At 42.7% G+C, this 72,089-nt stretch overlaps 1 protein-coding gene across 1 annotated transcript; it reads left to right on the top strand.

The window, feature by feature from the left end:
• Positions 1 to 35,403: 35,403 nt before the first annotated feature.
• LOC144888911 (NEDD8-activating enzyme E1 catalytic subunit-like) lies at positions 35,404 to 54,596 on the top strand. Its single transcript, XM_078768616.1, has 13 exons — positions 35,404 to 36,076; positions 36,346 to 36,389; positions 38,667 to 38,731; positions 42,690 to 42,845; positions 43,226 to 43,328; positions 48,954 to 49,067; positions 49,811 to 49,864; positions 52,975 to 53,011; positions 53,191 to 53,272; positions 53,504 to 53,604; positions 53,726 to 53,789; positions 54,035 to 54,089; positions 54,261 to 54,596. The coding sequence occupies exons 1-13, from the start codon at positions 35,982 to 35,984 to the stop codon at positions 54,353 to 54,355; spliced, it is 1,065 nt and encodes a 354-aa protein (XP_078624742.1). The 5' UTR covers positions 35,404 to 35,981; the 3' UTR covers positions 54,356 to 54,596.
• The last annotated feature ends 17,493 nt before the right edge of the window (positions 54,597 to 72,089 follow it).

Genomic DNA, 72,089 nt, shown 5'->3' with positions numbered 1-72,089 from the left:
CTCATGAACCATTCATGTACACTCTGTGGTGACAAAAGTCATGTCATGATCAGAATAGTACGTATCATGTACGTCCATGTGAACTTGTTCCGGTTCATTTTTATTGAAATATATGTGATCTATCATTGTACCTCTATCTGTTGTTGCCTGGTTAATACATTGTTTGAATCCATAGCATTGCATGAGCTTTGTCAACTCTGTTTGTCTTTGGTTTGTCAAATCATCATTGAAGTCACCAAGTATGATTGTTGGCACATGTAATGGCATCAAATCAAGAAGACTACTTAGTTGTAGCAAGAAGGTTTTCATTGGGAATGATGGTTTCCTATAAACTACAGTAACAACAAAACGTGATTTCTGCGTTTCTAAAACTATCGCTTTTGACTCCAAGCCTTTCACAGATATCAGTTCTAGTTCTTTAGGTTGCAGATCAGTCAGAGCACATATCATCACTCCGTGTAAATTACCATGATCATGCATGCTTGGAATATTTTGTCTGAAAACTGTATATCCATATTTCTCAGCAAATTCATCAACATTATGATCATCTGTCAGATAGGTTTCAGTGAAACACATAACATCTGTTTCAGCTAAAATTTGATTTTCTCTATGACTCATCAGGTCTGCTAATTTCTCCAGGAAATAATGGATATTTAAGTGACCCACTGTTATCCAGTCAGGTTTGTGCAAGGTCAAAAGATTTAACTCTTCCATTGATAATGTATTAACACGCATTTCATTAATTTCATGTTCCAATTTATCATTAGCTTTTATTCCAGCTGAATCAAAGTCAAGTATATGCAAACCAAGCAGAGTCTTCACTCGACTGAATGCCACATATGCTTGTCCTTTTCCAAATCGTTTTGCACCCTTCATGCTGACAACAATTTCATCCACTGTGAGACCCTGACACTTATGAATTGTTACTGCCCAAGCCAGTGTAAGCGGGAATTGTCTTCTGGAGATTTGCGCTGCCTTCCTGTTTCCTTTTTCAAATTTCCCTTCGTGTCTTTTGATTGGAACTGCATTGGGATATCGGTCTTTCCACTGACTTCCAGAAATAGCACTTGTACCTACATTTTCGTTGTCAAATTTCACCAGAACTATAGCAACTCCTTTGTTTGTATTTTCTATGATACTTTCAACAGTTCCAATTACACCATTAACAAGTCCATCTCCAGTATCCACATTATATGTGAGCATCACTCGTGCACCAATTGCCAAAATGAGAGTCGTATGAAGACCAGCAGTTTCAGAACGTTTATGTGAAGTTGGTATTCTTTCCAAATTTAGTTGTCCTGTGCTGTCCGTTTTGTCATCTGATGCATGAATGTAAATACGCTGTTTAGGACTTGGTGCAAGTTTCTCCAATTTTGCCATATTCCTGTCATCAACATCACAGTTGAATGCAAATACGTGGAGTACATCGTGTGGGTAATTTGGATCATCTAAACTGATTTCTCTAGATTTCAATACATCCAGATCTCTATTTGTACATTTCCCAACTCTAACACGGCAAAGCAATTCTGCAAATGCACAGTCATCTTTCTGACGCATAACTTCATCCAACTCATGTATTTTGAACTCTTCTTTCCAGAGACAACCATTCAACCTTTCGACTGGATCACGTACAGGTTGATATATTTGTGACTGTCTCACTGGAGGAAGTTGATACAAATCTCCAACTGCAAGAATACACACATTACCAAAATATATTGAATCTCCAGTAACTCCTTTAATTTCCTCTAGACGCTTGTGGATGTTCAACAACATATCTGATCCAACCATGGAAATTTCATCAATGATAACCAAGTGCAGATGTTCCAGCTTGGATCGTAGAGAATTCAGTTTCTCAAATGACAGATGGTCACCTTCTTTCCCATACTTAGTTGTTCGGAGAAGCAGCGCTGAGTGAATGGTCATTCCTCCAATATTAAATGCAGCAACTCCTGTAGGAGCAGTCAACAACACCGTGACATCTGTTGGTTTTATCCCACCTGACAGTGCTAACAACTTTCTAGTGTCTGAATGTATCAGTTTTATCACATGACTTTTTCCAACACCACCAGGACCACTCAAGAAAAGTCTGTATGGTTTTACAGTTTTACCCTGTTTCATTGCTATTACGGCAGCTTTGCACCACTGTCTGTGATAAAAAACGATCTCTGCCTGTTTCACATTGAGTCTACGAATCATTTTTCGATATTCTGAGGGTGACATAAGCTCTCGGTCAGCTTCAGCTTGATAACGTGCTACAAGTTCTGATGTCTGGATACATTTTGGCCATTCAATCATGTTGGCATTTGCATCAAGATCTTCCTGGTCAATATCCCTCTCCACATCAATGTCTTCATTTATATCTTGCAAATTGTTATGCTCAGCACCGGGTGCAATGTTTGCCCATGCGTGTTCCGGTGGTCCATATTCTGCATGATCATGCATAGCTTGATCGATTAGTTCCAAATTTTGTGTGAATTTTGCCTCATTTTCACATATGGCATCAGCAACGGCAAAATAATGAGAAGCATAATCAGGAAAGCCTGCAGTCAGATCAAGATCCTCATTTCTCCATGGTAAATATAGCATCAGTTTTGCTCGATAGAAGTTACTGGAGTCTTTTTCAAAACTAAACTTTCTAAATCGAATTACTGCTTCACATCGACGTTTATGCATTGTTCCTTTGCCATCTTTCAACTTGATGTACTTCGGGAGTCTATCTCTGTCAGCTAATCCTGCCTGTTCTTGATCCATTTCTAATACCACAGGAACACTGTCATCTATCTCTTCACCTCTGTCACAATGACTAACCGTATAATTGGCAGCAAAATCAGCAAGGCACAGGTTTTCCAATATGTTAGGCCTTGAAGCATATCTTATGATGATGTTACTTTGGAATATATCCTCATCTCCATCATCCAGATCATCAAGCTCTTTTTGTGGTTTCAGCACAGCTGATCGTTCTGTTTTTGCATCAGTATTGACAAACAACACCTGTCTACTGAATTTCTTCATTGGCATTGACAAAATTCGATACACAGCTTCTTGTGCACTTACTTCACGATGGTTCAAGAATACTGATCCCACACGTCTCAACATTGTTTTGATGTCCTGATCTTTGTATTCTTTGCACACTTGTTTCAATAGCTCTCCTACACCTTTTTCATTCTTGGTCATGTAAGCAGCTACATACATAACACATGCATATGCATCAACAATGAACTGGATATCAATGTTTGCTTGCCATGCTTTCAATACAGTAGGATTGTATGGATTAACATTAACTTCAGAAGGGTTTCTCCTCAGCAGTATATGTTTGCCTTTCTCAGAAACTGGCAACGCATTTGCATAAAGTTCTTCTGGTACATTCGCCATATCCAACAGTTTTGTCATACTAACATTCTTTGGGGTACTTTCATCGGACAATACCTCTTTCACTTTGCTGAGAATACACTTGGCACTTTCCTTGACCAGTTTTGAATTATGTTCATCTGGTTCTCTGGCAATGATAGTTCTTGAACTCGGTGGTTTTGGGTATTTGAATCGACAACAACCCTTTTTTCTACAGTAAGACGAGTGACTATGGACTTGCAACCTTTCAACTAATGTGTGTAGCACAGGATCATCATCTGGCAGAGCACAAGATACATGTTTGTCCATGAAAGATGCAACAGCTTCATCAGATGCAACATCTAATTTTGGTGCATTTTTTACCCAAAGTAATGTGTGAGCATGAGGAGATCCACGAGCTTGAAATTCTATACGGATCACATAGTCAACAATCTCACCTAGCGGATGAGCATTCGATTTCAGTACATCTCTGAACAAAAGCTCTAATCTGTATTGAAACTGGCGTGCAGCAGTGACAGGGTTTGATCTCAACCACATTGATCTATCTGCAAATGACATAATTTTCACATCATCGTCACTCAGTATTGTACCATACTGTCGAGCTATTGTTTGAATTACATCAGGCCATTGCATGTCGGCAGCAGATACTGTGAAAAACCATGTAGGATTACCTACTTGTCGAACCATGGCGAGTACATCATAAAATACAGTTTGAAAGTAGGCCTGTGTCCCTCTAACATTCTTCAGGATTCTATATGCATGGTCAGATTGTATAAGTCTACTCATGTGTTCAACACTTTTCACCATACCAGCTGTGAGTCTTTTGCCACGAAAGTGTTTGCCACTAGCTCTACGAAACATGAAGTGATTGATATCACTCTGAACTTGTTTGCTTTCAGTAGCATATTGTGCACTAAGGAGATATTCAATTGATTTCGCAAATCGTCCATCTACATCAAGTAGTCTTTGGTTGAAGTATTTTCGTGGAGTTAAATGAATTGGTCGATCAGTTGTCAGTGCATTTGATCCATCTGGATATTTATCTGGATGTGACAATTCCTCAAAATTAGGATCACTCAGAAGTGGCATTGGCTTCTCGTTATCTCCTGGTGCAACACTTATCAATTTGTTTACTAATTCTGGATTTTCATTCATCATGCTGGTTTCATATGGCAAGCCGCAAACTTTAGAAGCTTCTTCAAAAGCATGCTCATCTTCAGCAACTAGTTCCTCATCAGAGTCATCACTTTCTGTGTTTTCCTTAGTCACAGTTGTCTTTCCATCACACGTTTCAGTCTCCAAAGATGATGCCACTCTACTCGTGTCAGACATATTAACATGTTTTTCAAGCACTTCGTCATTTGACAAGGATACACTTGTACCATCGCATACAGAGTATGGCTCAAACACAACATAGTGAGATTGACCAATCAATCCAAGATGAAATTCCTTATCACTGTGATATCTGGAACATACAGTGTGCATGGTAGAGCTTGACGTTGCATGAACATAAACAGTGAATGAAAACATATCTGCCAGTGCCTGTAGTGTTACGTGGTCTCCCCATTGATTTCCATATTGAACTTCATCAATGTACCTTATCCATTGCAACTCTCTTTGTGTTTCGATATCCTGTATTTCCCTAATAGCTCTATCATGTTCCGTTGGTTGCTCAGTATCAGCATTAGACAAATTTTCTGTTGCTATCCTGGCTGATATAAAGTCACGATAATTCTCAGCATTTGTGGTCATGAAATCAGCAACTTGTTCACGCAACAAAACTGGGTTACATGTAGTCACTCCTAGCCTGTCAAGGTGGTAACAAACAGAATAGAACATACAATTGCCATCACGTGGAACGTCAACAATATTCATCCTGTTTTTCCTAGCTAAGACATTCAACTTTGCATAGTCTGTCTGACAATGTTGTGGCAGATCTGACATTGATACATCAATCACAAATGTTGGTTGTTTTTCTTCTGAACAGCCCTGTGCTACACTTTCTGAACTATGGTCAGTAGAGCCAGGTGTTGATTGTGTTTCACACGAACTTTGTTTTCGTTTCTTCAAGCTAGGATCATCACAGCTAATTGCTTGCCAAAGCTCAACGTCATCATGTGCAGCATCACAGGCCCAGTTTTCATTGATTTCAATATTTGTGTAATGAGGGTTGTCTAACTTTAACCTGCGCAAAGCATTCAAAACTCTATCAGCATGTACATAATCATACATATAATGAGAGGAATGTTTCAGACTCCGTTTCAACTTCATGGGCACTATCTGTGATTCAGATGGCAATCGTGGGAACAGTTTACAAACAGCATCTAATTTTGATGGCACGTTAACTGCAGGACCATGTATACCATGTTGTTTTCCTCTTGGTAAACCAACCATTTTCATGAATGGGATTCTTTGCGATATCAATCTTAGTTCCAGCGCATTTAGGTCTTTCAGTTCACGTGGCTGTTGTTGTAGCGACAAGTTATTAGCCTTTGATTGTGCAGGCATTTTTCCTGTCTTCAGAGTCAAATCACATGTTCTACATATCCACTCTTGGCCATCATGCGACTTTAATCTATATGAAAGTACATCATTGAACAAACTGCTGGAACACTTCTTGTATCTATCTTCATTCAAGTGTATAACTGTCATTCTGTACATTAAACGGTGACATGAACAACATATATAATTTGCAGAATCCTTAACATTTTTCAAAAACTCTGAAATCACTGTTTCATTTTCTGGGATTATGTTAAACTTCACTTCTCTAATGATTCTCATTGATTTTTTCACATTTTCCTGTCTCAGTTTTCTCTTCTCTGGTGTTTCATTCTCACGAATGTGTTGCATTGAACTTTTCACTGTTCTCTGTCTTTTAACTCTCTTCTCTGTTGTTTCGTTTTCCCTTGATTCTGTATGTTTCTCTTGATCTGTGTTCTGCCTCAGTTTTCTCGTCTCTGGTGTTTCATTCTCACGAATGTGTTGCATTGAACTTTTCACTGTTCTCTGTCTTTTAACTCTCTTCTCTGTTGTTTCGTTTTCCCTTGATTCTGTATGTTTCTCTTGATCTGTGTTCTGCCTCAGTTTTGTCTTCTCCGGTGTTTCATTCTCACGAATGTGTTGCATTGAACTTTTCACTGTTCTCTGTCTTTTAACTCTCTTCTCTGTTGTTTCGTTTTCCCTTGATTCTGTATGTTTCTCTTGATCTGTGTTCTGCCTCAGTTTTGTCTTCTCCGGTGTTTCATTCTCACGAATGTGTTGCATTGAACTTTTCACTGTTCTCTGTCTTTTAACTCTCTTCTCTGTTGTTTCGTTTTCCCTTGATTCTGTATGTTTCTCTTGATCTGTGTTCTGCCTCAGTTTTGTCTTCTCCGGTGTTTCATTCTCACGAATGTGTTGCATTGAACTTTTCACTGTTCTCTGTCTTTTAACTCTCTTCTCTGTTGTTTCGTTTTCCCTTGATTCTGTATGTTTCTCTTGATCTGTGTTCTGCCTCAGTTTTCTCTTCTCTGGTGTTTCATTCTCACGTGATTTTCTCATTCTTAACTTAGACTCTGCTCTTCTTTGAGCAGTGCTTTTGCCTTTTGGTTTACCCATGATAAACTTCCGAATTTACAAAAAAATTGGAAGATATTTATATCGATGTGTGCTTAAAATGTAATTTGTGCAGTAAATCAACAAAATCAGACTTTATTTAAAGTCGGTTTTTTTCGTAACTTTTCGTTTTTCTTTAAACCTTTTGTTTAGGACAAAGATGATGTGAAATATGCTATGGATTTTGGTGACTTTTCTCTTTTTGATGAGGTGCGATGGAGTTTGATAATGGCAGGACCACACGTGATAACGATATGAAGAATGATACCAGGAACAGCACCTGAAAAGAGAAAAAAAACACAAATAAGAATATTTGTAAGTTTATATTAATTTCTGAATTGGTATTTATTTTACGACGTTTGGACGAAGGCAATTTTACCCGTCATCTAACGCCCTTGCATCGGGTGACACAATTGTGAATTCAGAATTCAGTAAACATGGTTCAGTAGGGAAAACCTCAATTTTTCAACCAGGATGAAAAACAAAACTTGCTTCATGCCGGGCCTGGGTTTGAACACACGGCCCTCCAGTTAGTCTGCTGTATCCGGTTTATAGGAAAATCAGATATGATTTCTTTCATTGCCCTATACCACAAACATGTTATACCTAATAATGAAGCCTGCAGAAGTAATGGTAACTTCGCCCCCAAAACTGTCATTTTAGATCATATAAACCACCCTAAAATTGGCCCTTTGGATCTGTACGAATGTGTAGCATTCGTACCATGTTCTGTCCCTTTGGATGATTCAACAGCACCCATACTGCTTGGGTACCTAGTAAGGTCCTAAACCTGCTACATGCATGATTAGAAAAGATGATCTTCGAGAAATGATAGAGTTTGAAATTCCAATGATAAAGTCCAATTTGAAGTTTCAGAAAATTCAAAAACAGACAAATTCCAAAAATTATCTACTACTTTGAGGGGAGGAGCCCATACAATCAGTGTAACAAGTATTGAAAGAATCCACAATGAGCTCTTTGAGAAGATACACTTTGAAAAAAGTTGATAAGACACCGGCAGACAGATGACAGACGATGCCGGACGAATGAGTATCGGAAAAGCTCTGCTGACTATCACCACAGCAGATCTAAAAACTCTCACCAAAGTCAGCAGGTGATGTCAAGCGTTCGGCAAACAACTGTTCGGCAAACAAGTACAAAACTGCATCTGCAAAGAAAAAGTGAATATTCTCATCACCAAAAAACAATATTTTCCATTAAGATCAACATTGAAACAATTGAACTAATCATTCAAGCAGTTCCAACCGCTTGAATATTATTTACACAACTGTATTTATTTGCAAATCGCAGATGTAACTTTTGAGATATCAATTAGCTATTTCATAGGTATATTTATACGACAGGGGAACTAAAAATATAACATACAAGCATAGACACATTCAAAGTACATCGCCCCCACTTCAAATAAATAAATATCCTCCAGCGCGGCATTGCCGGGGCACCTTCGGCCTTCGGCGCCCGACAATACCGCTGTGCAGCTCATAGACACTGTGTTGGGAGGGGGCGATGGACAACATATCCTTTGGCGTCCGCTGATGCTGCACCGCGTGCATTGTGTACAAATGCACTTCTGAGGTAAATGTGCACAAATAATACTTCGGAGAGTGACATCGGCGGGCAATGAGATATCGTGTTATATATCGATTTTAGCCCGACAACTCAATGGTGAAAAATCACTTTAAAATTATCTGATCCGGATCCGGATTCGAAACGTCATCAAAATTGAATCACTTCTTTCTTGTCAGACACCCAACCAGTCCACCAAGTTTCGTCCAAATCTGTCCACAACATTTTGAGATATCCCGCTATGTATCGTTTTTGGCCCTATCTCCCAATAGTGAAGAATCACTTAAAAAATGATAGCAGCCGGATCCGGATCTTCACCAAAATCGAATCATTTCGTCCTTGTCATATATGACATATGCTACCTCTCCGACAGATTCCGTCCAAATCCGCCCACAACTTTTTGAGATATCTTGTTCACAGACAAACAGACAAACAGACATGGGTAACACAGACACAGATACATAACACATCCTTCACCCACCTTCGATAGCAGGGGTAAATATGATTTATGGGTGAATATAATTTATGGGTAAATATGAATTATGAGTGAATGTTATGCCAGTAAATATGGGTAAATATGGCTAAATATCATGCAAGTGACCAAGCGGCGTGTGGGGGAGGGGGGGGGGAGAGGGTGGAGGGGTTGTGGGGAGGGTGAGGGAAGATTTGTAATCGCATCTTTTTGAACTTCTGAATGAAGTGAATGTGTATAAAAAAAGCTTTTCTAAGGTGAATGTGTATTTAAAAAAAGCTTTTCTAAGGTGAATGTGTATAAAAAAAGCTTTTCTAAGGTGAATGTGTATTAAAAAAAGCTTTTCTAAGGTGAATGTGTATTAAAAAAAAGCTTTTCTAAGGTGAATGTGTATTAAAAAAAGCTTTTCTAAGGTGAATGTGTATTTAAAAAAAGCTTTTCTAAGGTGAATGTGTATATAAAATCTCAGTCTCACAATTTCCTCGCGTGCTTTAGTAACGAGCTCCACCAGGGTTAAGACCGAGTGTCTCAGTAACGTCCTTTCCGGCGTCACCATAGCTACGACTGGGTGGTGTCAGCAACGTCATTTCCGGCGTCACGGTCACGTGCACCAGCGTTTTGCCTCGTCCGGGGCGGGGTGTAATCGATTTGCGTTTCCATGTATAATGCCAGAGCCCGAGGCTGCGTTATCCAAAATATGATGAACGAGAACGGCACTTGGAACAACGCCCCCGCCAGGCTAAGCAGTTTATGTTTGTATGCACTGATAGACCAGATCTGGATTCGGACCTGAACCAAAATCGAATCGGCTTGTTCCTGTTGAGAAAAAATTGAGACATGGCTCATTGTAAAGAACTCTCCATGGGGAATAAAATATGTTAATGATGACGTCATCAGTCACGTGGTCGGCCGCCATCTTGGAAAAACGGCAAAACTTTGCACCTCCATATCTCTGAAAGTACTGAATAGAAAAAATTGAGACATGGCTCATTGTAAAGAACTCTCCATGGGGAATAAAATATGTGAATGCTGACGTCATCAGTCACGTGGTCGGCCGCCATCTTGGAAAAACCGAAAAACGTAGCACCTCCATATCTCTGAAAGTACTGAATAGAAAAAATTGAGGTATGGCTCATTGTAAAGAACTCTCCATGGGGAATAAAATATGTTAATGATGACGTCATCGGCCATGTGGTTCGGCCGCCATATTTGTCCTAAATGGCTGATAAAAAAGTACATTCCGGCAAGTCCTCGGTCTCTGACCGATTTTTCATTACTTGCTGGAAAAAATTTTCCGGCAAGTATGTTGATCTGTTCGTTTGTCTGTTTGTCTGTCTGTCTGTCTGTCTGTTTGCAGCACTGTGTCTACACCGTTGCACGGAGAATCGCCAAACTTTGCACACATATTGGTCTTGCCCTGGAATAGACTGTGCCCAATTGATGACGTCATCGGTGACGTGGTTCGGCCGCCATCTTGGAAAAACCGAAAAAATTGGCACCTCTATATCTCCGAAAGTACTGTACAGAAAAAATTGAGACATGGCTCATTGTAAAGAACTCTCCATGGGGAATAAAATATGTTACTGATGACGTCATATGTCACGTGGTCGGCCGCCATCTTGGAAAAACGGCAAAATTTGCACCACTATAGCTCCAAAAGTGGTGAACAGAAAAAAGTGAGACATGGCTCATTGGAAAGAACTCTCCAGGGGGAATAAAATATGTTAATGATGACGTCATCATTCACGTGGTTCTGCCGCCATCTTGGAAAATCCGAAAAACTTTGCACCTCCATATCTCCGAAGGTGCTGAATAGAAAAAATTGAGACATGGCTCATTGGAAAGAACTCTCCATGGGGAATAAAATATGTTAATGATGACGTCATCGGTCACGTGGTTCGGCCGCCATCTTGGAAAATCCGAAAAACGTTGCACCTCTATCTCCAAAAGTGCTGAACAGAAAAAATTGAGACATGGCTCATTGTAAAGAACTCTCCGTGGGGAATAAAATATGTTGATGATGTCATCGGTCAGGTGGTTCAGCCGCCATATTTGTCCTAAATGGCCGATAAAAAAGTAAATTCCGGCAAGTCCTCGGTCTCTGACCGATTTTTCATTTGTCTGTCTGTTTGTCTGTTTGTCTGTTTGCAGCACTACGTCTACACCGTTGCACGTAGAATCGCCAAACTTTGCACACGTATTTGTCTTGCCCTCTAATATATTGTGCCCAAACGATGACGTCATCGGTCACGTGGTTCGGCCGCCATCTTGGAAAAACCGAAAAACGTTGCACCTCTATATCTCCAAAAGTAATTAACAGACAAAATCGAGACATGGCTCATTGTAAATAATTCTCCATGGGGAATAAAATATGTTAATGATGACGTCATCGGTCACGTGGTTCGACCGCCATCTTGGAAAAACGGCAAAACTTTGCACCACTATATCTCCAAAAGTGCTGAACAGAAAAAATTGAGACATGGCTCATTGTAAAGAACTCTCCATGGGGAATAAAATATGTAAATGATGACGTCATCAGTCACGTGGTTCGGGCGCCATCTTGGAAAAACGGCAAAACGTTGCGCCACTATATCTCCAAAAGTGCTGAACAGAAAAAATTGAGACATGGCTCATTGTAAAGAACTCTCCATGGGGAATAAAATATGTTAATGATGACGTCATATGTCACGTGGTCGGCCGCCATCTTGGAAAAACGGCAAAAATTTGCACCACTATATCTCCAAAAGTGCTGAACAGAAAAAATTGAGACATGGCTCATTGTAAAGAACTCTCCATGGGGAATAAAATATGTTAATGATGACGTCATCAGTCACGTGGTCGGCCGCCATCTCGGAAAAACCGAAAAACTTAGCACCTCCATATCTCCGAAAGTGCTGAATAGAAAAAATTGAGACATGGCTCATTGTAAAGAACTCTCCATGGGGAACAAAATATGTTAATGATGATGTCATCGGTCACGTGGTTCGGCCGCCATCTTGGAAAAACCGAAAAACTCTGCACCTCCACATCTCCAAAAGTCCTGAATAGAAAAAATTGAGGTATGGCTCATTGTAAAGAACTCTCCATGGGGAATAAAATATGTTAATGATGACGTCATCGGTCACGTGGTTCGGCCGCCATATTTGTCCTAAATGGCCGATAAAAAAGTACATTCCGGCAAGTCCTCGGTGTCTGACCGATTTTTCATTACTTGCCGGAAAAATTTTCTGGCAAGTATGTTGATCTGTTCGTTACTTGCCGGAAAAATTTTTCCGGCAAGTATGTTGATCTGTTCGTTTGTTACTTGCCGGAACAATTTCCGGCAAGTATGTTGATCTGTTCGTTTGTTTGTCTGGCTGTTTGTCTGTCTGTTTGCAGCACTGCGTCTACACCGTTGCACGTAGAATCGCCAAACTTTGCACACATATTGGTCTTGCCCTGGAATAGACTGTGCCCAATTGATGACGTCATTGGTCACGTGGTTCGGCCGCCATCTTGGAAAAATTTTGCACCTCTATATCTGTCAAAGTGCTGAACAGAAAAAATTGAGACATGGCTCATTGTAAAGAACTCTCCATGGAGAATAAAATATGTTAATGATGACGTCATCAGTCCCGTGGTTCGGCCGCCATCTTGGAAAAACCGAAATTTTTTGCACCTCCATATCTCCAAAAGCACTGAATGGAAAAAATTGAGACATGGCTCATTGTAAAGAACTCTCCATGGGGAATAAAATATGTTAATGATGACGTCATATGTCACGTGGTCGGCTGCCATCTTGGAAAAACGGCAAAACTTTGCACCACTATATCTCCAAAAGTGCTGAACAGAGAAAATTGAGACATGGCTCATTGTAAAGAACTCTCCATGGGGAATAAAATATGTTAATGATGACGTCATCAGTCACGTGGTTCGGCCGCCATCTAGGAAAAACCGAAAAATTTTGCACCTCCATATGTTCGGAAGTGCTGAATAGAAAACATTGAGACATGGCTCATTGTAAAGAACTCTCCACGGGGAATAAAATATGTTAATGATGACATCATCGGTCACGTGGTTCGGCCGCCATATTTGTCCTAAATGGCCGATAATAAAGTAAATTCCGGCAAGTCCTCGGTCTCTGACCGATTTTTCATTACTTGCCGGAACAATTTCCGGCAAGTATGTTGATCTGTTCGTTTGTTTGTCTGTCTGTTTGTCTGTCTGTTTACAGCACTGCGTCTACACCGTTGCACGTAGAATCGCCAAACTTTGCACACATATTGGTCTTGCCCTGGAATAGACTGTGCCCAATTGATGACGTCATTGGTCACGTGGTTCGGCCGCCATCTTGGAAAAATTTTGCACCTCTATATCTCCGAAAGTGCTGAACAGAAAAAATTGAGACATGGCTCATTGTAAAGAACTCTCCATGGAGAATAAAATATGTTAATGATGACGTCATCAGTCCCGTGGTTCGGCCGCCATCTTGGAAAAACCGAAAATTTTTGCACCTCCATATCTCCAAAAGCACTGAATGGAAAAGATTGAGACATGGCTCATTGTAAAGAACTCTCCATGGGGAATAAAATATGTTAATGATGACGTCATATGTCACGTGGTCGGCTGCCATCTTGGAAAAACGGCAAAACTTTGCACCACTATATCTCCAAAAGTGCTGAACAGAGAAAATTGAGACATGGCTCATTGTAAAGAACTCTCCATGGGGAATAAAATATGTTAATGATGACGTCATCAGTCACGTGGTTCGGCCGCCATCTTGGAAAAACCGAAAAATTTTGCACCTCCATATGTTCGGAAGTGCTGAATAGAAAACATTGAGACATGGCTCATTGTAAAGAACTCTCCACGGGGAATAAAATATGTTAATGATGACATCATCGGTCACGTGGTTCGGCCGCCATATTTGTCCTAAATGGCCGATAATAAAGTAAATTCCGGCAAGTCCTCGGTCTCTGACCGATTTTTCATCTGTCTGTCTGTCTGTCTGTCTGTCTGTCTGTCTGTTTGTCTGTTTGTCTGTTTGCAGCACTGCGTCTACACCGTTGCACGTAGAATCGCCAAACTTTGCACACATATGGGTCTTGCCCTGGAATAGACTGTGCCCAATTGATGACGTCATCGGTGACGTGGTTCGGCCGCCATCTTGGAAAAACCGAAAAACTTTGCACCTCTATATCTCCGAAAGTACTGAACAGAAAAAATTGAGACATGGCTCATTGTAAAGAACTCTCCATGGGGAATAAAATATGTAAATGATGATGTCATCAGTCACGTGGTTCGGTCGCCATCTTGGAAAAACGGCAAAACGTTGCGCCACTATATCTCCAAAAGTGCTGAACAGAAAAAATTGAGACATGGCTCATTGTAAAGAACTCTCCATGGGGAATAAAATATGTTAATGATGACGTCATATGTCACGTGGTCGGCCGCCATCTTGGAAAAACCGAAAAATTTAGCACCTCCATATCTCCGAAAGTGCTGAATAGAAAAAATTGAGACATGGCTCATTGTAAAGAACTCTCCATGGGGAATAAAATATGTTAATGATGATGTCATTGGTCACGTGGATCGGCCGCCATCTTGGAAAAACCGAAAACCTCTGCACCTCCACATCTCCAAAAGTGCTGAATAGAAAAAATTGAGACATGGCTCATTGTAAAGAACTCTCCATGGGGAATAAAATATGTTAATGATGACGTCATCGGTCACGTGGTTCGGCCGCCATATTTGTCCTAAATGGCCGATAAAAAAGTACATTCCGGCAAGTCCTCGGTCTCTGACCGATTTTTCATTACTTGCCGGAAAAATTTTCCGGCAAGTATGTTGATCTGTTCGTTTGTTTGTCTGTCTGTCTGTTTGTCTGTCTGTTTGTCTGTCTGTTTGTCTGTTTGCAGCACTGCGTCTACACCGTTGCACGGAGAATCGCCAAACTTTGCACACATAATGGTCTTGCCCTCTAATATACTGTGCCTCAATGATGACGTCATCAGTGACGTGGTTCGGCCGCCATCTTGGATAAACCGAATAAATTTGCACCTCTATATCTCCGAAAGTACTGAACAGAAAAAATTGAGACATGGCTCATTGTAAAGAACTCTCCATGGGGAATAAAATATGTTAATGATGACGTCATATGTCACGTGGTCGGCCGCCATCTTGGAAAAACGGCAAAAATTTGCACCACTATATCTCCAAAAGTGCTGAACAGAAAAAATTGAGACATGGCTCATTGTAAAGAACTCTCCATGGGGAATAAAATATGTAAATGATGACGTCATCAGTCACGTGGTTCGGTCGCCATCTTGGAAAAACGGCAAATCGTTGCGCCACTATATCTCCAAAAGTGCTGAACAGAAAAAATTGAGACATGGCTCATTGGAAAGAACTCTCCATGGGGAATAAAATATGTTAATGATGACGTCATATGTCACGTGGTCGGCCGCCATCTTGGAAAAACGGCAAAACTTTGCACCACTATATCTCCAAAAGTGCTGAACAGAATAATTGAGACATGGCTCATTGTAAAGAACTCTCCATGGGGAATAAAATATGTTAATGATGACGTCATCAGTCACGTGGTCGGCCGCCATCTTGGAAAAACGGCAAAACTTTGCACCACAAAATCTCCAAAAGTGCTGAACAGAAAAAATTGAGACATGGCTCATTGTAAAGAACTCTCCATGGGGAATAAAATATGTTAATGATGACGCCATCGGTCACGTGGTTCGGCCGCCATCTTGGAAAAATGGGAAAACTTTGCACCTCAACATCTCCGAAAGTGCTGAAATGAAAAAATTGAGACATGGCTCATTGTAAAGAACTCTCCATGGGGAATAAAATATGTTAATGATGACGTCATATGTCACGTGGTCGGCCGCCATCTTGGAAAAACGGCAAAACTTTGTTCCACTGTATCTCCAAAAGTGCTGAACAGATAAAATTGAGACATGGCTCATTGTAAAGAACTCTCCATGGGGAATAAAACATGTTAATGATGACGTCATCGGTCAAGTGCTTCTGCCGCCAGCTTGGAAAATCCGAAAAACTTTGCACCTCCATATCTCCAAAAGTGCTGAATAGAAAAAATTGAGACATGGCTCCTTGTAAAGAACTCTCCATGGGGAATAAAATATGTTCATGATGACGTCATCGGTCACGTGGTTCAGCCGCCATCTTTGAAAAACCAAAAAACCTTGCACCTCGATATCTCCAAAAGTGCTGAATAGAAAAAATTGAGACATGGCTCATTGTAAAGAACTCTCCATGGGGAATAAAATATGTTAATGATGACGTCATAGGTGCCTCCCTTATGACGTCATAATTGCATTTAACTCTGTCTGCAATATAACAGATGTTCTCAGCTTCATCAGTCGTAATTTCTTTGTAATCGTTGATCCAAACACCACTCATTTTGGTATTTAACTAAAAACAAGTCACATCCAGGAATCAAGATCGACCTGACAAAGAACAATACTAGAGATACTTTCTGACCAGTTTCAGCCATTCTAGAATGTCATTGAACTTTCAACTGAGTCGATTGAATGTTATGAAGGCTGTGTCCACTAGCACTGAGGAGAAAATCAAAGGTTGTGAAGAGTAAGATCACACAAGTGCATTATATGCAAGATGAGATACTATCTTTAATACAGATGCTCAGAACACATGTGCACAACATACTACTCTGTACCAGAAATGTGAACCAAGATATTGAGTGTATGTCAAAACCATATTCTGATTCCCACCGAACTAAAATCACCATGCTGGACGTGTAAAATGTAAATCACATGATATAAAATCACAAATGATGTAAAATCACAAACTCATTTTCAGGTATTTTAACAAAGGGTAGTCAACATTGTACAACACTAATCAAGTCACATACAGTATAGTATCACACCAGAGGTCATTGGTGTTACAAGATTCAGATGACGAGATCATTCACTGGTCATGATTGACACCATTGGGTTTAGCAGTTCTAGAGAATTTGATATAGCTTCTGATGAAGAAGTGTATCCAATTTGAAGTGTTGCTGTTCATGTATTTTGAACTCATCTTTCCAGAGACAACCATTCAACCTTTATTGGTTCACATACAGGTTGATAGACTTGTGACTGTCTCACTGGAGGAAGTTCACATGTATCAATATTTAATTACTGATGTTAATTACAATCAGGTAAATATTTGATAATGTAGCTCTGTCTGGGCTAAGATATGTAATGTACTATTTGAAATCATAGTATGCTGTCATATATGTCATGCTTGCGGAGAATATCTGCTATAACAACTTACAACGACATCAATTATGTCTCATGAACCATTCATGTACACTCTGTGGTGACAAAAGTCATGTCATGATCAGAATAGTACGTATCATGCACGTCCATGTGAACTTGTTCCGGTTCATTTTTATTGAAATATATGTGATCTATCATTGTACCTCTATCTGTTGTTGCCTGGTTAATACATTGTTTGAATCCATAGCATTGCATGAGCTTTGTCAACTCTGTTTGTCTTTGGTTTGTCAAATCATCATTGAAGTCACCAAGTATGATTGTTGGCACATGTAATGGCATCAAATCAAGAAGACTACTTAGTTGTAGCAAGAAGGTTTTCATTGGGAATGATGGTTTCCTATAAACTACAGTAACAACAAAACGTGATTTCTGCGTTTCTAAAACTATCGCTTTTGACTCCAATCCTTTCACAGATATCAGTTCTAGTTCTTTAGGTTGCAGATCAGTCAGAGCACATATCATCACTCCGTGCAAATTACCATGATCATGCATGCTTGGAATATTTTGTCTGAAAACTGTATATCCATATTTCTCAGCAAATTCATCAACATTATGATCATCTGTCAGATAGGTTTCAGTGAAACACATAACATCTGTTTCAGCTAAAATTTGATTTTCTCTATGACTCATCAGGTCTGCTAATTTCTCCAGGAAATAATGGATATTTAAGTGACCCACTGTTATCCAGTCAGGTTTGTGCAAGGTCAAAAGATTTAACTCTTCCATTGATAATGTATTAACACACATTTCATTAATTTCATGTTCCAATTTATCATTAGCTTTTATTCCAGCTGAATCGAAGTCAAGTATATGCAAACCAAGCAGAGTCTTCACTCGACTGAATGCCACATATGCTTGTCCTTTTCCAAATCGTTTTGCACCCTTCATGCTGACAACAATTTCATCCACTGTGAGACCCTGACACTTATGAATTGTTACTGCCCAAGCCAGTGTAAGCGGGAATTGTCTTCTGGAGATTTGCGCTGCCTTCCTGTTTCCTTTTTCAAATTTCCCTTCGTGTCTTTTGATTGGAACTGCATTGGGATATCGGTCTTTCCACTGACTTCCAGAAATAGCACTTGTACCTACATTTTCGTTGTCAAATTTCACCAGAACTATAGCAACTCCTTTGTTTGTATTTTCTATGATACTTTCAACAGTTCCAATTACACCATTAACAAGTCCATCTCCAGTATCCACATTATATGTGAGCATCACTCGTGCACCAATTGCCAAAATGAGAGTCGTATGAAGACCAGCAGTTTCAGAACGTTTCTGTGAAGTTGGTATTCTTTCCAAATTTAGTTGTCCTGTGCTGTCCGTTTTGTCATCTGATGCATGAATGTAAATACGCTGTTTAGGACTTGGTGCAAGTTTCTCCAATTTTGCCATATTCCTGTCATCAACATCACAGTTGAATGCAAATACGTGGAGTACATCGTGTGGGTAATTTGGATCATCTAAACTGATTTCTCTAGATTTCAATACATCCAGATCTCTATTTGTACATTTCCCAACTCTAACACGGCAAAGCAATTCTGCAAATGCACAGTCATCTTTCTGACGCATAACTTCATCCAACTCATGTATTTTGAACTCTTCTTTCCAGAGACAACCATTCAACCTTTCGACTGGATCACGTACAGGTTGATATATTTGTGACTGTCTCACTGGAGGAAGTTGATACAAATCTCCAACTGCAAGAATACACACATTACCAAAATATATTGAATCTCCAGTAACTCCTTTAATTTCCTCTAGACGCTTGTGGATGTTCAACAACATATCTGATCCAACCATGGAAATTTCATCAATGATAACCAAGTGCAGATGTTCCAGCTTGGATCGTAGAGAATTCAGTTTCTCAAATGACAGATGGTCACCTTCTTTCCCATACTTAGTTGTTCGGAGAAGCAGCGCTGAGTGAATGGTCATTCCTCCAATATTAAATGCAGCAACTCCTGTAGGAGCAGTCAACAACACCGTGACATCTGTTGGTTTTATCCCACCTGACAGTGCTAACAACTTTCTAGTGTCTGAATGTATCAGTTTTATCACATGACTTTTTCCAACACCACCAGGACCACTCAAGAAAAGTCTGTATGGTTTTACAGCTTTACCCTGTTTCATTGCTATTATGGCAGCTTTGCACCACTGTCTGTGATAAAAAACGATCTCTGCCTGTTTCACATTGAGTCTACGAATCATTTTTCGATATTCTGAGGGTGACATAAGCTCTCGGTCAGCTTCAGCTTGATAACGTGCTACAAGTTCTGATGTCTGGATACATTTTGGCCATTCAATCATGTTGGCATTTGCATCAAGATCTTCCTGGTCAATATCCCTCTCCACATCAATGTCTTCATTTATATCTTGCAAATTGTTATGCTCAGCACCGGGTGCAATGTTTGCCCATGCATGTTCCGGTGGTCCATATTCTGCATGATCATGCATAGCTTGATCGATTAGTTCCAAATTTTGTGTGAATTTTGCCTCATTTTCACATATGGCATCGGCAACGGCAAAATAATGAGAAGCATAATCAGGAAAGCCTGCAGTCAGATCAACATCCTCATTTCTCCATGGTAAATATAGCATCAGTTTTGCTCGATAGAAGTTACTGGAGTCTTTTTCAAAACTAAACTTTCTAAATCGAATTACTGCTTCACATCGACGTTTATGCATTGTTCCTTTGCCATCTTTCAACTTGATGTACTTCGGGAGTCTATCTCTGTCAGCTAATCCTGCCTGTTCTTGATCCATTTCTAATACTACAGGAACACTGTCATCTATCTCTTCACCTCTGTCACAATGACTAACCGTATAATTGGCAGCAAAATCAGCAAGGCACAGGTTTTCCAATATGTTAGGCCTTGAAGCATATCTTATGATGATGTTACTTTGGAATATATCCTCATCTCCATCATCCAGATCATCAAGCTCTTTTTGTGGTTTCAGCACAGCTGATCGTTCTGTTTTTGCATCAGTATTGACAAACAACACCTGTCTACTGAATTTCTTCATTGGCATTGACAAAATTCGATACACAGCTTCTTGTGCACTTACTTCACGATGGTTCAAGAATACTGATCCCACACGTCTCAACATTGTTTTGATGTCCTGATCTTTGTATTCTTTGCACACTTGTTTCAATAGCTCTCCTACACCTTTTTCATTCTTGGTCATGTAAGCAGCTACATACATAACACATGCATATGCATCAACAATGAACTGGATATCAATGTTTGCTTGCCATGCTTTCAATACAGTAGGATTGTATGGATTAACATTAACTTCAGAAGGGTTTCTCCTCAGCAGTATATGTTTGCCTTTCTCAGAAACTGGCAACGCATTTGCATAAAGTTCTTCTGGTACATTCGCCATATCCAACAGTTTTTTCATACTAACATTCTTTGGGGTACTTTCATCGGACAATACCTCTTTCACTTTGCTGAGAACACACTTGGCACTTTCCTTGACCAGTTTTGAATTTTGTTCATCTGGTTCTCTGGCAATGATAGTTCTTGAACTCGGTGGTTTTGGGTATTTGAATCGACAACAACCCTTTTTTCTACAGTAAGACGAGTGACTATGGACTTGCAACCTTTCAACTAATGTGTGTAGCACAGGATCATCATCTGGCAGAGCACAAGATACATGTTTGTCCATGAAAGATGCAACAGCTTCATCAGATGCAACATCTAATTTTGGTGCATTTTTTACCCAAAGTAATGTGTGAGCATGAGGAGATCCACGAGCTTGAAATTCTATACGGATCACATAGTCAACAATCTCACCTAGCGGATGAGCATTCGATTTCAGTACATCTCTGAACAAAAGCTCTAATCTGTATTGAAACTGGCGTGCAGCAGTGACAGGGTTTGATCTCAACCACATTGATCTATCTGCAAATGACATAATTTTCACATCATCGTCACTCAGTATTGTACCATACTGTCGAGCTATTGGTTGAATTACATCAGGCCATTGCATGTCGGCAGCAGATACTGTGAAAAACCATGTAGGATTACCTACTTGTCGAACCATGGCGAGTACATCATAAAATACAGTTTGAAAGTAGGCCTGTGTCCCTCTAACATTCTTCAGGATTCTATATGCATGGTCAGATTGTATAAGTCTACTCATGTGTTCAACACTTTTCACCATACCAGCTGTGAGTCTTTTGCCACGAAAGTGTTTGCCACTAGCTCTACGAAACATGAAGTGATTGATATCACTCTGAACTTGTTTGCTTTCAGTAGCATATTGTGCACTAAGGAGATATTCAATTGATTTCGCAAATCGTCCATCTACATCAAGTAGTCTTTGGTTGAAGTATTTTCGTGGAGTTAAATGAATTGGTCGATCAGTTGTCAGTGCATTTGATCCATCTGGATATTTATCTGGATGTGACAATTCCTCAAAATTAGGATCACTCAGAAGTGGCATTGGCTTCTCGTTATCTCCTGGTGCAACACTTATCAATTTGTTTACTAATTCTGGATTTTCATTCATCATGCTGGTTTCATATGGCAAGCCGCAAACTTTAGAAGCTTCTTCAAAAGCATGCTCATCTTCAGCAACTAGTTCCTCATCAGAGTCATCACTTAATGTGTTTTCCTTAGTCACAGTTGTCTTTCCATCACACGTTTCAGTCTCCAAAGATGATGCCACTCTACTCGTGTCAGACATATTAACATGTTTTTCAAGCACTTCGTCATTTGACAAGGATACACTTGTACCATCGCATACAGAGTATGGCTCAAACACAACATAGTGAGATTGACCAATCAATCCAAGATGAAATTCCTTATCACTGTGATATCTGGAACATACAGTGTGCATGGTAGAGCTTGACGTTGCATGAACATAAACAGTGAATGAAAACATATCTGCCAGTGCCTGTAGTGTTACGTGGTCTCCCCATTGATTTCCATATTGAACTTCATCAATGTACCTTATCCATTGCAACTCTCTTTGTGTTTCGATATCCTGTATTTCCCTGATAGCTCTATCATGTTCCGTTGGTTGCTCAGTATCAGCATTAGACAAATTTTCTGTTGCTATCCTGGCTGATATAAAGTCACGATAATTCTCAGCATTTGTGGTCATGAAATCAGCAACTTGTTCACGCAACAAAACTGGGTTACATGTAGTCACTCCTAGCCTGTCAAGGTGGTAACAAACAGAATAGAACATACAATTGCCATCACGTGGAACGTCAACAATATTCATCCTGTTTTTCCTAGCTAAGACATTCAACTTTGCATAGTCTGTCTGACAATGTTGTGGCAGATCTGACATTGATACATCAATCACAAATGTTGGTTGTTTTTCTTCTGAACAGCCCTGTGCTACACTTTCTGAACTATGGTCAGTAGAGCCAGGTGTTGATTGTGTTTCACACGAACTTTGTTTTCGTTTCTTCAAGCTAGGATCATCACAGCTAATTGCTTGCCAAAGCTCAATGTCATCATGTGCAGCATCACAGGCCCAGTTTTCATTGATTTCAATATTTGTGTAATGAGGGTTGTCTAACTTTAACCTGCGCAAAGCATTCAAAACTCTATCAGCATGTACATAATCATACATATAATGAGAGGAATGTTTCAGACTCCGTTTCAACTTCATGGGCACTATCTGTGATTCAGATGGCAATCGTGGGAACAGTTTACAAACAGCATCTAATTTTGATGGCACGTTAACTGCAGGACCATGTATACCATGTTGTTTTCCTCTTGGTAAACCAACCATTTTCATGAATGGGATTCTTTGCGATATCAATCTTAGTTCCAGCGCATTTAGGTCTTTCAGTTCACGTGGCTGTTGTTGTAGCGACAAGTTATTAGCCTTTGATTGTGCAGGCATTTTTCCTGTCTTCAGAGTCAAATCACATGTTCTACATATCCACTCTTGGCCATCATGCGACTTTAATCTATATGAAAGTACATCATTGAACAAACTGCTGGAACACTTCTTGTATCTATCTTCATTCAAGTGTATAACTGTCATTCTGTACATTAAACGGTGACATGAACAACATATATAATTTGCAGAATCCTTAACATTTTTCAAAAACTCTGAAATCACTGTTTCATTTTCTGGGATTATGTTAATCTTCACTTCTCTAATGATTCTCATTGATTTTTTCACATTTTCCTGTCTCAGTTTTCTCTTCTCTGGTGTTTCATTCTCACGAATGTGTTGCATTGAACTTTTCACTGTTCTCTGTCTTTTAACTCTCTTCTCTGTTGTTTCATTTTCCCTTGATTCTGTATGTTTCTCTTGATCTGTGTTCTGCCTCAGTTTTCTCTTCTCTGTTGTTTCGTTTTCCCTTGATTCTGTGTGTTTCTCTTGATCTGTGTTCTGCCTCAGTTTTCTCTTCTCTGTTGTTTCGTTTTCCCTTGATTCTGTGTGTTTCTCTTGATCTGTGTTCTGCCTCAGTTTTCTCTTCTCTGGTGTTTCAACCTCACGAATGTGTTGCATTGAACTTTTCACTGTTCTCTGTCTTTTAACTCTCTTCTCTGTTGTTTCATTTTCCCTTGATTCTGTGTGTTTCTCTTGATCTGTGTTCTGCCTCAGTTTTCTCTTCTCTGTTGTTTCGTTTTCCCTTGATTCTGTGTGTTTCTCTTGATCTGTGTTCTGCCTCAGTTTTCTCTTCTCTGGTGTTTCAACCTCACGAATGTGTTGCATTGAACTTTTCACTGTTCTCTGTCTTTTAACTCTCTTCTCTGTTGTTTCATTTTCCCTTGATTCTGTGTGTTTCTCTTGATCTGTGTTCTGCCTCAGTTTTCTCTTCTCTGTTGTTTCGTTTTCCCTTGATTCTGTGTGTTTCTCTTGATCTGTGTTCTGCCTCAGTTTTCTCTTCTCTGGTGTTTCAACCTCACGAATGTGTTGCATTGAACTTTTCACTGTTCTCTGTCTTTTAACTCTCTTCTCTGTTGTTTCATTTTCCCTTGATTCTGTGTGTTTCTCTTGATCTGTGTTCTGCCTCAGTTTTCTCTTCTCTGGTGTTTCATTCTCACGCGATTTTCTCATTCTTAACTTAGACTCTTCTCTTCTTTGAGCAGTGCTTTTGCCTTTTGGTTTACCCATGATAAACTTCCGAATTTACAAAAAAATTGGAAGATATTTATATCGATGTGTGCTTAAAATGTAATTTGTGCAGTAAATCAACAAAATCAGACTTTATTTAAAGTCGGTTTTTTTCGTAACTTTTCGTTTTTCTTTAAACCTTTTGTTTAGGACAAAGATGATGTGAAATTTGCTATGGATTTTGGTGACTTTTCTCTTTTTGATGAGGTGCGATGGAGTTTGATAATGGCAGGACCACGCGTGATAACGATATGAAGAATGATACCAGGAACAGCACCTGAAAAGAGAAAAAAAACACAAATAAGAATATTTGTAAGTTTATATTAATTTCTGAATTGGTATTTATTTTACGACGTTTGGACGAAGGCAATTCTACCCGTCATCTAACGCCCTTGCATCGGGTGACACAATTGTGAATTCAGAATTCAGTAAACATGGTTCAGTAGGGAAAACCTCAATTTTTCAACCAGGATGAAAAACAAAACTTGCTTCATGCCGGGCCTGAGTTTGAACACACGGCCCTGCAGTTAGTCTGCTGTATCCGGTTTATAGGAAAATCAGATATGATTTCTTTCATTGCCCTATACCACAAACATGTTATACCTAATAATTAAGCCTGCAGAAGTAATGGTAACTTCGCCCCCAAAACTGTCATTTTAGATCATATAAACCGCCCTAAAATTGGCCCTTTGGATCTGTACGAATGTGTAGCATTCGTACCATGTTCTGTCCCTTTGGATGATTCAACAGCACCCATACTGCTTGGGTACCTAGTAAGGTCCTAAACCTGCTACATGCATGATTAGAAAAGATGATCTTCGAGAAATGATAGAGTTTGAAATTCCAATGATAAAGTCCAATTTGAAGTTTCAGAAAATTCAAAAACATACAAATTCCAAAAATTATCTACTACTTTGAGGGGAGGAGCCCATACAATCAGTGTAACAAGTATTGAAAGAATCCACAATGAGCTCTTTGAGAAGATACACTTTGAAAAAAGTTGATAAGACACCGGCAGACAGATGACAGACGATGCCGGACGAATGAGTATCGGAAAAGCTCTGCTGACTATCACCACAGCAGATCTAAAAACTCTCACCAAAGTCAGCAGGTGATGTCAAGCGTTCGGCAAACAACTGTTCGGCAAACAAGTACAAAACTGCACCTGCAAAGAAAAAGTGAATATTCTCATCACCAAAAAACAATATTTTCCATTAAGATCAACATTGAAACAATTGAACTAATCATTCGAGCAGTTCCAACCGCTTGAATATTATTTACACAACTGTATTTATTTGCAAATCGCAGATGTAACTTTTGAGATATTAATTAGCTATTTCATAGGTATATTTATACCACAGGGGAACTAAAAATATAACATACAAGCATAGACACATTCAAAGTACATCGCCCCCACTTCAAATAAATAAATATCCTCCAGCGCGGCATTGCCGGGGCACCTTCGGCCTTCGACGCCCGGCAATACCGCCGTGCAGCTCATAGACACTGTATTGGGAGGGGGCGATGGACAACATATCCTTTGGCGTCCGCTGATGCTGCACCGCGTGCATTGTGTACAAATGCACTTCTGAGGTAAATGTGCACAAATAATACTTCGGATCGAGTGACATCGGCGGGCAATGAGATATCGTGTTATATATCGATTTTAGCCCGACAACTCAATGGTGAAAAATCACTTTAAAATTATCTGATCCGGATCCGGATTCGAAACGTCATCAAAATTGAATCACTTCTTTCTTGTCAGACACCCAACCAGTCCACCAAGTTTCGTCCAAATCTGTCCACAACATTTTGAGATATCCCGCTATGTATCGTTTTTGGCCCTATCTCCCAATGGTGAAGAATCACTTAAAAAATGATAGCAGCCGGGTCCGGATCTTCACCAAAATCGAATCATTTCGTCCTTGTCATATATGACATATGCTACCTCTCCGACAGATTCCGTCCAAATCCGCCCACAACTTTTTGAGATATCTTGTTCACAGACAAACAGACAAACAGACATGGGTAACACAGACACAGACACATAACACATCCTTCACCCACCTTCGATAGCAGGGGTAAATATGATTTATGGGTGAATATAATTTATGGGTAAATATGAATTATGAGTGAATGTTATGCCAGTAAATATGGGTAAATATGGCTAAATATCATGCAAGTGACCAAGCGGCGTGTGGGGGAGGGGGGGGGGGAGAGGGTGGAGGGGTTGTGGGGAGGGTGAGGGAAGATTTGTAATCGCATCTTTTTGAACTTCTGAATGAAGTGAATGTGTATAAAAAAAGCTTTTCTAAGGTGAATGTGTATATAAAATCTCAGTCTCACAATTTCCTCGCGTGCTTTAGTACGGAGCTCCACCAGGGTTAAGACCGAGTGTCTCAGTAACGTCCTTTCCGGCGTCACCATAGCTACGACTGGATGGTGTCAGCAACGTCATTTCCGGCGTCACCATAGCTACGACTGGATGGTGTCAGCAACGTCATTTCCGGCGTCACGGTCACGTGCACCAGCGTTTTGCCTCGTCCGGGGCGGGGTGTAATCGATTTGCGTTTCCATGTATAATGCCAGAGCCCGAGGCTGCGTTATCCAAAATATGATGAACGAGAACGGCACTTGGAACAACGCCCCCGCCAGGCTAAGCAGTTTATGTTTGTATGCACCGATAGACCAGATCTGGATTCGGACCTGAACCAAAATCGAATCGGCTTGTTCCTGTCACCGAACCGACTCATCCACCTAGTTTAGTCATAACTCATCCATAATTTTTTTAATATCATGTTATATATCGCTTTTGGTTTGATCTCTCAATGGTGAAGAATCACTGAGGAAATTAAATAATTCTTGTAGCCGAATCCATGTCCACATCTTCACCAAAATCACATCGATTCTGCCTTGTCACACCCAACCTGTCCACCAAGTTTCGTCCGAATCTGTCCACAACTTTATGAGATATCCTGCTGTGCATCGTTTTTGGCCCCATCTCCCAATGGTGCAGAATATTTTTTTTGCACCTCCATATCTCCGAAAGTGCTGAATAGAAAAAATTGAGACATGGCTCATTGTAAAGAACTCTCCATGTGGAATAAAATATGTTAATGATGACGTCATACGTTACGTGGTTCGGCCGCCATCTTGGAAAAACCGAAAAACTTTGCATCATCTATCTCCAAAAGTGCTGAACAGAAAAAAATTGCGACATGGCTCAATGTAAAGAACTCTCCATGTGGAATGAAATATGTTAATGATGACGTCATCAGTCACGTGGATCGGCCGCCATCTTGGAAAAACCGAAAAAATTTGCATCTCCAAAAGTGCTGAATAGAAAGAATTGCGACATGGCTCATTGGAAAGAACTCTCCATGGGGAATAAAATATGTTAATGATGACGTCATCAGTCACGTGGTTCAGCCGCCATCTTGGAAAATGGCAAAACTAGCACCTCCATACCTCCGAAAGTGCTGAATAGAAAAAATTGAGACATGGCTCATTCTAAAGAACTCTCCATGGGGAATGAAATATGTTAATGATGACGTCATCGGTCACGTGGTTCGGCCGCCATCTTGGAAAAACCGAAAAACTTTGCACCTCCACATCTCCAAACGTCCTGAATAGAAAAAATTGAGACATGGCTCATTGTAAAGAACTCTCCATGGGGAATAAAATATGTTAATGATGATGTCATAGGTTCCTCCATTATGACGTCATAATTCGCCAAGTACAAAACTTCATCCGATCAAGATGAAATTTCTTGAGCATCATCAAGGAATAAATTAGTTTAGAAAACAAGTAATGATGACTTCATCGGTCACGTGGTTTGGCCGCCATATTTGTCCTAAATGGCCGATAAAAAAGTACATTCCGGCAAGTCCTCGGTCTCTGACCGATTTTTCATTTGTCTGTTTGTTACTTGCCGGAAAAATTTTCCGGCAAGTATGTTGATCTGTTCGTTTGTTTGTCTGTCTGTCTGTTTGTCTGTCTGTTTGTCTGTCTGTTTGTCTGTTTGCAGCACTGCGTCTACACCGTTGCACGGAGAATCGCCAAACTTTGCACACATAATGGTCTTGCCCTCTAATATACTGTGCCTCAATGATGACGTCATCGGTGACGTGGTTCGGCCGCCATCTTGGAAAAACCGAATAAATTTGCACCTCTATATCTCCGAAAGTACTGAACAGATAAAATTGAGACATGGCTCATTGGAAAGAACTCTCCATGCGGAATAAAATATGTAAATGATGACGTCATCAGTCACGTGGTTCGGTCGCCATCTTGGAAAAACGGCAAAAAGGTTGCGCCACTATATCTCCAAAAGTGCTGAACAGAAAAAATTGAGACATGGCTCATTGGAAAGAACTCTCCATGGGGAATAAAATATGTAAATGATGACGTCATCAGTCACGTGGTTCGGTCGCCATCTTGGAAAAACGGCAAAACGTTGCGCCACTATATCTCCAAAAGTGCTGAACAGAAAAAATTGAGACATGGCTCATTGGAAAGAACTCTCCATGGGGAATAAAATATGTTAATGATGCCATCATATGTCACGTGGTCGGCCGCCATCTTGGAAAAACGGCAAAACTTTGCACCACTATATCTCCAAAAGTGCTGAACAGAAATAATTGAGACATGGCTCATTGTAAAGAACTCTCCATGGGGAATAAAATATGTTAATGATGACGTCATCAGTCACGTGGTCGGCCGCCATCTTGGAAAAACGGCAAAACTTTGCACCACAAAATCTCCAAAAGTGCTGAACAGAAAAAATTGAGACATGGCTCATTGTAAAGAACTCTCCATGGGGAATAAAATATGTTAATGATGATGTCATCAGTCACGTGGTTCGGCCGCCATCTTGGAAAAACGGCAAAACTTTGCACCACTATATCTCCAAAAGTGCTGAACAGAAAAAATTGAGACATGGCTCATTGTAAACAACTCTCCATGGGGAATAAAATGTTAATGATGACGTCATCGGTCACGTGGTTCGGTCGCCATCTTGGAAAAACGGCAAAACGTTGCGCCACTATATCTCCAAAAGTGCTGAACAGAAAAAATTGAGACATGGCTCATTGTAAAGAACTCTCAATGGGGAATAAAATATGTTAATGATGACGTCATATGTCACGTGGTCGGCCGCCATTTTTGAAAAAACGGCAAAACTTTGCACCACTATATCTCCAAAAGTGCTGAACAGAAAAAATTGAGACATGGCTCATTGTAAAGAACTCTCCATGGGGAATAAAATATGTTAATGATGACGTCGTCAGTCACGTGGTCGGCCGCCATCTTGGAAAAACGGCAAAACTTTGCACCACGAAATCTCCAAAAGTGCTGAACAGAAAAAATTGAGACATGGCTCATTGTAAAGAACGCTCCATGGGGAATAAAATATGTTAATGATGATGTCATATGTCACGTGGTCGGCCGCCATCTTGGAAAAAACGGCAAAACTTTGCACCACTATATCTCCAAAAGTGCTGAACAGAAAAAATTGAGACATGGCTCATTGTAAAGAACTCTCCATGGGGAATAAAATATGTAAATGATGACGCCATCGGTCACGTGGTTCGGCCGCCATCTTGGAAAAACCGAAGAAAATTTGCACCTCCATATCTCCGAAAGTACTGAATAGAAAAAATTGAGACATGGCTCATTGTAAAGAACTCTCCATTGGGAATAAAACATGTTAATGATGATGTCATAGGTCACGTGGTTCGGCCGCCATCTTGGAAAAACCGAAAAATGTTGCGCCACTATATCTCCAAAAGTGCTGAACAGAAAAAATTGAGACATGGCTCATTGTAAAGAACTCTCCATGTGGAATAAAATATGTTAATGATGACGTCATAGGTCACGTGGTTCGGCCGCCATCTTGGAAAAACCGAAAAACTTAGCACCTCCATATCTCCAAAAGTGCTGAATAGAAAAAATTGAGACATGGCTCATTGCAAAGAAATCTCCATGGGGAATAAAATATGTTAATGATGATACCATCGGTCACGTGGTTCGGCCGCCATCTTGGAAAAACGGCAAAACGTTGCGCCACTATATCTCCAAAAGTGCTGAACAGAAAAAATTGAGACATGGCTCATTGGAAAGAACTCTCCATGGGGAATAAAATATGTTAATGATGCCATCATATGTCACGTGGTCGGCCGCCATCTTGGAAAAACGGCAAAACTTTGCACCACTATATCTCCAAAAGTGCTGAACAGAAATAATTGAGACATGGCTCATTGTAAAGAACTCTCCATGGGGAATAAAATATGTTAATGATGACGTCATCAGTCACGTGGTCGGCCGCCATCTTGGAAAAACGGCAAAACTTTGCACCACAAAATCTCCAAAAGTGCTGAACAGAAAAAATTGAGACATGGCTCATTGTAAAGAACTCTCCATGGGGAATAAAATATGTTAATGATGATGTCATCAGTCACGTGGTTCGGCCGCCATCTTGGAAAAACGGCAAAACTTTGCACCACTATATCTCCAAAAGTGCTGAACAGAAAAAATTGAGACATGGCTCATTGTAAACAACTCTCCATGGGGAATAAAATGTTAATGATGACGTCATCGGTCACGTGGTTCGGTCGCCATCTTGGAAAAACGGCAAAACGTTGCGCCACTATATCTCCAAAAGTGCTGAACAGAAAAAATGGAGACATGGCTCATTGTAAAGAACTCTCAATGGGGAATAAAATATGTTAATGATGACGTCATATGTCACGTGGTCGGCCGCCATTTTTGAAAAAACGGCAAAACTTTGCACCACTATATCTCCAAAAGTGCTGAACAGAAAAAATTGAGACATGGCTCATTGTAAAGAACTCTCCATGGGGAATAAAATATGTTAATGATGACGTCATCAGTCACGTGGTCGGCCGCCATCTTGGAAAAACGGCAAAACTTTGCACCACGAAATCTCCAAAAGTGCTGAACAGAAAAAATTGAGACATGGCTCATTGTAAAGAACGCTCCATGGGGAATAAAATATGTTAATGATGATGTCATATGTCACGTGGTCGGCCGCCATCTTGGGAAAAACGGCAAAACTTTGCACCACTATATCTCCAAAAGTGCTGAACAGAAAAAAATTGAGACATGGCTCATTGTAAAGAACTCTCCATGGGGAATAAAATATGTAAATGATGACGCCATCGGTCACGTGGTTCGGCCGCCATCTTGGAAAAACCGAAGAAAATTTGCACCTCCATATCTCCGAAAGTACTGAATAGAAAAAATTGAGACATGGCTCATTGTAAAGAACTCTCCATTGGGAATAAAACATGTTAATGATGATGTCATAGGTCACGTGGTTCGGCCGCCATCTTGGAAAAACCGAAAAATGTTGCGCCACTATATCTCCAAAAGTGCTGAACAGAAAAAATTGAGACATGGCTCATTGTAAAGAACTCTCCATGTGGAATAAAATATGTTAATGATGACGTCATAGGTCACGTGGTTCGGCCGCCATCTTGGAAAAACCGAAAAACTTAGCACCTCCATATCTCCAAAAGTGCTGAATAGAAAAAATTGAGACATGGCTCATTGCAAAGAAATCTCCATGGGGAATAAAATATGTTAATGATGATACCATCGGTCACGTGGTTCGGCCGCCATCTTGGAAAAACGGGAAAACTTTGCACCACTATATCTCCAAAAGTGCTGAATAGAAAAAATTGAGACATGGCTCATTGCAAAGAAATCTCCATGGGGAATAAAATATGTTAATGATGACCTCATCGGTCACGTGGTTCGGCCGCCATATTTGTCCTAAATGGCCGATTAAAAAAGGACATTCCGGCAAGTCCTCGGTCTCTGACCGATTTTTCGTCTGTCTGTCTGTTTGTCTGTTTGTCTGTTTGCAGCACTGCGTCTCCACCGTTGCACGTAGAATCGCCAAACTTTGCACACATATTGGTCTTGCCCTGGAATAGACTGTGCCCAATTGATGACGTCATCGGTCACGTGGTTCGGCCGCCATCTTGGAAAAACCGAAAAAATTTGCACCGCTATATCTCCGAAAGTACTGAACAGAAAAAATTGAGACATGGCTCATTGTAAAGAACTCTCCATGGGGAATAAAATGTGTTAATGATGACGTCATCAGTCACGTGGTCGGCCGCCATCTTGGAAAAACGGCAAAACTTTGCACCACTATATCTCCAAAAGTGCTGAACAGAAAATATTGAGACATGGCTCATTGTAAAGAACTCCATGGGGAATAAAATATGTTAATGATGATGTCGTATGTCACGTGGTCGGCCGCCATCTTGGAAAAACGGCAAAACTTTGCACCACTATATCTCCAAAAGTGCTGAACAGAAAAAATTGAGACATGGCTCATTGTAAAGAACTCTCCATGGGGAATAAAATATGTTAATGATGACGTCATCTATCACGCGGTTCAGCCGCCATATTTGTTCTAAATGGCCGATAAAAAAGTACATTCCGGCAAGTCCTCGGTCTCTGACCGATTTTTCATCTGTTTGTCTGTCTGTTTGCAGCACTGCGTCTACACCGTTGCACGGAGAATCGCCAAACTTTGCACACATATTCGTCTTGCCCTGGAATAGACTGTGCCCAATTTATGACGTCATCGGTCACGTGGTTCGGCCGCCATCTTGGAAAAACCGAAAATCTTTGCACCTCCATATCTCCGAAAGTGCTGAATAGAAAAAATTGAGACATGGCTCATTGTAAAGAACTCTCCATGGGGAATAAAATATGTTAATGATGACGTCATCTATCACGCGGTTCAGCCGCCATATTTGTCCTAAATGGTCGATAAAAACGTAAAGTCCGGCAAGTCCTCGGTCTCTGACCGATTTTTCATGTCTGTTTGTTTGTCTGTTTGTTTGTCCGCACAGAATAAATATGATTTTCTCTGCAACCGTTGGTCCGATTGACAGGGAATTTTCACCATAGGTGCAACTCCACCTGTATAAATTTTTAATGATAATTATGATGTCATAGGTGACGCGGTTCGGCCGCCATCTTGGAAACATCCAAATATTTTGCACCTCTATATCTCAGAAAGCGCTGAATATAAAAAATTGAGACAGGGCTCATTGGAAAGAACTCTCCATGGGGAATAAAATATGTTAATGATGATGTCATCGGTCCTTCCATTATGACGTCATAATTCGACGAAGTACAAAACTTCATCTGATCAAGATGAAATTTATTGAACGTCATGTAGGCATAAATTGGTGGAGAAAAAAAGTAATAATGATTACGTCATTGGTCACGTGGTTCGGCCGCCATATTTGTTTTAACACAAAGGCTTTAAAACCACTGAAAATACATCCTGGCGAGGGTTTGCAATCTCTGATTGCTCTTTTTCTTGTTGTAGTTGTTTTGTCAAACGTTAATGTCTTGCATCCACAAGCTGGTCACATTCAGGTTTGTGCCAGCTTCGGACAAGAGGCTGAATGATTGAAACTCTTTGTATCAATCAGTATTACAGCCCCAGGCTATTCAATTTTTTTGTGTCAGAGATGTAGAAATCAAGATTTTCGCTACAGTCCAAACACATATAGTACATCCTAGTATTTACTCCAATATTTACAAAAAATATGATAAAATTTGGAGCAAAAAAATTAATACTTCAGCATTTGTTGATCGGATTATTCCATATCCCTTATGTATATATCCCGCTGGATGGTTGGTTCAAACATTGTGACATGTAGGGTAATTCTACTTTGTGAAGGCTCGCCAAAACACATGGGTAACGTTTCGGTTGTCGTGCACGTCGTTGTAAAAACCAGAGTTACAACATTGGCTCAGTTCGTGAATTTAATCGAAATAGATCCCTAGCAATAAAATATAAAAAACCAGCGAACATCATATCAATATTCAGCATTCATCTGGATCAGTAATGGGTGTACAATCGAACACAAGCAAGCCTTGAACAAAGTGGTTATACGTACCATCTAATTATGCACCTACGTAACATACAATAAATGTCACAGGTATGATCGCTGCGCCGGATGTCTGAGATCTTTATAACTGCCGCGCAGTGGACAGAAGTCGCATGACACCTGGGTTCAGACTTAGACACAATTTCACGACACACGTTAACATTTTGAACACAAACCTAGTCTCTACGCTGAATGGTTATGGAGATATACAGTTGGAGATTGATATGAGAATAAAGAATATTCACTGCTCCTGCTTTTGCAAACATCATCATCGCTTCTCAGTTAATATTGAACAAATAAAAATACACTCCCAGGGACCTGGAGGAGTAAACACGATATTGTGTAGTAAGCTATTTTGCACTAATATTGTTTTCATATCCTCTTTGGTTACAAAGTTATATTCCCCCCCCCCCCCCCCCCTTTTTATTACTTGCAAAATCGAAGATTTTTCAAATATATCGGTCGGTTCCATTTGTGGTTCTGTCTGTCTGTCTGTTTGTCACTGGCCTACAGGTCACAATTCTAAACCGATCGTCACGAAACTTCACCACGTTGTACAAGTCATCCCAATTGTTGATTTTGAGGTCAAAGGTCAAAGGTCATCTGGAGGTCAAATTTCTAAAATCACCATTTTAAATCCGATTGACTTGAAAATTGAATAGCATTTGTATATCAAGTCACTAAATTGGGAAACATACTATTTTTGAGGGGAAAAGGTCAAAGGTCAACTCAAGGTCAAACCTCCAAAATCATCACTTTTTATCTGAAAAACCATCAATTTTCATCCGATTGACTTGAAAATTGAACAGTATTTGCACATTGAGTCACTAAATGGGGAAGCCAACTATTTTTGAGGTCAAAAGGTCAAAGGTCAACCTTCCAAAATCATCATTTTTCATCTGAAAAATCGTCACTTTTCTTCCTATTGACCCGAGCTTTGATCAAGATTGTCAATTTTAATCTTGATGAAATGGACAATTTGCTGTATCAATGGAATTTTTTTTCTTGGGGAGGGGGTGCGTATTTTGCAAGTATCGTGCTCCGCATGACGTCGTCTTGTTTATTTATTTTTGAGAGTGGGGATAGCTTTGTTTTGCCAGCAGGTATGCACATGCAGGTGTGATGGGATATTTTGTGGCTTAGTGCAGTAAGTGGTCTATAAAAGAAGAGTTGGAGTGGGTGATTACAGACAAGTCCATGTTGAGGAAGGGAGGAAGTGAGGAGTAATGTTCTCCTAAAAATTGTACACAAACACTTAAGGATGGTAATTTCATGTTTAGATGGAACATACATGTTTTGCTGAACATTTATTTCTTTTTCATTTTTCACATTAGAATAGAGGATTTCTTTACATATTTAATTCTAATAGTTTGTGATTTGCATTCAGTTTGAATGAAAATTTGTTAATTTTAACCCAGACTGAGGATTCAATGCTATTGTTGTTCCATTTGGAATTGGTCTCGATTATAAGGGGAAACATCAGTTCATGTGCAGCAGAGGTGGGAATCTTGATAAAGCATAATTACATGGGTTTTGACATTTGATGGCGTAGAGTCCAGTGTGTATACTTTTATTTGAAACCTATTCGCTTTTAGTGTTGTACTGCGGATGTATTATATCATGATGTTTTTCTAATCCTGTACGATGCTTCGTCTCAGCCCCAGGGATGTTGGACGTCCAAAAGCCAACGTGGCGGCAGAGTTTATTAACAACCGCGTTCCTGGTTGCAATGTGGTACCGTATCCTTTGACCGATGCAGCAAGGCCAAAAACAATCTTATTTGTGCACGGAGAAGGGGCAAGATGTCGTGCAACACGTTCGCTGCCTCTTGTAGTTTCTTTGCCTCTGCCTGCCGGGGTGAAAGATTATAACGATGCAATGTAACGTTTCCTCTCTCGACAATGCTTTGCATGTCATTATACAGCGGCATTATTTAACATGCTGTGTGTCAAAAGAAGACCCTATTAGTATCTATTTCCATAGATTTATCCTTGATTTTTTCTCTCAGTCACTTTAAGAAGATCCAAGATTATGATGAAAGTTTTTACAGACGTAAGTACATGCAAATATGTTGATTAATCTTAATTTTATTCGAGTTGCATTCTTTCATCTGAAATGCTGTCGAGAATGTTTAGGTGAACTTTCCCACATTTTGTTTGCTTCAATTGTCCAAACATTTTTTTGGCCTTTTTTGCTTGTCCATCAAAAGTAATCCTGAGTCTAACCAGGTGCATTTTAAGTCGGTTTATAACATTGAGGCTTATTGTCATCAGGTTTCCCATGGCCTGCCTGAGCTAAAGCCGAAATATGACGCTGAATTGTTTTGTGTGATGCAGGAAAGGCTTGGGAGAAATTCGAAAATCAGTTTTCTGTAGACTCAGGTTCGAGAAGAGCATTGATTCAATGGATGTGAGTTAAGTATTGAATAAATAGCCCCATGTGGGCTTAAGGTTATCTCTTGAAGTTGTAGTTCAGACCTTTGCTGATTTGGGGGGAACCCATGGGAGCCCCCTGATCCCCTGGAAGGCCCTTTGATCCGAAATAAAAAGACAGCGATCCAGCGGACCATCAAGTAGAAGGGCTGTATCGGGTTTCAGAGCAATCGGTTGGTAAATAAGGGACAAGTAGGAATCCGAAGTTTCATGGGGTAACCACCATGAAACCCCAGTAGCCCCTATGATCCGAAACCGAAGCCTGATCGATTGTGGGGACCATTGAGAAGGGCTGCATCGCGTTTCATAGCAACTGATTGGTAATCAACTGGTGAAAATACAGAGAAAGTACTATCAATTCCTGACGTTCGACTGAAGATGGCACAGGAATGTGGAATTTATCGGTTCATCATTTGAAGTTGACAGTGCACTAGCCTCTCCTGGTAACGGTCCACTTCTCTGTCCTCCAAGCCTTTCCACTTTGGCAAGGCTGCACATTCCCATTCGTAGACCCAAGCGGGGACATCGGTGAGTGACACGGCACAGTGATAAAAGTGTGTGTGTGTGTGTTGGTGTGTGTGTGTTGGTGTTGTCGAGGGTTCCTGGCTAATAATGGGGCAGCTTGTTTCACAGGCCTTGCTCATGTATATTATTTTGTAACGCAATACTTTCCAGAAAATGAATAACAATATGGTAGAAATCAACAATCAAAATTGACCTATTGCATACATTAACGGTAGAGCTCATACCTCCGCCTGGCTGAACAATTTATGTTTTGTATACCACTGTTAGGCTGGATCTGGATTCGTACCTGAACCAAAATCGAATCAGCTTCTTCTTGTCACCTAACCAACACAACTTTTTGAAATATCATTCCACATATCGTTTTTGGCAATATCACTCAATGGTGAAGAGTCACAATCGCATCTGATCCGGATTTGAATCTTCACCAAAATCTAATCCTTTTGCCCTTGTCACGCACTAACCTCTCCACCAAATTTTGCCTGAATCCATCCAACTTTTTAACAGACACAACACAACACAACACAACAAACAAAAGTAACAAAACATAAAGGGGTGAAAACAACCTCCACACATCTACAGTGGTGAAAGTAACTAGAGACTCCATTGAACACGTTACGCCGTGCAGTCTTGACAAAAAAGTACATGGGCAGGGTCTGTGAGCAGCAAATCTGATTGGTTGAGATGATTTAAAATGCCGTACTCTTTTGTCCTAGTATTGCTAAAGGAAAGGTTTCTGAAAATGCCAAAAAGGCGATTTGTGTTCTCCAGTATTCAAGTATACAATTCAATGGAAATAAAATAAAGATTTTAAAGGTGATATAAATTCTTTTTGGAAGTTTGCCACAGTTGATGCAGCAACTTATACACCACCTTATTTAAAACGTTACATTCGTTTTTTGTGCCTGCTGTTTGTGTCCTTTACGACGTCCTTAGAAACAGCAAGTTTCCTAAATCGGTGCAGGTTACGATTCATCCAGTAGATTTAAATCAGTTATAGTTTATAATTTAAAAAAAGCTCAACTTACAAGCAGGTAGAGCCGGCGTTTGAGATGAGAATCCACTCGCCTTGGTCACGAAGATGTTGAAGTGAATTCTCGACATCTTCCACTTCAACATCAGTTTTTCAGAGTTATCAGAGCTAACACGTTGAGCCACGTTTTGGCTAGGTTCGGACTACTCATAGACCAGCCATGAGGAGCATTGTGATGATGAGCTTCCATGTGACCAATCTCCTCCCACGTCCTGGGAAAATTTCATCTGTGATTATTCCTTCTTTTTGTTCTTTCATTTCTCATTCTGCCTCTATCAACCCCTACCCCTCCCTTTTTCCTCCCTCACCTTCCTCTACCCACTGCCCTTTTTTACACTGCAGAGTTTCATGTTGTTGTATGCGGCTTGGATTCCATCCTTGCGAGGCGGTGGATTAATGGCATGCTGGTGAGTTTGATTCCCCCACGGTGACATTGCAGTCTGCTAAACAGTGGTTGTATGTTCTCGTTTCGTGATAAATTACCGCAAATTAACAAACGTGTGGACCATAACAAAGATCACGGGTGTTATGATACATTTGTTTCCGTTTTTTTTTCTTTCTTGCTCAACAAATGAGGGTCCACGACATTGCCTTGTTTGTGCAATCCTGATGACATGAATTCTTCTAGACTGGGTGTTTTTATTTTTAATTAGTGGAATTTTAATTTGTGTTTAAACTTTTAAAATCCTTCAAATTGATGACTGCTTACCAATTTGTAAGGTGAAGGGGTTTCCACAACACTATCTCGGTAACATTTTTATGCCTCTGCCGACGCAGTCACCTGAGGCATTATGTTTATGGGTTGTCCGTCTATGCACCCATACGCCCGGCCGTCGGTCCGTTCCATCAAGGTTACAGACGGGTTGGCTCTGCCAGGGTTACGGAAGGGTTGGCTCCGCCAGGGCTACGGATGGGTTGGTTCCGCCAGGGTTACGGACGGGTTGGTTCCGCCAGGGTTACGGACGGGTTGGTTCCGCCAGGGTTACGGACGGGTTGGTTCCGCCAGGGTTACGGACGGGTTGGTTCCGCCAGGGTTATGGACGGGTTGGTTCCGCCAGGGTTACGGACGGGTTGGTTCCGCCAGGGTTACGGACGGGTTGGTTCTCCTAGGGTTACGGACGGGTTGGTTCTCCTAGGGTTACGGACGGGTTGGTTCCGCCAGGGTTACGGACGGGTTGGTTCCGCCAGGGTTACGGACGGGTTGGTTCCGCCAGGGTTACGGACGGGTTGGTTCCGCCAGGGTTACGGACGGGTTGGTTCCGCCAGGGTTACGGACGGGTTGGTTCCGCCAGGGTTACGGACGGGTTGGTTCCGCCAGGGTTACGGACGGGTTGGTTCCGCCAGGGTTACGGACGGGTTGGTTCCGCCAGGGTTATGGACGGGTTGGTTCCGCCAGGGTTACGGACGGGTTGGTTCCGCCAGGGTTCTGGACGGGTTGGTTCCGTCAGGGTTGCGGACGGGTTGGTTCCGCCAGGGTTACGGACGGGTTGGTTCCGCCAGGGTTACGGACGGGTTGGTTCCGCCAGGGTTACGGACGGGTTGGTTCCGCCAGGGTTACGGACGGGTTGGTTCCGCCAGGGTTACGGACGGGTTGGTTCCGCCAGGGTTACGGACGGGTTGGTTCCGCCAGGGTTACGGACGGGTTGGTTCCGCCAGGGTTACGGACGGGTTGGTTCCGCCAGGGTTACGGACGGGTTGTTTCCGCCAGGGTTACGGACGGGTTGGTTCCGCCAGGGTTGCGGACGGGTTGGTTCCGCCAGGGTTACGGATGGGTTGGTTCCGCCAGGATTACGGACGGGTTGGTTCCGCCAGGGTTATGGACGGGTTGGTTCCGCCAGGGTTACGGACGGGTTGGTTCCGCCAGGGTTGCGGACGGGTTGGTTCCGCCAGGGTTACGGATGGGTTGGTTCCGCCAGGATTACGGACGGGTTGGTTCCGCCAGGGTTATGGACGGGTTGGTTCCGCCAGGGTTACGGATGGGTTGGTTCCGCCAGGGTTACGGACGGGTTGGTTCCGCCAGGGTTCTGGACGGGTTGGTTCCGTCAGGGTTGCGGACGGGTTGGTTCCGCCAGGGTTACGGACGGGTTGGTTCCGCCAGGGTTACGGACGGGTTGGTTCCGCCAGGGTTACGGACGGGTTGGTTCCGCCAGGGTTACGGACGGGTTGGTTCCGCCAGGGTTACGGACGGGTTGGTTCCGCCAGGGTTACGGACGGGTTGGTTCCGCCAGGGTTACGGACGGGTTGGTTCCGCCAGGGTTACGGACGGGTTGGTTCCGCCAGGGTTACGGACGGGTTGGTTCCGCCAGGGTTACGGACGGGTTGGTTCCGCCAGGGTTACGGACGGGTTGGTTCCGCCACGGTTACGGACGGGTTGGTTCCGCCAGGGTTACGGACGGGTTGGTTCCGTCAGGGTTACGGACGGGTTGGTTCCGTCAGGGTTACGGACGGGTTGGTTCCGCCAGAATTGGCACATTTTATGATTATTATTTGTAGTACGCCTACACACTGGGAGTCGCGCTGTACTATATACTTTTTTTTTTTTTTTACTGCCTAAAAGCTTCCTGTGCACAACCAGTTTTCGACTCTTTCAATACAGCGGTTTACGAGTCATAACACACGGACATAACATCGTAACACACACACACACACACACACACACACACACACACACACACACACACACACACACACACACACACACACACACACACACACACACACACACACACACACACACATACACACACACACATACACACACACACTAAAGCCTAGGTCACACATAGGCGGTTTTGTCGGCGACTACTGGCGACTGAAAAAATCGCCACCACCCGCCGACAATCGTAATGAAACCGTAATGGACGGTCGCCTGTAGTCGTGGTTATCCTCCCCAGGTCGGCTGCAGTCGGCAAGAGCCGCAAAGGGGCAAAATAATTTTTAAAATGTTTAAAAACGGCGCGCTCAGTCGCAATCGAAAAAAATCCGCCATGCTGTCGTGATGGAGCCGCCATGCTGTCGTCGGTATCCGTAATAAGACCGTAAAGCGGCCACAACCCAGTCGCTCATAGTCTTCCGCAATCGCCCCACCAGCCAGCACGGCAGAGATGCGAATGCCATACGGCCTTCCTGCGGCATCTTCCCGACTACGGGCCGACACTGTTGCGGCTGCGTATCGACTACAGAAGAACTGCCACGTCTCCCCTGCGGCTATGGGAGACTGACGACGACAGCAGTAGGACTAGTGGCGGCCGAGTTACGGCCATTGGCGACACAGATACGACTGCCTGGCGACTGCATTACGACATACCACGATTCCATAGCAAGACAGGATGGTGTGAGGGTCTCCGTGGAGTGAGGTCCTGTGGTGCCGACAAGGATATGGCTTTATTGTTTGGACTTGGGACTTTTGGGAACTTTATTTTTGGGACTTTGGTCCTTTGGAAACTTTATTTATGGGACTTGGGACCAGTGGAAATAATTTCTTGGACTTTATTTCCATTCTCTCTCCCTGCAGAAAAGTTTGATTATTACATTACAATGATACATCTTTATTAACTTTCTTATTGTACATCAAACATCTTTATGCTTCATGTCACACATCATTGAAATGAATAAAGTGAAATGTAAAATAGAGAAATAAAGATTTAAAAAGTTGTGTGAATCGTCTCCAATCGCCGGCGGTCTTATTGCAGTCTTTTGCGGACGTCGGAGTAAACCGACACCCGGCCCCAATGCAGTCGCCGCGATCCGCCATCGGTCGTAATCTAGCCGCCAGACTGCCGCCACGCTGCCGCCGTGCATCCGCAATGCAGTCGTCGTCGATCTTCAACAGTCGCCATCCCACTCGGGGCGTCGTCGCAATGCAGTCGCAATGTGGCCGCCTGCAGTCGCCATACTGCCGCCTGACCATATTTGACCACCCGAAATCGCCAGTAGTCGCCGAAAAATCTTGATCGCCGGCAGTCGCCAAAATATCCGCCTATGTGTGACCTAGGCATAAAGGAGGTGGATACTTTGAGACTTGGTCGGTCTCTGTTACATCTCCTGAGGCCCACCCACGTGTGGGGATAGCAGGCAAAAACAACATACATATACACACACACTCACACTCATACACACACACACACACACCTCATATCACATTATAAGTTACTGGAAAATAATGTAAATTTGGGTCAATTTTTGTTGATTCAGATATTTTTGCATATTTTCGGGTGGGTATTGTTTTTGGCAATAGGGATGTTGTAAATCTTTACTTGAGAAAAAAGACCTGAAATCATTTTTCAAAGTGGGAATGGATCTTAAGTTGTGGATGTGAGCAGAAAAATTACAGCACACGTGTGATGCTGCTTGTGCTTGCTCCAGGTGTCGTTGCTCATTTACAAGGATGGACAGCTAGACACCAGTTCCATTGTGCCCATGATTGATGGTGGGACAGAGGGCTTCAAAGGCAATGCACGTGTCTTGCTTCCTGGTGTGTCTGCTTGCATCGACTGTACGCTTGACCTCTACCCTCCCCAGGCAAGGATGCGTTCTGTCTTCTCAAACTCCCTGCTTCCCCAAAATTGTGTTGTCTCGATTGTTGCAAAGCGTCATCAGCCCTTCCACTGCTTCCACTTCACCAGACGACCAAGTTTTTTTTTAATCGCTTCCGTGTTTATTTATTTACTGTTGAGCTTCAGAGTGTCTGTCCAGGCCATAACCTTTTTACCATTTGAGCTTTTGTCATGAAATCTTTAACAAAGATTATTTGAGAATATGAAGAACAGCAATGAATAAAATGATTTTTTTAAGCTGCTGTTTTTTTAGTTTTTAGTTTAGTTTTGAGTGCAGAACGGATATGGACGGGCATTTTTAGATGTTTTCTTGTCTGTTATATAACACATCTCCTTCCCTTGCAGATTAATTTCCCAATGTGCACTATTGCAACGATGCCCCGGCTGCCTGAGCACTGCATAGAGTTCGTACGAGTCCTTCAGTGGCCCAGAGAACAGCCCTTTGGAGGTGTGGCCACATTTTTCTTTTCTATGGCCTAGTGCTAGCCAAAATTTGATGAGGAGCTTGGATCGTATTTCAGGTGCCGAGACCAGAGCTTGAATAGGAAACATATTGCGAGTGCATTCAACAAGTGATTTATTTGATGTGGATTTTAACTCAAAGTAAAGGAGGTAAATCGGCATTGTTCAGAGGTAAAGTACACACTTTTGAGCCGACTTGTAATTGTCATATTAGTCTAGTAGGAAGACTAGGTCCCCCTGCACCCCCCGGAGATATACTTCTAATCAGTGTTTCTAGATTGGAAAAAATGTGTAGAAAATGACTAGCTATGGCCCCAAGCTGAAAAAATGTCCCACATACCATTTTTATGCAAATTACTGCTGCAAATTTTATGCAAAATTATGCAAATTTTATGCAAATTTTTGATGAGGAGTAGAGTTGAGGGGTCTTTGAGGGCTTCATCGAGGTGCTCTCGGTTGCAAGACTGGGTCATTCTGAGAAGCACAGCAGGGTCAGAGATCATGATGTTCTCCTCCTCAGTGAATCTCTCCATCAACAGCCTCTCCATTGCCTCACACACTGTTTTGAGGCAAAAGAGGGACTTTGCGTAGGCCTTTCCACTGAGAACACCTTTGAGAGATCCACTTGTTACTAGTTGTGCCTCAAAGAGAATCTCTGCATATCCAGAACCACGCATCTTGTGTCCAGTGAGCATCCCGATGTAGTTCATGGATGTGTGGAAGGGTCCAATCGTTACTACATGACTAGCAAATTCATTTGGCCAGCGCCAGATGATGGGAAGGGCTTTCATGCAGACACCCAGATCAAATGTATTCAGGACCCATCTCTGACCCACCTCAGCAGTTGCTGCCTCGGAACGCTTCAGTAGCTCACGAACAACTGCGTTGTCTGTGATCGGTTGGTGGATAGGCGTGCAGTAGTCGACTGTTGATTTGCTGGGTGGGGGAGAACCAGTTGCAGAGGTGAAACCCCCTAGCCCAGGCACAGGCTGCAGGCCATTGCCATGCCATGCAGGCACCAGGCACAGACCGATCACAGACAACGCAGTTGTTCGTGAGCTACTGAAGCGTTCCGAGGCAGCAACTGCTGAGGTGGGTCAGAGATGGGTCCTGAATACATTTGATCTGGGTGTCTGCATGAAAGCCCTTCCCATCATCTGGCGCTGGCCAAATGAATTTGCTAGTCATGTAGTAACGATTGGACCCTTCCACACATCCATGAACTACATCGGGATGCTCACTGGACACAAGATGCGTGGTTCTGGATATGCAGAGATTCTCTTTGAGGCACAACTAGTAACAAGTGGATCTCTCAAAGGTGTTCTCAGTGGAAAGGCCTACGCAAAGTCCCTCTTTTGCCTCAAAACAGTGTGTGAGGCAATGGAGAGGCTGTTGATGGAGAGATTCACTGAGGAGGAGAACATCATGATCTCTGACCCTGCTGTGCTTCTCAGAATGACCCAGTCTTGCAACCGAGAGCACCTCGATGAAGCCCTCAAAGACCCCTCAACTCTACTCCTCATCAAAAATTTGCATAAAATTTGCATAATTTTGCATAAAATTTGCAGCAGTAATTTGCATAAAAATGGTATGTGGGACATTTTTTCAGCTTGGGGCCATAGCTAGTCATTTTCTACACATTTTTTCCAATCTAGAAACACTGATTAGAAGTATATCTCCGGGGGGTGCAGGGGGACCTAGTCTTCCTACTAGACTATATGTTGTGCCAGTACCCTGGCTAAGTTTACTTTATTCCAGATATGAGGTACATAACATTGGCTTGCAATACCCACCCATTGAAAATGAATGATGTCTGCTGCCTCAATGACTCCCTTTGGTTTATTTTTATTTCTGCATGTTTTATTATCATCGGAGCCCGAATCCTTGTGGAACTTCCCACGTATTGTAGTTGCACCATGTACACCACAAATTACTTTAGTATCTCCAGCACCAATGGTTGATGGAGGTGATGTTTTCACCCCTGTCTGTTTAACAGACTGTGAACAGGATATCTCAAAACGTTGTGGACGGATTCTGACGAAATTTGGTGGAGAGGTTGAATATGTGACAAGGACGAAATGATTCGATTTTGGTAAAGATCCTGATCCGGATGTGGATCTGAGAATTTTTAAAGTGATTCTTCACCATTGAGAGATGGGGCAAAAAACGATACAGTGCCTTCAGAAAGTATTCACACACCTTCATTTTTTTCACATTTTATTGTGTTACAGCCTGATTTTAAAATGGATTAAATTGAGATTTTTTTGTCGCTCATTTACACATAATACCCCATAATATTAAAGTGGAAGTTTTTTTTTCTAATTTTTTACAAGGTGATTAAAAATGAAAAGCTGAAATGTCTTGAGTCAATAAGTATTCAACCCCTTTGCTATGATACTCCAAATTGAGCTCAGGTGCATCCAATTTCCTTTGATCATCCTTGAGATGTCTCTAGAACTTGATTGGAGTCACCTGTGGCCAATTCAATTCATTGTACAGGTGGTACATAGTTGTACAGGTGGCCTCTAAAGGTGGTACATAGTTTAGAAAGAAACACCTTTCTATATAAGGTCCCACAGTTGACAGTGCATGTCAGAGTAGAAACTCCACCATGAAGTCCAAGGAACTGTCCGTAGAACTCCGACATAGAATTGTGAGGAGGTATAGATCTAGGGAAGGGTATAAAATAATTTCTCGTGTTGAAAGTTCGCAAGAGCACAGTGAGGTCCATCATTAGGAAATGGAAAGAATATGGAACTATCCAGACTTTTCCTGGAGCTGGCCGTCCGACCAAACTGAGCAACCAGACAAGAAGGGGCTTGGTCAGGGAGGTGACCAAGAACCCAAGGACCACTCTGTAGAACTACAGAGTTCCTTGCCTGAGATGGGAGAACCTGCTGGAAGGACAACAGTCTCTGCAGCACTTCAGAAATCTAGGCTTTATTGGACAGTGGCCAGACTGAAGCCATTCCTGAGAAAAAGTCACATGACAGCACACCTGGAGTTTGCAAAAAGACTCGTGAAAGACTCTGAGACCATGAGGCAAAATATTCTGTGGCCTGATCAGATGGAAATGGAATTATCTGGCCTGAATAAAAAGCACTGTGTCTGCCGGAAACTGAGCACAGCTCATCAGCCATCTAACACCATCCCTGATGGCTGATACAGACATACCCAATAAGACCCAAAGTTGTAATCGCTGCCAAAGGTGCTTCTTCGAAGTATTGACTCAAGGGGTTGAATACTTGTATTAATTAGATATTTCTGTATTTCATTTTTCATTATTTTGTAAAAATTTCTAAAAAAAACAATTCCACTTTAACACTACGGTGTATTATTTGTAAATCGGTTACAAAAAAATCTCAATTTAACCCATTTTAAATTCAGGCTGCAACACAACATGTGAAAAAAAGGTAAGGGGTGTGAATACTATCTGAAGGCACAATGTAGCACTATATCTCAAAAGGTTGTTGACAGATTTGGACGAATCTTGGTCGACAGGTTGTGTGTGTGACGAGGACAAATTAATTCGATTTTGGTGAAGATTTGAGTATGGATCCAGATCAGATAATTATTTAATTCTCAAGTGATTCTTCACAATTGAAAGGGCCAAAACCGATATATAGCAATTTATTTCAAAAAGTTGTGGATGACTTATAGACTAGACGGATTTCTGAGAAATGTGAATGTCAGGTGCATTTTTGGGTAAAAGTTGGCAACCTAACTTTTTAACAATTATGGTGTGCTGAATTCGATTAACCTGGTTCCCAAGCCGAAATTTGAGTTTTTGACCTTCTAATTAGGATAAACAAAATGGCCACCGCATTGCCATTATTGGACAATTTCTTTGAACAAGCATTTCTATATCATGTATATACATGCAGCTCTTTTACTTTAAGTTTACAACTTTTACCCCAAAATGCACCTAGAAGCTTATACATGGCCTTTTTTCATAAATCCGTCGTCGATATCATGGCTGGCGACTTTTTTTTTTTTTTTTTAATACAGAATCGAGGCTCGTGAAAGCTAACATTTATCACACGAACAAATCAAACAGACAAACAAAATATATAAAAAGGGGAGCGGTAGACAAGATGGGGAGAGAAGGGGAAGCACACAAACACAACATTTGAGAGCAGGGACATCGGGAGAGGGCTTGTGGGGAGGAGGCGTGGGAAGGGAGGGGAGGGGGGCGGAGAAGTATAAAACACAAGGACACCAAGGACTTCCAGGAAAGAAGTTGGTATTTCAAAAAGGTGGATTTGGGGTGAAATTAGTAGGGGTAGAAAAGATCAAGGTTTTGGATGGGGGAAGATAAGAGATGGTGGTGAACAGCTGTTTTAATGACCTGGTGGGAGGAGTGGGATTGAAGAGAGTGAGGGAGTTTGTTCCAGAGGTGGGAGAAAAGAGGAATGAAGGAGTGAAGGTGAGCAGAGTGTCTTGATTTTGGCAGTTTAACCATGAGAGGGTTGCAGGCAGATCTTGTGCGACCTGTAGGAATATTTGGGGGACAGCCCGGAGAGAGCTGGGGGAGCAAGGCCGGAGAGGAGTCGGTAGAAGACGGAAAGACCACCAACCTGCCTGCGGTGAGTAAGTGAAAGGCCCTCGGAGATGGGAAATAGTTTTAATAAGACAATGTTTCATATAACCATTTATTCTAAAATTAAGTATACATGGCCATGAAGCACAAACATTCAGGAATGTCACACATGTTGTTTTGCCAAACTATATCAAATTCATACATGGGGTTTGATCATCACTCTGTTGCTGACAGGCACACATTGATGTGCACCTCAACTCTGAATAGCGACATTTGCAGCGTCGAGTCTTGCATTGCTTCTGGCATGCACAACAAATCATTTCGAGGCAACTTTCTGGGATTGGACTCGGTGACATCAGAATAGGCTCTAGTCCTGAATCACCACGTTTCCATCACATTTCCACAGGTGCAGGAAGGTCAGGTATGGCACAATGAGCATTTCTCCATACCATGGCTTGATAGTGTACTCGCATCAAATGGAAATGAAGAACATCACTTGTCGGTGACATTGCTTCTGGTTTACCAGTCTTGGAGAACAACATATGTCGTGCTGAATCGACAGAGGTTGTTCTGTGCACATTATATATTCTGCAGACAAATGCTTCTGCAGATTTGATTGTCTCCTCTGTGAGTTCACCAAGTTCTTCAGCAGTTTATTCAAAATTAAAAAAGAAAAAACTCAAAATCCGGCTTGGGAACCGGGTTAATCAAATTCAGCTTACCCTAGTTATGTTAAAAAGCGAGGTTCCCAACTTTTACCCAAAAATGCACCTAGAAGCTTATACATGGCCTTTTTCCATAAATCCGTCATCTATTATGACAAAACTTGGTGGATGAGTTGGTTTGGTGACAAGAACAAGCCAATCATTAGATTTTGGTTCAGGTCCGAATCCAGATCTGGCCTATCATTGGATACAAAACAAACTGTTCCGCCTGGCGGAGGTATACGTTCTATGGGGTTCCATTCTAGTTTTTGATGTTCTCTCAATAATTACGTTCACGTGGAGTATGCAGACAGACATGTTTGTGCATGTACAGTAGCACGTTGACATCATTGTCGTCGTCTTGTAGAGAATGTGGCGCTGGATGGGGACGATCCGAACCATGTACAATGGGTTCACCAGAAGTCTTTGGAACGTGCTGAACAGTACGGCATCCCTGGAATTACATACAGGTTGACACAGGGTGAGATGGTTTGTTTCATATCGGCGCATTAACTAGCAGGGCATTTTCATTGTTACCTGTGCCACCAAAGGTGGATGGAGGTTATGTTTTCACTCCTGTTTGTCTGTAAGCAAGATATCTAAAGATGATATGGACTGATTTGGACAAAAGTTGGTGGAAAGCTTGCGTGTGTGACGAGGCCAAATGATTTAGATTTTGGTGAAGATCCGGATGCGAATACGAGAGTTTAAAAAAGGTATACTCTCTACCGAGTGCCCTTGTGGTTTTTACTGTTTTTTTGTGGCAGAGATGACCGAGCATGGAGGCGAGTTGGGAACTTTCAGGGGAAATTTTTTGAATGTAAATTTTCATTTACGTTTTTTTCCTCTTTTTTTTGTTAATGTATGGACATTGTTGTCATGTTTATTTCTCAGTCTACAGTTATAGAAATTAAAATTTTCAAATGCTAGATAATTCAAAAATGCTTTGTTTTTTTTTTATGTACGCGTTCAAGTTTTTTTTAATGTAAATCTTCATTTATGGATGCTTTCCAACGGTTCTGTGATTTTTCCTGGTGTACTGGCTCCGATGTCTGTTGGCACGCCTAATTTTAGCTTTCTACAAACCTGAAAGGTACCAAACATTAATGTCAGTCAGTCAGTCAGTGGTTAGTACGAGCTTTGTATAATTAAATATTTTATAGAAAATGTTTTTTTTTTTTACGTGCCTTGTCTATCTCACTGAATTTTCTTTTTGAACTGTAGGGGTTATCAAGAGAATTATCCCTGCTGTGGCATCGACTAATGCAGTCATTGCGGGTGAGTCTTGTCGCCTGAAAAATATAATGTGCTTTTTGTTTCCACAAGCTACAGAAGTAAATGAAATGCAAACAACAAGATTCCTGAAATGCTTTATTAGTATCATCACAAAATTCCAAACTATTATTTTACAAGGCCGAATCTCTGGGCCAGTTGCTCCCTCATCACAGACAGGTTGGTGGCCTGTCTTCTTCCGCCTCCTTTCTGATCTTGCACCGTCTGCCCTTTGTGCTCATTCTCCCCCATCTTTCTCCAGATTACATGGCTTCTGCCAGTAACACCCAAATTCTCAGCTCACTGCTCACCTCATTCATTATTCGTTTCTCTTCCTGGCATAAGAAACTTCAATCTGTTCAATCTCACTCTTCCGTCCAGAACTTGAAGAATGTAGTTTCCCCTCCTCCTTGGGATCATCCCCCATCCATACCCTTTCTATCCATCCATACTCTTTCTACAGATCTTTTCTATTCTCATTAACTCTCCTCTTTCCAAATTATCGTTTCCACCCTTCTCCCTTCACCCACCTTCCTGTTTTCCTTTCCTCTTCTTACTGTATTTGAGCTTGTTCACCCATCATGTGTTCCTTCTCTCCCCCCCCCCCCTCCCTTTTAACCACTCCCCTCCTTTACTCTCTCATTCTTCCTCCCAATGTCTCTCGACCCTGCTGTTGATGTATTTCCTCCTTTTGCACTTTTCTTTCTATCCTGCAGTCTAGCTCTTCAACAAGTGTCGACTTTGTTAGGGTTAGGGTTAGAACGTGTTCAAGAAGGGGGAGGGTTAATGTGGGTAAAATGATTCCATGTGCTTGAATGGGAGATCAAGCGAGGAGGAGATGAACAGCCATTTTGAAACACTGGAGGGACAAATGAGATTCAACAAATTAAGAAAGCTGTCGTCACAGGTGAGTTAAAAGAGGAACAAATGAGCCTTCATTTTGGGAGTTTCACCAGACTGTGTGTGCCCTGCAAAAAAAGTTGGAGGTGGGTGAGGGAGAGGAGACAGAGCATGGAAAGAGCAGGGGGTTCAAAACCAGAAAAGTGGTACGAGAAGGCATGAAGGCATCGATATGTCTGCAATGTCTGAGTAACAGGCCCAGAGATTCAGCTTTTTTTTCATGAGCTTCCAGTGATATAGAGGGCCTTGGTCTCCATGGCATCAAGATGTGAAAAGTGCGAGGCAGGACAACCTCATCCTCAGATAACCAATTTGGTTTCACTCCACCTTGGACATGCTGCTTCTACTCTCCCAACAATGGATGAAGGCCCTCAATGTTGGTCATGAGTTCAGGGCCGTCTCTAGACATATCTCGTCCTTTCGATACAGTCTGACATCCCACTTTGCTCTCCAAACTCTCTGCCTATGGCATCCAAGGCCAACTGCACACATTAATTAGTGACTTCCTCTACTCTTGTAGCCGACGTTTAGCTCTCAATGGAATCCATTCTTCTCCTCTCCTTGTCAAGGCTGGAGTACCCCAAGACAGTGTTCTGGGCCACATCCTATTCCTGATCTTCATCAATGATTTCTCTGACTCTCCAGAAAATCCTTTATCTATTTGCTGATGACTCCACCCTCTGCCGTGACATCCCTCATCGTTCAATCGGGCAGAATGAAGCCTCTTCCTTTTTCTTTTTTTTCTTTTTTTTTTGTATACTGAATCGAGGCTCGTGAAAGAGCTAACATTTATTTCACAAACAAATCAACCAGACAAACGAAATATATAAAAAGAGGGAGCGGAAGACAAGATGGGGAGAGAAGGGGAAGCACACAAACACAACATTTGAGAGCAGGGAGATGTGTGGGAGGGAGAGGGCTTGGGGGGAGGAGGCATGGGAAGGGGGGCGGGGGGGTGGGAGAAGTATAAAATACAAGGACACCAAGGGCTTCCATGACAGAAGTTGGTATTTCAAAAAAGTGGATTTGGGGTGAAATTAGCGGGGGTAGAAAAGATCTAGGTTTTGGATGGGGGAAGATAAGAGATGGTGGTGAACAGCTGTTTTAAAGACCTGGAGGGTGGAGTGGGATTGAAGAGAGTGAGGGAGTTTGTTCCAGAGGTGGGAGAAAAGAGGAATGAAGGAGTGAAGGTGAGCAGAAAGTCTTGATTTTGGCAGTTTAACCATAAGAGGGTTGCAGGCAGATCTTGTGCGACCTGTAGGAATATTTGGGGGACAGAGCCCAGAGAGAGCTGGGGGGGGGGGGGGGCAAGGCCAGAGAGGAGTCGGTAGAAGACGGAAAGACCACCAACCTGCCTGCGGTGAGTGAGTGAAAGGCCCTTGGAGTTAGCTTCATCGTGGGAGATTCCAATGATTCTGAACGCTTTGGTTTCAACAGCGTGAAGACGAGCTAGGTGTGAGGCAGGAGCACTAGCCTCTGTGGTGCTGAGGACGTTCTCTGATAACAGCCAGAGAGATGGGAACTCCAAAGAACAAGATCAGATGAACCAATTGGGGCAGTGGAGGAGCAGGAGACATTGGAAGAAAAGTGAGTCATCACCGAGTCCAGAAGCGAAGATTTGCCATCGGTGGAAATCCAGGTTGGAAAGATTTGGCCAAAACAACAGTGGCCCATCTTTAAATATCCTTTGTATTTTTTAAATTAAATTTGTATTTTTGTTCGTTTTTATAATTTTGCTTTTATTTTGTTTAAGTCGTCTCAAAGACTGTGTTAATGAGACTACTGCATTTGTGTCATGATTGCTGCAGCCAATGAGGGACGCACAAAGGAAAGATGTGGCTGCCTGTGTGGGTATTGCTGGCAATTTATCCAAAGCTCCGTTTCTTACTTAGAGGTGCACCTGTTTGAATCTGGGCACGTAAAGAAAGGAATCCATGATAAAAAGATCTTGGATATTTTAGATTATTGAAGAGTGAATTTGGTTTTCCTTCGATGTTATTAATACGGAGAGGTACCCCATTATAACAAGTACAAGTGGCAAATAAATTCAATTGGGTTCGTCACCCGCCCTACAATTTGAGCAATTGTAACCGATTCACCTATCGGAGGTCATGCCGTGTGTACTACCTGTAACTTGTTTTACTGTCGATCACAGTTTCCTCGATGTTTAAATTGTGAGCAATTTATTTATTTATTTTTCTGCCTCCTTATTACAGCTGTTTGCTCATTTGAAGTGTTCAAGATTGCAACAAGGTGAGTAACCCATAAAGGTAAAGTATTTACCCATCATAATTGTTGCTTTTTTATTTTATATAATTATTTTTACCTTCCAGGTTTGGGCAAAAGCTTTATATTTCGACACTGATTTTGCGTTTCAATCTAGGCATGTGTACATCCTGTTCTCTCGTCGGTATGTGCATGTGCGATTTCAGTTGCTTCAAGTCCCTCAATAACTACATGGTGTTCAATGACGTTGACGGACTCTATACTTACACGTATGAAGCCGAGCGAAAGGTACGACTCTCGAATCGACACCAACCGGCCAACAGACTTTGCTTTTGCCCGTTAACTGCCATGTTGAGGGTGTGTCCGACACTCCCATTGGCAAAGCATCAGGCTGGATGATCAATAAGTGTGATTACTTGAGGACAAGCACTGCAGTTGTAAACTGTCAAAGACAGGTTGTTCCATCATGTCGATAGCTCAAAGGTGGGTTTATCTACAAGCTCGTTGCTGTGCATGCAGGAAGACTGCCCCGCGTGCAGCGAGACTACTCAAGATCTGACTTTCCCCTCTTCCGCAAAACTCCAGCACGTTCTCGACCACCTGATGGAGAGTCCTGCCCTGTAAGTAGGCGGCACACGAGGCATTCCGATGAAAGAACACACCATGACATGACGCTTGCTTCCATGAATTGTGCCTGTGTCGATGCGTCTGGAAATGTTACCTATTTTGTCTTTCGTTCAGGCAAATGAGATGTCCTGCAATTACAGCGACGATTCATGGAAAGAACAAAACTTTATACATGCAAGTAAGTTTCATTCCCTCAGCTGTAACTTCCTCCTGGTACCGAAACGTTGAATAAAAGTGACCGCAGGTGAACCTGCCCGTCCCTGCTTTAAACAACTATTGTGTATCGAGGTTGTCAAACGCAGTTTGAATACCAAGATACGAATGAGTCTCCTCTTAAGAGTTGACATACCTATGGAGTTGATTTCCTAGAATAAAGGGAAGTTTACTTATTTACACCGTTTTGGTGTTATTTTATTTCTGTAGAACGTAGCATCGATAGAAGCGATTACACGACCAAACCTCACCAAGACTTTGACAGGTGAGGTTTTCAACAATGAGGAGAATGGGGTCGGGGAGAATGTGGGGGGGAAGGGGGGAGTTGGGGGGGGGGGGAGGGGGGAGTGTTGGGGGGGGGGGGTTGGTGGGGGACAAAAAGGTTCGTTATTGTTTCCAATCAACTTTTCTTTGTGGTTTTGTCTCGTGATTCTAGAGCTCGGCCTTGCGGATGGTATTGAGCTATTAGTGGCTGACATTACATCTCCACAGACACTCCGCTTTCGCCTGCGCCTCAAGTCTTGTGCGTAGGGTCTTCCTGGTTTTGCACGACTCCCATCCGGCATACCTTCTCGATTTTGAACTTGTTGACTTTACTGTTGATTTTGAACTTCCAGAGACTTTACTGTTGTTCATCTTTGGTTCGTTCTGCACAATTTGTTTGGCACTTGCACCAATGTTCTGTAAATGGTTGTACATGCTATGAACATCCAAGAAAGCATTTACTTTGTTGCTTAAAAGGAAATTAATAAAGATGGACATTTTAAACATTTCACTGCCGTGAAGATTGTTCACAAGTGCAATTGAATGAAGAAGGTAAGGAGCAGGGCATACAGACTGCTGTCCAGCTTAAGTTATCCAATTGCATATATCCATGTAGTAAAATATCATAATTTGTATTTTAATTTTAAGTCATTTTGGGCTGGAGCATTCTGGCAGTTTTTTTTTTCCTGTTATCTAGGAATAAGGCCCCACAAATCATATGTGTAGTTTTGACGGCCTTTTGGAGTAATTATGACCGCATCTGAGGAAGGACGTAGTTGGCAGAGGTTTTCATCCGCAGCTCAATGGAATACTGTTCTCCTTGCCTCGCACGTAGCTGAGCTTTACGCTGTTGAAACCAAAACTTTCAGAATCATTGGCATCTCCCTCAATGAAGCTAAATCCGAGGGCCTTTCACTCACTCACCGCAGGCAGTTTGGTGGTCTTTCTGTCTTCTACAGACTCCTCTCCGGCCTTGCTCCCCCAGCTCTGTCTGTGCTCTGTCCCACAAATATTCCTGCAGGTCGCACAAGATCTGCCAGCAACCCTCTTTTGATGAAACTGCCAAAATCAAGACTCTCTGCTCACCTTCACTCTTTCATTCCTCTTTTCTCCCGCCTCTCGAACAAACTCCCTCACTCTCTTCAATCTCACTCTCTCCCTCCAGGTCTTTAAAACAGCTGTTCACCACCATCTCTTATCTTCCCCCATCCAAAACCTTGATATTTTCTACCCCCGTTAATTCACCCCAGATCCACTTTTTTGAAATACCGACTTCGTTCCTGGAAGTCCTAGCAGTGTCCATGTGTTTTATACCTCTCCCAGCCTCCTTTCCTCCCCCCACCCCCTTCCAAGCCCTCTCTCTCACCCACAGATCTCCTGATGTCCCTGTTCTCTACTGTTGTACTTGTGTGCTTCCCTCTCTCTCCCCATCTTGTCTCCTGCTCCCTTTACCATATGTTTTATGTGTCAGTTTGTTCTCATGTGATTAATGTTAGCGCTTACACGAGCCTCGATCTTGTATCCAAAAAAAACAAACAAAAAAAACCTCCGCCTGGTTGGCCATATCACTTCGTGGTGAAGCATCACTTTAAAAATTCTGCTAGCAGGATCTGAATCTGGATCTTCACCAAAATCTGATCATTTAGTTCTTGTCACATACGCTACATCTCTGCCAAATTTCGTCCGAATCCGTCCACAATTATTTGAGATATTTTGTTCACGAACAAACGGACAGACAGACAAACAGACAGGTGTGCGAACATAACCTCCATCCACCTTTGGTGGCGGAGGTGAAGATATTGAGTCCAAGTGCAGTTGGGTATGACAGTGAAGGATGGGAACCGAGAGTGAGGGATTGGAGACACAATATTTGAAAGCAAACACAGAATTGAGGCATTCGGCCTTGTCACGAGCGGAGTCGGCTGTGGTGCCATTTGAAGCAAGAGAAGGGATGGAAGGGGAACATACACCAGAGACAGACTGAACAAGACACCACCAGGTTTTAGAGGAGGAAGACATGTTTGAAAGTTCATTTTCATCACTCATTTCTTAAAACTTTTCAATCATTTCCCTTATTTCACTTTATTTTGTTTTATAACGAAACATTCCCATCTATCAACCCTCGCCCATATTCCCTCTCCCTCTTTTGCTCCGACAAAGAGTTAACACCCAAAACTTCAGCTTTTCCTTCCTTTCCACAGCAGTTAGCGTACCTCAACCAATGTTCTAGCTGTTGATTTCATCCAATGTCCTTCCTAAATCAGCTCCAATCTAATATCACTTCATGGTCAGGTTATGGCCACCGGATCATGAAAGATTTGGACCAAAACCTTTCCCTGTTAATCACACAAAAGGTGGAATCATTGTGGATATTAAATAAGTAATAGTCGTCCGTGTTCTCCTTTTTTGAACGGCCTTCTGGAGGGTATTCAATCCCACTCTCCCCTTCAAGTTGGTGCTACATGTCATGCCATCTTCCCTCCTTACTTGCATTCTTTTCAACCACTAACCCTAACAACCCCCTTCCTTGCAGGTTCCTGTTTTCCCTCCCCCTTCTCTCTCTATTTTTCCTGTTTGTTCATTTCCTTGTTTATTTCAACCTGTTGCCACATTGCCAGTACATTACCTTTTTGCCCTCTAAAATGTCACTCTTACATGAGCCTAAATTATGTAAACATTGGCAAAAAAGTTGAAACATTGAAGTACGAAACCAAATTTCCCCCTTTGGATCTGTACCTTTCATGCTCTGGCAGATTGTCAAAAAGACAAGAATCAATATGCTTATTTTTAGAGAAAATTGTGAGTTATTTGAAAAATGTGGAAGGGTGCCAATATTTTTGGCCAGGACTGTAATTATAGGAACTTTCAATTATTTAAATCTGTAGGAACCTTCACTACCCAAACTGTACAGCAACTTTCAATGCCATATAATTAGAGGAACTTTCCATTATGAATATCTATCGGAACCTTCACTACCGAACTCTACAGGAACTTTTCCTGCCACTTCATTACAGGAACTTCCGTTATGAAAATCTATCGGAACCTTCACTACCGAACTCTGCAGGAACTTTTCCTGCCACTTCATTACAGGAACTTCCGTTATGAAAATCTATCGGAACCTTCACTACCGAACTCTACAGGAACTTTTCCTGCCACATAATTACAGGAACTTTCCATTATGGAAAACTATCGGAACCTTCACTACCGAACGCTGCAGGAACTTTCATTCCCCAAAATCAACAGGAACTTTCACTGTCCTAAATGAGAGAAACTTTTACTCCCCTAAATCTAATGGAACCTTCGTTGCTCTAAATCTATGGGAACTTTTAACATGCAAAATCAACAGGAACTTTCCACTGCTATAAATGAGAGGAACTTTCACTACCCTAAATCTCCAGGGACCTTCACTACACTAAATGTACAGGAACATTGACTACCCTAGATCTGCATAATCTTTCACTGCTCTCAATGTAGAGTATGAAAAGTCCTAAAGCTTCACATGACATGTAACTTTGTGTCAAAATGGATCGTATGGATAGGGAAGATCGTTTGGTCAAATAGGATGAATTTGATGTCGCGGTGAATCGTCTCGTCCTCCGATCATCATTGAAAGAGGTGCCACCCCAATGTTCCGCGCATGTACTTGCACATTGTAAATAAGATACTTTGGGGACATTGCGGCCACACAGATCGAGCCACGGCTCACAAAGGAAAATGAGCCCTCAATCAGGGCAAACAATCGCGTTAGCACACGGGCTCGGGTCAAAGGGTAATTTTTGTTACTGTGTAACGTGCTCAGTGACAGCACAGGAAAGGCTATAGACAGAAGGAATATACTTGCTCCCGTCATTAACATTTACTGGTGAGATACCCGTTCTCCGCACGGGTAGGAGGCCAGAAGCAAACATACAATGCAGATACGGCGAATGCTAAAGCATGTAACCAATTAATTCCACATTCCTGTAGCACCCTCAGTCGCACGCCAGACATGGACAGCAGGTTCGTGAAGGACTTCCATGAAAAACTTACCCTTTCGCAAACAAACTGTTCCGCTGACGTATAGAAGCATCGATCGTGGTTCCGTGGCGAATCTGCATATGGTGATCCGCAAAGTTCACGTTTAGAAAGTAGAAACCATCACGGCATGTCGTCATTTACTTGAACTCGATATCTCGTTTTTTCATTCCAAACAATAACTCCAATCACAAATTAATCACAAAAGAAACTTTTAACAACATTGTTAATGTTTCCTTCATCTTACTATAATTCACCAAATGTCCGTCCGTCCATTCGAAGATACCGCAAAAACGGCTGAACCGATCGCAACGATATTTTGGGTGGGTATTCCTGGGATCCGCTGGAGTAAAATAGGGTGTATTGTTTTTCCATTTTCAGCTTTGGTCTCCAGCATTCTCATGTTTGGAGTCCCGCATAACGTTCACTTCGCATCGCAGTGACGGCTAGCACCAACATGGCGGCTGTAAGATTAACGTGTATGTGCATCTGATTACTTGATAAACGTACCAGAGAAAATAAATCGTTTGGGCAATGGGCTCTCCAATATGCGATGTGTTCACGGTTTGAATTACATAACATAACGTTTGTGACGATGTTTGTGTTTTTTTTTTTTTTTTTTTTTTGGAGGCAACATCGAGGCTCGTGAAAGAGCCAACATTAATCACACAAAAAGTCAAACCGACACACAAAACACAAAAGAAGGGGAGTGGTAGACAAGATGGGGAGAGAGGGGGAAGGACACAAACACAACATTTGAGAGCAGGGACATCGAGAGAACTGTGGGAGGGAGAGGGCTTGGGGGGGGGGGGAGGTGGGAGAGGGCTTGGGGGGGGGGGGGGGAGGTGGGAGAGGTATAAAACATATGGACACTGCAAGGACTTCCAGGAAAGAAGTTGGAATTTCACAAAAGTGTATCTGGGGTGAATTAGCAGGGGTAGAAAAGATCAAGGTTTTGAATGGGGGAAGATAAGAGATGGTGGTGAACACCTGTTTTAAAGACCTGGAGGGAGGAGTGGGATTGAAGAGAGTGAGGGAGTTTGTTCCAGAGGTGGGAGAAAAGAGGAATGAAAGAGTGAAGGTGAGCAGAGAGCCTAGACTTTGGCAGTTTAACCCTAAGAGGGTTGCTGGCAGATCTTGTCCGATCTGTAGGAATATTTGGGGGACAGAGCACAGAGAGAGCTGGGGGAGCAAGGCCAGAGAGGAGTAGGTAGAAGACAGAAAGACCACCAACCTGCCTGCGGTGAGTGAGTGAAAGGCCCTCGGAGTTAGCTTCATCGCAGGAGATTCCAATGATTCTGAATGCTTTGGTTTCAACAGCGTGAAGACGAGCTAGGTGTGAGGCAGGAGCACCAGCCCAGAGGGGAGAGCAGTATTCCATTGAGCTGCGGATGAAAGCCTTGTATGTGGTGAGGAGCTCAGGTGTGCCTAGGAAGGACTTCGCACGACGGAGGATGCCCAGTCGGCGACTGGCTTTGGAGGCCAGCTTGGAAATGTGGTTTTCCCAAGAAAGATCATGGCAGATAGTGAGACCCAAAAGCTTGAGCGACAGAAACAAAAGCTTGTGTTCACGGTAGTGTTTGATGAGACGGTGTGAACGTAATTTCGTAATGTTTTTCCTTTTTATTTTCGTAATCGTTTAATGAACGTAAGAATAATGTTTAATGATCATTATCTGAATGAATGTAATGAATGCACATCGGATTTTTATGTGAAAAAAATAAATAAATTTTTTTTCACATAAAACGGCTTTTTTGCGCGCAAAAAAATTATTTTGCTATTTTCGGAGAAAAAAAATATTTCGCCCTTTTTCGGGAAAAATAAAATAAAATGCCCTTTTTGGTCGAAAATGTCTGGCAACGCTAAAAAAAATTAGGGAATTTTTCGAAATTTGTAACTGCGATCGAAATTTTTAACCGATCGATCTCAAAAACAAAATGTTGCGTCCACTTGCGTGCGTTGCGTCCCCAGCGTGTACAGCAGTGAGGCGGTGTACTGCAGTGAGAGAGTGTACACAAAGTGTGAACAAGTCTCCTATCAAGATGAGTGCTGCTCTTCGTGACAAGTGGCTGAAGGAATTCAACGCTGGCGGCGATGGGGCCACCTTCAAGTACGTGTCGAGTGACACGGCTTTCTGTCGAGCTTGTGAAAAGACTTTCCGGGCGAAGCAGAAGTCTGAGCTGGCCCAACATGTCCGAGGAGACCGCCACAAGAGCAACTTGGCATTGAAGAAGAAGAGGACGGTCACGCAAGCCACCATGGAGGACTTTGGTGGTGGAAAGAGGCACAAGTGCGACGTCGTGGCTCAGGAGCTGTGCCAGGCCATGCTGGCCGCTGGCATCCCATGGTCGAAATTGGAAAACCCTGCCCTCCAGTCGTTCCTGGAGAAGCACATCACTCTCCAGATCCCCGATGAAAGCTGGATTCGAAAGCACTACCTCGACAAGTGCTATGACGAGGCCTTGGCGGGGATCCGTGCCGACCTCGGACAGCAGCCCATCTGGCTGTCCGTCGACGAGACGACCGATTCGGCAGGTCGTTATGTGGCCAACATCATCGCGGGACGCTTGTCCAAGGAGGGGTACTTTCGTCCCCACCTCGTCCAGTGCATGTTTCTGGAGAAGACCAACTCCGGGGAGATCGTGCGCGCAGTCAATGACACGCTGCGCTATCTTTGGCCTGATTTCAAGCCTGAGTGCCTCAAGGTCCTCGTCAGCGACGCCGCGGCCTATATGATCAAGGCTGGCCATACCCTGAAGGAACTCTTCCCGGACTTGCTGCATGTGACTTGCGTTGCCCACACGCTCCACCGTGTCTGCGAGACAGTCCGAGAAATGTTCAAGGACGTCAACGACCTGATTGCCACGACGAAGAAGGTGTTCGTCAAAGCCCCGTCGCGTGTTGTCCTTTGGAAGGAGCAGCAGCCCAATCTTTCTCTCCCCCCGGAGCTCATTCTGACTCGGCGGGGGACGTGGATCGACGCCGCGGTGTTTTATGCCGAGCACTTCGAGGCCGTCAAGGACATTGTGGACCAGCTGAACGATGACGACGCGATGGCAATCCGGAGTGCCAAGGACCTGTTCGGAAAGGCGGACATCAAGCTCAGTTTGGTCTTCTTAAATGCCCACGTGTCGTTCATCCCGAAGATCCTTAAGCAGCTGGAGGAGGCCGGCATGGAGCTGGCCAAGGCCTTCCAGCTCCTTGATCAGGCCAAGGAGGAGCTCGAAAAGATCCGAGGCTGCCGTAAGGAGATCCTGCTCACCAATTTCAAGGCGGTGCTGCAGCGCAATCCCGACATTGGTGTGCTGAGGACAGTGGCTTTGATCCTGGATGGAGATCAGCACGGATCTGAGGTTGGTGTGCCGGCTGGAGTCAAGCTTGCTGACATCCCCCTCTTGAGGTACTGCCTCATCGTCAGCGTCGACGTGGAAAGGTCCTTCTCCATCTGCAGAAACGTCCTCACCGACCGCCGACACCACCTCACCAAGGAGAACATTACCAAGATAATGATTTCAAACACCTACTTTAACCGTTCCTAAAAGGGTCTTGTCAATTTCTTCTAGTCCTCTACTTATCAAACAATGCGGTTGCAATAAAGGTACCTGAACGTCATTTTTTACCTGTTTACTAGCCCAGAGTGCTTAATGTTGTGCAGGAAAAAGCTTACCATTTTTTGTTCTTTTTTTGACTGATTTCTGAAAAACTTGGTAATAATAAAAAATGAATAAAACGGGGGGAAAAAATATTTCGGGATTTTTTCACATAAAAAAAAAACATTTCCGCTTTTCAAACCATAAAAGGCCTATTTTCTTAACATAAAAATCCGTAGTCTACGTAGTAATATCATTACTAATGAATAATGCCATGGCGTCGCGTTGGCAGCAGCGACAATATAAAAATGTTTGCCAAGAACTTCAAAGAGAGAAAAGGAACTTTTATCAGCAATGTCGTCTATCCTGAAGTTCTAAGCTGAAGAAGAGGTACAAATTCATTCCATTTGTTTTTCTAAAGAAAAGTGTACTAGTCAGGTTTGTTATGTAATTTCGTTCTTTTTTTGTGGAGATTAGCAAAACTATACATTTTTGGAAAGCTGATAGCACCAGGAATCCGAAAAACCATGTTTCCATTTGCGCAAATTTTTCTTTGGCGGCCATATTGGATTTTCAAAATGGCCACCATCGGAAACCTATTTTTCGCGATATCTCAACATCCGAACCACCTAGAGTGCTGATTCCAACACCTATACCCACATTTTTGGGGATGAGGAATCACATGAAGCCATCTAAAATAATCTACACCTACCCTGGGATACCAGGTGGCAGCCTACAGCGGATTTTCAAGATGGCCACTTTCAGGAAACATGTTTTTTTCTGAATATGTATACCACATTGAGTGATGTTTCGCTACATTGTGGCACACGGATCATAATTATGAAACCACATCCCTCATATATCCTAAACAGGTGATTTATGTATTCAAGAGGTAAGTATATAGAGATGAGGCTATACAATCCATAATTATACATGTAATAATTACTTTTATTTGAACATAGAATATTTCCCATAGATGAAATTTTATCTTTGTCAACATTCATCAACATTTTGTCCTCATAGGTTTTCAAATGTCCTCATCACTGTCGTCAGAGCAGAGAACAGGTTGACAGTCATCGTCGTTTTCACATTCGGAGCTGCACAAACACAAGTCTGTGCATGCCAAGTCATTGGCACGGCACGAACACCGTCTCGATGAGCAGTCTCCTTTGCACTGACATCTGACCATCTCAAGTATTGCTTTCGGTGCTGGTGGTACATCTGTCATTAGTGGTTTCAATTCCCCATCGTTGTCCTTGAAGTAGCCATGTTGCTGTGGATCCAGGAACACTTGATGTGCGATAGTAGCCTGAGCCCATACCCTTGCCTGAAGATGTACACGATCAACATGCTGATTTAGAGCCCCTAGCGTTGGAGGTAACTTGTGACTTTCAGTCATGTGTTTACAGAAGAGGTACCAGCGCAACTCCGGAATGCTGTTGATACATATTCCCTTTGGTACGTACACTGCACATACAAATCTTGCCAAGTTGGACATCTGATCTGCGGTCACATCTGCAGCATCACCGAGCATTCTCATGGCCTGTATCACGTCACTATCGGCTCTGACGAAAGCTTCAAACCATGTTGTTTTGCCTATTCGCGAAAACCGTCCAGTATTGTCTGCTCCTGTGAATGTGTGGAATGCTGGCAATGCCTTGGCCTTTTCGACGCCAAGATTGTTCCAGATTGGTTGTACTTGCACAAGGCCCGACACAAGGGAGACAGCAGTGTTTTTTAGCAGAACATCATAGTTAGCTATGACCAAGACCAGGACATCCGTATCAGGAGAGAAGAAGGTAAGCTGTTCTGCGTTGGGATTGCGGCGAGTTGCCAGCACTGCTTGGTGAATCATCAGAGTGTCTGCCTCCTCATGATTATTGTCTTCAAAATGCACGCCTTTGTTACTCTTGGCCTTTCCTGCTGCACATATAATTATCAGCTTGGAGGCATCTCTGTTGTACTCCAACGTTTTCTCAGCCAGATATTCTGCCAAATCTGACTTTGTCTGATCGTGTGACAAGAACCGCTTCATGGTGATGTGTTGGATCTTGGTATTGTCCTTCACTTGGTACTGGACTGGATTGTGCCCCCCTCGTCTTTTTGTCTTGTGCTTTGCTTCAACGAATCGGCCTTGTAAGTATCAAACACGAGGATAACTTCGTCAAAATGTCTTGTCAGTGACATCAATCTGGTATTAAAGCTGACACTGAGATCTTCAACGGTTACTGTTGCAGCTGGTTTTGTCGACAATTTCTGTACAAGAACCATGGCGTCGACTACTGCTATTTTCATAGCTGCAGAGTTATGGACTTGAGCTTGAGGACTTGAGGTCGGAGCTAAGTCACCCGGAGCTAAGTCTCCATGTTTCACAAGGAGATGGATTAACTTTGACTTGTCAAGGCAAGGAAGCAGGTCACCGTTTGGTGCGAACAAGGCGCGAGGTGTAAGGGTGAATTCGTAGTTGCCTATTGCGTCTTTCTGGTCAACATCACGGCTTGATTTTGTCAATATCATCAGCCTTCCATACAAGTCTTTTGTTTCCTTCAAGTCGACTGACTTGTCCCTGAGCATGATCTTGGTCTTCTTCACACCAGACAAGTACATCGTGTTGTTTTCTTTTTTCACGGGTGCAAATAAGCTGACTGTTCCGTTGATTCTTTCATCAACATACTCTTCGTACAAGTGTTGACCAATGTTGTCGATATTCAGGATTTGTGACGTGTGCTCCTCTGGGACATAGGCATGTGTGATCAAGTTGTATATGCTATTTCCTTCTGTGGTAAATGGATTGCCATGACTCATGATAGCAGCCTTGATCTTTTCAACCGCTGTATTGTTCAGATTCACTGCCCTCGGACTAAGTTCGTGGTGTTCTGTCACTTTGTCTGTTTTGGTGTCGAACTGATCTTTGAATTCTCTGGTCAGCCGTGACAATTCTGGAGAGGCCATAAAGAATCTCTGCCTTGCATTGGCATTATTGGAGATGCCTGGAAGTCCAGAATGAACCTTCATTGCTCTGTTTTCCTGTTCACAAGCGAAGCGTGGTCTGCACCGATTGATACAAAGGGGATGCTAGATTTCGTTACTGAGATATTTCCATTCTCGAGTTCCCTGTATGTGGCCGGATGCGTCTTCCTCAGGTCATACATATCTGCTATGTATCGCGGCCAAAGACGTTTGTATTTGATACGATCCATGGAGAAAAATAGCTTGCTGAGTGCCTCACCAGATTCGAGGTGGAGTTTGAGATCTGCGTCCCGAGAAGCTTCCACAAAGAACAGAATTGTCTCCACTCGATGCAGGTAATTCATCAAGGACTTGAACATGGCTTTTTTGGATTGTTCTGTTTCCCAAGTCTTGAATATGTTCACAACATCAGCTGTAGTGATGACATTCAACAGTTTTGTGTTGGCTTCTTTCACACTTGTGGCTTTGGTGAACTTGTCCTTTTCTGAACATGCCTCGTCTATTTCTTCTGACATATCTGAGCAAACGGCTTTCAACTGTGGATAATCTTTGAAGAACAGGTCCAGCGCCATTTCATAAAGTGCTATATATGAATAAATATGAGCACGGAGAGTGCGTTTGTAATGCGAACATCTCAGGATCTGCCTTGTTGTTGAAGGTTCGTAGAGGTCGGCCTCTATCCACGCGTCATCAATACCTGAGTTCTCAATGGAAGTACCCAGGGCTCTCAAAGCAGCCATGACCACATGCAGCTCGCCAAGCCGAGGTACAACGGTACCTTTCAGGTCTGGCCTTGCATCCAGCAGCCTTATCACCTTTTATATAGCATAGAGGCATAGAGGGCCATATCCCAGGAAATGACTGTAGGGTGGCTTGTACCAACAACTAAGTTCTTTAGCTGAGTTGTCTGAGAGATGACGGTCAGAAGAGTCGACCACTCGTGTGCTACTTCAGGTAGAAGGGGTAAGACTCCGACTTGTGTCAAACTGTGACTACCCGACAGCAATGAGTGGTATCCTGCCCAACCAGGTATATATGTGCTGTTTGATTTCTGCATTCTGGTGATCATAGAAGCAACCAACCATCCTAGATGTGTAAGGTGATACGCTGGTGATATACCATCCTTGCTGATGTGGAATGTGTCTGTTCTCTTTATGGTTTTCGGCACCGGCTTGTCACAATGAAGCATAGGAACCTGGTACGGGGTCACTGACAAACTGGTAGTGTCAGCTATGCTCAGTTGTGGCGCCAATGTTTCTCCTTGAGTGTCACGTTTTTGATAAACAGCAATGATTGTTCCATGGGTTGTCCCTTTGCCATCCACGCTGTCTTCAGCAAAGTCTGTGTTATCAGCTGCAAAAAACACAAAAGTTCCCTTCTTCAAAAATGGAGGAACATAAAGTCCTTGGAACTTCAGGGTGTTTTCCACAATGGCATTTGCTAGGGCTGTTTCGAGGTGCATAACACGACTGTACGAGACACAGTAACCTTGAGAGCAGAGACTTTCCAGGAGTTTCTTGTTTCTTGTGTCATGGTGAACTGCCAAGGCTAATCCTAGAGACTGTGGAGTTTCTTGTGATTTGGTTGATCGGAAGGTCGCAGAATCAGTTTTGGGCCTATAGTTCACTTGCTTGTCAGATTTGAATCCACCCAATAGCATCTGACTAACAGTGAGTACTTCTCTGTTAACGTGAGTGGTTCGTTTTTCAGTTTCTAGTGTTTCTGTTGGCCCCACCATAACCCATCTGATCATTGCGTGGAGTGCTGCTGGAACATCATCTGTGCTGCTAGTGACCTGTATAGCATCGGATGAGTTTTCCTGTTGGTGGAAGTTCTTGATAATTCTGCGCAATGCCTTTGCTGCTTTATAGATAATATTCAGATCGTCTACTTCACTTTCTATCATGGCAGACTGAACCATATCGGATTCGCATGCATCTGGGGAGTAAAGAACAGAAGGTTTTCTCCTGTCCTTTTGCCTAACAGACGTTACGTGTGGTAGTTCTAGAAGAATTCTCTCCTTGAGCCAGTGTCTACTATATGCAGGGAAGTGGTGCGCCAATGCATCTGTGCCACCAAGCAAGTTGATGTATGTTGTTTCAATATGTGCCATGGATAAGTATTGTTTATTCTGAGTTTGACAGTCGACAAGGCTAATCAACTCAATCAAACATGATGTTTGAAACGGATGACCTCTCTCTGTTGTTCCCTTGTTATCCTTGGTACGTAACACATGGAATACATTTGTTGTCCAACATGACTTGTGGTATTGAACATCGATTGCATGTGCATCAGTGGGTGAGATGGATGTGTTTAACCTAGTTTGCAGGGTGAGATTTCCAGACAGCTCCACAGCATCGTGTAATGCTTTCCCACCGTTTTCTGTTCTCAATGTGTACAATTTTTGCTCGTTATCTTCCTGGCAGAAAAAGCAATGTTCCTTAATGAATGGAGCTGTTGCAGAACGTGTAAACGGACTGGTGGTGGAAGTTGATGGTTCGTCCAGTTCTGTGCTTTTTCGCTTTTGTCCACGTTTTTTTCTCTGTGTAGGAGCCGGCTGAAATGTGATATTGATGGCGGTCTTTGGCACGTTGTACCTTCTCTTTGTTGGTTGCATTTGAATAACAGATACGATGCCAAACTGCATTATTGAATTGCAGACTTTCACTTGTTTCATCCTTTAAGCGACTGTGAATTTTAACATATTTTCCATCATGGTAGGCTGCTCTATCATTAAGGGTTTGTAGCAAGTGTTCAAACGAGTCCGGTTTGGGCTGCTGGACAAGCGTTCCATATTTTGCTGAAGCGGTTTGACAAATTATGCAGTGCTGCCACTGTGTGGGCTGAGTCGTAACTTCACTCATCTTCTCTCAAGACCTGCAAATATATAAAACGACAACAGGTAAGTAATTGTGAGCTTCATGAGGTTTATTTTAAATGAACTATTAGGTCTGATATAATGACTTTCCATGTACATGAACTGAACATGTTGAAATGATCCCATTTATGACTATGACTGTACTGAGGCGAAACATCACTCAATGTGGTATACATATTCAGAAAAAAACATGTTTCCTGAAAGTGGCCATCTTGAAAATCCGCTGTAGGCTGCCACCTGGTATCCCAGGGTAGGTGTAGATTATTTTAGATGGCTTCATGTGATTCCTCATCCCCAAAAATGTGGGTATAGGTGTTGGAATCAGCACTCTAGGTGGTTCGGATGTTGAGATATCGCGAAAAATAGGTTTCCGATGGTGGCCATTTTGAAAATCCAATATGGCCGCCAAAGAAAAATTTGCGCAAATGGAAACATGGTTTTTCGGATTCCTGGTGCTATAAGCTTTCCAAAAATGTATAGGTTTGCTAATCTCCACAAAAAAAGAACGAAATTATAAATCTGAACATAATGAACCTGACTATACAGTTGATATCACGATTTGAAACACGATGGAATAATATTTACCGATATGAACAGTGATGTGGCTTTTTTAAATTGAAATTCTGAACATACTGTTTTGATTTTGATGATTTGCGTGTGATATTTTATAACGGATGTTTATATGAAACGTTTGCGCCTCCCAATTGAAGTCCCACCCTTAGGGCGTGTACCGTTGCTAGTTGTAAAAACTACCAAGTCAACAGTTAAAAGGATTTTGAGCCGATAGGTGTCACGGCCTGTCATGTATGCAGTGCAAATATTCACCGTTGTATCCCTACACCGGGACCGGGTTGTATCCCTACGCGAGACCTCGGATGGCGCTGCTGTGAATCGGGCCTGATCGGCAGAGTGAATAAACGCGTACGACAATTGATCGCAGTTTGTCGAGATACTTTACATGGCGACGAGGATAAACATCTAGACCATGACTTTTTTTTTTTTTTTTTTGTATACAAGATCGAGGCTCGTGAGAGAGCGAACATTAATCACACAGAAAGACAAACAGACACATAAAACAAATAACATCGGGAGCGGTAGACAAGATGGGGAGAGAGGGGGAAGGGTACAAACACAACATTTGAGAGCAGGGACCGAGAGACATGGAGACTTTCGGCCATATCGGCCATATCAATGAATTCGACCCTCATGAGGGGGATTTTGACACGTATTCTGAGCGGTTGTCTTTCTACTTCGAGGCGAACGGCATCGCGACCGAAGCCCTGATGAAGGCCGTCTTCCTGTCCGTTTGCGGAGGTGAGACGTTCACACTTGTTAAAAACCTGATTCGGCCTCGGACAATCCAGGAGCTCACGAATGCAGAGCTCAAGGCCGCTTTGAAGGAACATTGTAATCCATCTCCTTCAGTCATCCTGTGTCGGTTTAATTTTTACATGTGCAGACAGCAGGCAAGGTCAGTCGATCGCAGACTTCATTGCACACCTCAAAAAACTCACATCTGTGTGAGTTTGGGGACACGATTGACGACATGCTCCGTGATGTGCTGGTGGTTGGCATGACCGATGACCGCACTCGTAGACGCCTGCTTGCTGAGAGAAGACTGACGTTCCAAAATGCCAGAGACACCGCCATTTCCATGGAAAGTGCTGAACGCAACGCTACAAGCATCGGTGCCACTCGCTCGTCTGGTACCAGCCCTGCTGTGAATCGGTTGGATCATGTTCAGCCAAAACGTTGGAACAAGGCTCCTCGTCAGAAGCCAGTGCAGTCTCAAACACACAACAAATGTTTTCGGTGCAATGGAAAGCACCCTCCGGAGACGTGTCGGTTCAAAGATGCCACCTGCCATTTCTGTTCGAAAACTGGCCATATTGCTCCAGCTTGCATCACTCGCAAATCGGGAAAAGGGAAAGCTGCTGACAAGATTCATCAGTTTATCGGTTCGGAGGAACCTGAGCTTGACCAGGTGAGCTCTGTTTCCGACAACTCAGAATCGTGTGACCTGTTTCATATTGATTCTCACCATAGGCGGGACCCTCTTCTTGCCACTGTTGTAGTCAACAATCGACCATTGCAAATGGAGGTCGACACTGGTGCGGCCGTCTCGCTCATCAGCCATGCTGTTTTCACAAACCTGTGGAGTGATGCTGACCGACCCCATCTGAAACCTACTACCTATGGACTCTCCACCTATGCAGGTGAGAAGATTGTTCCCTGTGAGGTCACGGTGGGCTACGATAACCGTGAGTTTCACCTACCCCTGATCATCATTCCTGGAAAGGGCCCTTCCTTACTCTGCAGGGACTGGTTGAGCATAATTCAACTAAAGTGGAAAAGCATTCATCAACTCCGGGCAGCCAACGTTTCTCTTACCGCAGCATACACACTCAAAAATGTGCTGGATACGTACCCGGATGTCTTCAAGAATGAGCTTGGAACCTTGAAAGGACATACGGCTAAACTCAGTGTTGACCGGGATGCCAATCCTATATTTTGCAGAGCTCGCCCAGTCCCTTTCGCCCTGCGGGAGCGGATTGACAAGGAACTGGATCATCTTGAAAATCTGGGCATCATCGAGCAAATCCAGTATGCCGAATGGGTGGCGCCCATCGTTCCGGTCATAAAATCGGACCAGTCCATCCGCATATGTGGAGATTATAAAATGACCGTGAACAAGTGTTATTCATTGGATAAATATCCAATCCCGAGGATCGAAGACCTCTATGCTCGTCTCATGGGAGGCAAGACTTTTACGAAACTCGATCTCAAATCCGCCTATCTACAGCTCCGCTTGGATGAGAATTCGAAACAGTATCTTACCATCAACACACATCGTGGGTTGTACAGGTACCACCGACTCAGTTTTGGAGTGAAATCTGCACCTGGAATTTATCAGCGTGTCATGGACAGTTTGTTTGCCGCCAAACGCAATGTCGTTTGTTACCAGGATGATATTCTGGTTACTGGTCGTAGAGACGCAGAACATCTACAAAACCTGGATAGAGTTCTGAAGAAGATTTCGGATTCCGGCCTACGTTTGCGTCGAGACAAGTGCAAGTTTATGGTGCCATCAGTCACGTACCTGGGTCATACGATTGATGCCGAGGGTCTACACCCGACATGAGAAAGTCCGAGCTATCAAGGATGCTCCGGCTCCACGAGACGTAACCGACTTGAAGTCATACCTCTGTTTGCTTCAGTTCTATGGTCGTTACATCCCGAATGTGACCGACGTTTTGGGCCCCCTTTATCGGCTTTTGAGGAAAGGAGTCTCCTGGAGCTGGGGGTCCACTGAACAATCAGCTTTCCAGACCTCTAAGGATCTGCTCAAATTGTCCAATGTTCTCGTTCATTTTGATCCAGAGAAGGATCATGTGCTGACATGCGCAAGCTGCAAATATTCACCGTTGTATCCCTACACCGTGACCGCGGGTTTATTTCCGTTTTTCCGGAATTTACGGCCCAGCTCGGATGGCGCTGCTGTGAATCGGGCCTGTATCGGGAGAGTCAATAAACGTGTGCTACAATCGATCGTAGTCTGTCGAGATACCTAACACCCACCTCCAAAGTCCAAGCGAAATGCTGTTCAAGCGGCCAGCACGCACCAACACACCAAGCCGTCTGTTGCTTCCTGCACAACAAAGACGTCAGGAAATTCAGGAACGATTGAAGGAACGTGGAGACCGGATGGCGAAGCAACACAAGAGAACGGATGGGCCGGAATTACCTGAATTGGCTATTGGACATCAGGTTCGGATTGTGAACAAGGACACGGACCAATTGTACCCCGGGAAAGTTGTGGTGTGCTGCAACGAACCCCACTCTGCGCGCTGCAACGAACCCCGCTCTGCGCGCTGCAATGAACCCCGCTCTGCGCGCTGCAACGAACCCCGCTCTGTGCGCTGCAACGAACCCCGCTCTGCGCGCTGCAACGAACCCTGCTCTGCACGGGTTGTGCAGAGCACAGCAAAGAGAAAGAGTTCAGGCTCTTTATCTCTTTGGTGTGTGTGTGTGTGTGTGTGTGTGTGTGTGTGTGTGTGTGTGTGTGTGTGTGTGTGTGTGTGTGTGTGTGTGTGTGTGTGTGTGTGTGTGTGTGTGTGTGTGTGTGTGTGTGTGTGTGTGTGTGTGTAGGAGGAGGCATGGGAAAGGGGGGGGGGGAGTGGGAAAGGTAGAAAACATGGACACTGCTAGAACTTCCAGGAACGAAGTCGGTATTTCAAAAAAGTGGATCTGGGGTGAATTAACGGGGGTAGAAAAGATCAAGGTTTGGGATGGGTGAAGATAAGAGATGGTGGTGAACAGCTGTTTTAAAGACCTGGAGGGAGGAGTGGGATTGAAGAGAGTGAGGGAGTTTGTTCCAGAGGCGGGAGAAAAGAGGAATGAAAGAGTGAAGGTGAATTGAGAGTCTTGATTTTGGCAGTTTAACCATAAGAGGGTTGCAGGCAGATATTGTGTGACCTTTAGGAATATTTGGGGGGCAGAGCACAGAGAGAACTGAGGGAGCAAGGCCGGAGAGGAGTCGGTAGAAGAC

This window comes from Myxine glutinosa (assembly GCF_964187855.1).
Source record: "Myxine glutinosa chromosome 12 unlocalized genomic scaffold, kmMyxGlut1.1 SUPER_12_unloc_1, whole genome shotgun sequence".
Classification (NCBI taxonomy): domain Eukaryota; kingdom Metazoa; phylum Chordata; class Myxini; order Myxiniformes; family Myxinidae; genus Myxine; species Myxine glutinosa.
The sequence above is the reverse complement of the archived record's forward strand: the minus strand, read 5'-3'. Positions and strand labels throughout refer to the sequence as shown.

What these genes read in the sequence shown, in the direction of transcription:
- LOC144888911 (XM_078768616.1), top strand. Translation starts at nt 35,982, where the DNA reads ATGCTTCGTCTCAGCCCCAGGGATGTTGGACGTCCAAAAGCCAACGTG. An exon ending in CCTGGTTGCAATGTGGTACC is followed by an intron (nt 36,077 to 36,345) that starts GTATCCTTTGAC and finishes TTTTTCTCTCAG; the next exon opens with TCACTTTAAGAAGATCCAAG. An exon ending in CTGATGGAGAGTCCTGCCCT is followed by an intron (nt 53,605 to 53,725) that starts GTAAGTAGGCGG and finishes TCTTTCGTTCAG; the next exon opens with GCAAATGAGATGTCCTGCAA.